This window comes from Anomaloglossus baeobatrachus, chromosome 1, assembly GCF_048569485.1.
Source record: "Anomaloglossus baeobatrachus isolate aAnoBae1 chromosome 1, aAnoBae1.hap1, whole genome shotgun sequence".
NCBI classification, from domain to species: domain Eukaryota; kingdom Metazoa; phylum Chordata; class Amphibia; order Anura; family Aromobatidae; genus Anomaloglossus; species Anomaloglossus baeobatrachus.
Window position 1 is genome coordinate 634,065,785 of NC_134353.1, and position 72,089 is coordinate 634,137,873.

Consider the following 72,089-nt stretch of genomic DNA (forward strand, 5'->3'; position numbering starts at 1 on the left):
GGGGAGAAGCGTCAGGCAACTCTGCAATTAACCTGCGGAGAGCGGAACCTTTATGGACTGTTCCCACTTGCTCCAGAATCGTAGCACTAGCACAACGAGGGGGATAGAACCTTCCATACAAGCAGCCCACTAAAATCCCAAGCGTGACCCCTGAGAGCAGGCTCCCACACTTAGCCACAGTGGGGGGCGGGGCCCAGCAAGTTCCAGACTACTGGGCCACTACGGTGAATTTAAACTTTGTGCCAGGAGGCAGGTCACGGATAACCAGTCAGCACTGTAGGGGACCGGACCCGGACGAGCTCCCCTTTGAAAGGCAGAGGCACCCAGAGACTTGGTTTACCCAGTTGTCAGTGTCTGCTTATTGGCTGAGTGAGTACCTGAGTGATTTCCCCTTCACGGCACCCAATAGCACCATCCAGAGTGACGGGGCCTACCCCTACCCGTGGAGGACGACGACACCTTGCTGCCCCACGCCATCACCCCGGGTACTCCCAACGGCAGCGGCGGTATTCCCAGTTACCGCACACCACGGGTGGCGTCACGAACTATAACTCTCCTGTAAATAGCCCCCTTTTACGTTAGAGTGTGGCCCGTAAGCCCCCGGGTCCGGAGACCCTGGAGCCACGAACGGACACTACCCCCGGATCCGAGCAGTTCGATCCGCTGCTAGGGCAGCACAATTGGCACTGCCCCATAGCATGCGCTATAAAACATGGGATAGCATGTCTGTGTTTTGCCATTTATCCCTTTTGTGACACTAAACCATGAAAGCCATCGGAGGACTCTGACACCCCAGCCTGTGGGTACGGACCTAGAGAGCAGCTGAGGAGGACACTGACCCATGAGAGCCATCAGAGGACTGACACCCCAGCCTGTGGGTGCGGACCTAGAGAGCAGCTGAGGAGGACACTGAACCATGAGAGCCATCAGGGGACTGACACCCCAGCCTGTGGGTACGGACCTAGAGAGCCGCTGAGGAGGACACTGAACCATGAGAGCCATCAGAGGACTGACACCCCAGCCTGTGGGTGCGGACCTGGAGAGAAGCTGAGGAGGACACTGAACCATGAGAGCCATCAGGGGACTGACACCCCAGCCTGTGGGTGCGGGCCTGGAGAGAAGCTGAGGAGGACACTGAACCATGAGAGCCATCAGGGGACACTGACACCCCAGCCTGTGGGTGCGGGTCAGGGGAGCAGCTGAGGAGGACACTGATCCCCCAGCCTGTGGGTGCGGGTCAGGGGAGCAGCTGAGGAGGACACTGACCCCCAGCCTGTGGGTGCGAGTCAGGGGAGCAGCTGAGGAGGACACTGACCCCCAGCCTGTGGGTACGGACCTAGAGAGAAGCTGAGGAGGACACTGAACCATGAGAGCCATCAGGGGACACTGACACCCCAGCCTGTGGGTGCGGGTCAGGGGAGCAGCTGAGGAGGACACTGGAATGTGGACTAGTCAGCGGTAACGTGTAAGGAGCAGGAGCGCCGCCAGGGGGAGCCCGGGAGACGGAAGAGACGCGTGTTTTGGAAGGAGGAAGTGGAGAGAAAAATAAGAAACAGGAAGAGACCGAGGGAGTGTAGAGCAGAGGCAGCGCAGCAATACTGGGAAAGTTGGGAGACAAGTCTGTTAAATGGTTAGACAGAGTCCAGACTGTACGGAAGTGACCCTCGGCCGACAAGCATGTCTCTCCTCCTCACACTGCTCCTGTATGGTAAGAGCTCGCCTCCCCTCTGTACTGCTCGGTGTCGTGCGGTCACCTGTCCTGCTGCGGACGGCAGGCTGATCGTGGACTACAAGTCCCAGCTTCCTGCCCTGGTAGTGCTTATATACAGGAGCACACATTGCTTGCTGGTCTGTCACTCCTCCCCTTTTTCCTTGTTTTGATAAATCTCTAGTTTCACCAATCAGGTCTTTGCTTTCACCTTCGAAGAGTGAAAAAATGGGAGCTGAGAGCTGATTGGTTGCTGTGGGTAGCTGAGGCCTAGAACTTGCTAAATGTGTCTGAGGTTCGCCATCCGCCTGCCTGCTACCAGCTGCCCACTGGGCTGTAAGGCAGGTGTCACAGCACAGGTGAATGGAGGGAGGGGTGGCACCGTACCAGGAACAGCAAGGGGGATCAGGTTTGGGTTTTTTTTGAGGAATTGCATGTTGTGGTACCTTGCAAGACACAATTTTCCCCATGTATCTGCCATATGCTGCAAGTAGCAGCGCCATAAAGCGATCTTTGGCCGCCTGTGTCACATTAAAAAGTCACCATGTAGCCCCTATCTAAATAGCACAGCCCTAGCTTTTCTGTAAGACTGGAGTCACACGATCGGATGCGATATGCTAATGACCCTCGGCTCCTGCTCTGCTGCGAGTGTGAGGGCCGTTTCACACTTTCGTTGTTTTGACGGAAACGGGTTCTATCACACACTACAGTTAATTTATTTACAGTTGAAGCGCGACATGTGGACACATGCGGGTACTGCATGAAACACACAACCCGCATGGTGTCGCGCTTCAACTGTAAATAAATGAACTGTACTGCATTAGTGACGGATTCCGTTTGCGTCAAAACAACGCAAGTGTGAAACCGGCCTGAGCCAAGTGTCATTATACTGTGATCGGATCACAGCTGCGGAGGAGAGGGAGTGACTAATTTCCCCATCCCCTCCATTATCAGCTGATGCAATTACCATACTGCACTCCGGTGTCATCCGAGTGCAATGCGATGTTTCTCTTGCACCTATAGACTAATATGGGTGCAAGTGAATACGGATCGGATTCCACCTGCAGCATGCTGTGATTGTTTTCTCGGTCCGATTAGGGCGGAGAAAAAAATCACACGTGGGAGACACCCCCATAGAGTAACGTGTCCGAGTGGAATGTGATTTATTTATTTTTTTCTTTTTAATGTATTCCACTCAGCCTGTTTTACTCGCCGTGTGTCCTTACCCTTTTTATCACTTCTGTAGAAATTGGCAGTTCCTTTTGTAAGTGGGGCATCGGGTGACGGATCCACCATAGCAGAATAGTATGTATATATAATATAAAACACAGGCGTGAACAGACAGCAAGTAGATGTATGTAAAATAGTGTGTGGCAGCTGTATATCACCACTGGTCTGTTCTCCATCTGCTGCACGCTGTGTGCTCCTTTACATGTATATATTCTTCCTGTATTTATCATGGATAAAACATGCAGCCATGGTCTAGGGGACTGTTCAGAGGGTTTTTTTATTTTGATCCGCAAAAAAAAATAGTGACGGATTTTGATGTGAGTCGCTGATCACACTCCCCCATGGAAGTCTATAGGGCCATGTAAACTGCGCGTTGATTGCTTCCTAGATGATCCTGGTGTCCTCTGTTTTCCATTCTGAGTGCACAGAGAAGCTGGAGTAAATCTGCATCAGATTATTTTGATACGAGAAAAACATGAAATTCTGATGGTAAAAGCTGACACGCTGATCAGTCTGCTGCAAATTGTCAGTTTAGATGAATTTAGTCTGAATGAGGTCCTCATGGCTGAAGCCGGCCATTACTGCAGAAGCGTTACTTGATGCTAATGTGTAGATGACATCTTTTAGCACAGTTTTATAGTGCTATAGTTTATGTATTAGGCTAGGTTCACATTTCCATCAATACGTATCAGTCACAATCCGCGGCACTGGTAAACAACTGAATCCGTTTGGCGGATTCCGTTGTTCACATATACTTGTATGAGCGGCGCATTGTGACTGATGCTCTTGCGTTGCATCCTCTGCCTGACTGATCAGTCGTGGAACGACTGACCGTCGGGTGACAGGAATGCAGCATGTAGCGTTTTTTGAGCAGCGGAATCCTTTTGATTCCGTTGCGCATGCTCTCTCGGCTGCTGAGAGCGATCGGCTGACCGCCCGGCTGCTGAGAGCGATCGGCTGACCGCCCGGCTGCTGAGAGCGATCGGCTGACCGCCCGGCTGCTGAGAGCGATCGGCTGACCGCCCGGCTGCTGAGAGCGATCGGCTGACCGCCCGGCTGCTGGGAGCGATCGGCTGACCGCCCGGCTGCTGGGAGCGATCGGCTGACCGCCCGGCTGCTGGGAGCGATCGGCTGACCGCCCGGCTGCTGGGAGCGATCGGCTGACCGCCCGGCTGCTGGGAGCGATCGGCTGACCCGCCCGGCTGCTGGGAGCGATCGGCTGATCGCTCTCATTAGCTGGCCGCTGGGAGATCTTCTGTTCGCTCTCAAAAGTCGACGGCCGGCTAATGAGAGCGATCAACTAATCTCTCTCACGTTTTACAACGGAGTCAGACAATGAATTCTTATTCTTGTCATCTGTTGTACAACGCATCAGTCACAAGCGTCAAGCAACACATGTGACTGATGAAAAACAACGGAAATGTGAACCTAGCCTTAGCAGAATTTTTGGTCCTAAGAATGGGATCGGATCCTGTCCTAAGAGATGAGGAAAGCCTTCTCCCAAGCCTGCTTATTGAAGGGAATGCGTACATGATGTCTAAGGCTATGTGCACACCCTGAATGTTTGAGTTTTTTACCTCAGTATTTGTAGCCAAAACCAGTAGTGGGTGATAAATACAGAAATGGTGCCCGTGTTTCTATTATACTTTTCCTCGAATTGTCCCACTCCTGGTTTTGGCTACAAACACTGAGGTAATAAACACCAAATACTCTGCACGTGGCCTACAGTCACCGGCAGAAGACGCGTCAGGTGGTGTCTTGTCTCAAGCACCTTCCTTGTCCTATTTTGTTTTTTGTCTTTGTATTTTTAACCATATAAAATAGTGAGGGGTTCTAAGAACAACTCAGGTCACACTGCCACTTTATGGCTTTCGAGGCCTGAAGCGGTTAAAATCTCAGAACGTGCACCTTTCCGTGAAGGTTTGTTATTTTTAAGGTTTGCGAGCTTTTTCGGGCAGAAACCACCTGAAAAAGACGCTGTGTGCACATCTTTTTCAGGCAGATTGGGCCCCGAAAACCACTTGAAAAAGCGCTAACAAAAAGCTCAAAACAACATATGCATTTCTATGTAATCACTACTTGCTGTTAATATTCTCAGCCTGTTCAGTCTTTTAAAGGGGTATTCACATCTCAAAAATCCTATCCGATATGTAGTAGGTGTAATAATAATTGTAGCAAATGTCTCCAATTAGACATGTAGTATAGTTCTCCTGATATAGCCATGTCTCGTACCTCATGTGCAGGGCATTGCAGTAAAGGTGTCTGTGGTTATGACCACTCATAGTTGTTCGTGGTCTTAACCATGGATGCCTAAGCTGCAATGCCCTTCACATGAGGGAAGTGACATTGCTGATCAGGAGAACTATACTACATTTCTAATTGGAGGGATTTGCTAATTTATTATTATTATTTAGTTGCTTGGAGATGGGACTATCCCTCTAATCGCTTCAGGTTCCCATAGATGCCAAGCAGTTAAAGGGGTTGTCCACTACTTTTACATTGATGACCTACCTTTAGGATAGGTCATCAATGTCTGATCGGGGTCCGACACCTTGCACCCCCACTGATCAGCTGGTCTCGGTGGCAGCAGCAGGTGGCCAGAACTGCTCAGTTCTACATCTGCCCTGTCTTCTGATCATGGGCGGGAACTGCACATCCGCCTCCTATTGATTGGAAAGGGGGCGGATGTGCAATACCCGGCAACTATCAGAGGACGGCACAGCGCCAGACCTGAGCATTTCCAGCTACTGCTGCCGGGACCGAGAGCGGCTGATCGGCTGGGGTGCGTGGTGTCGGACCCTAGTCGATGAGACATTGATGACCTAACCTAAGGATAGGTCATCAATGTAAAAGTACTTGACAACCTCTTTAAGAGAAGTGAGGAAACCATTCCCCCGACGTTGGTAAGGCTGAAAAAAATGCCCAACAGACACCCGGGCATCTTTTTGAACTTTTTACCAGCAATTATTCTTCATAAATAGTTTTAAGGTTTTTTTTTTATTGTAGAATAGTTTAAAAAAAAAGCTGGAAGGACATTCAAAAAAATGTCCCCAATCAAAAATGTAGAAAAATACTCAGCAAATGACGAACTTTAATGCTAAAAAGACGCTTCCGGCAGCTAAGTGCCGCATCTCCTGAAGCGTCTTCCTCTTGAAAAGCTCAGCAGGTTCACCTGCCTGAAAAAGATATTGTGCACGTACCCATAGGGGGGATGCATATACCCTTAGGGGGGATTCACATTCAGTACAGTTTGTGACAATCACATTTCAATCTGAAAGGGACTTGAAGAAAACAGTTCTTTTTTTGTGTTGCAGACACTGGCATGTATTATTGGCCTTAGATTAGATTGCAGATTAGATGTTGCTTTTATCTGCGGCAAGATCCCCGTGTTATATGGATTTGATGTACATGGCAGAGTTTAACATGAGATTAGCTGGTAGTGCATTACTCTGCAGAATCTCCACATGTCTGCAATGCAGGAGGTGCAGTATGTGTGTGTGAGGTAACAATGGAGATCAGCGTGCCAGGGCGTTTCACGTGACCGTTATGTAACCACAGTGTGGCAGGACGCTTGTGCAGCACAATGCTTTTATAGCTCTGAGCTCATTTTATTTTCATTATGCCACCTCCACACATGCAGTTTATAAGCCAGACAATAGAAATACATGTGAAAAATAAGTCTTCTGTTTGCTTCCTGGATTTTATGATCTTTTATAGGATACACTCAGTGCCTTGAAAAAGTATCCATACCCCGTGAACATCTTTCTACATCTTTATTTTTTTTCATATCGCACACTCAAACTTACATTTATTTTGTTGGGATTTTATGTGATATACTAACACTTAGTAATAGGTACTTGTGAAGTGTAAAGGAAATTATACATGATTTTTTAAATATATAAAAAAAATGTATCTGAAAATTGTGATGTGCATTTGTATTCAGCCCCCCTGGGTCAATACTTTGTAGGACCACCTTTCACTGCAATTACAGCTTCAGATCTTTTCGGTTACGTCTCCACCAGCTTTGCACATCAAGAGACTGAAATTTTTTCCCATTCCTCATTGTAAAATAGCTCCAGCTTAGTGAGATTGGATGGAGGCATCTGTTATCAGCAGTTTAAAGCCTGCTTTACACGTTGCAATTTCACATACGATATCGTATGCGATTTGCAACGCCCCCATCGTATGTGCAGCAGGTTCAATTTGTTGAATGTGCCACACAAACAATTAACCCCCGTCACACGTACTTACCTTCCATACGACCTCGATGTGGGCGGCGAACGTCCACTTCCTGGAGTGGGAGGGACGTTCGGCGTCACATCGATGTCACGCGGCAGCCGGCCAATAGAAGCGGAGGGGCGGAGATGAGCGGGACGTAAACATCCCGCCCACCTCCTTCCTTCCACATTGCCGACTGGAGCCGTGGGACACAAGTAAGATCTGTTCATCGTTCCCGGGGTGTCACACGCTGCGATGTGCGCTACCCCGGGTACGATGAACAATCTGACGTACAATTCATGAGGAATGTACAACGTGCGTGCGATGAACGTTTTACCATTCAATCGCACGTACCCGTCACACACTGCAATGTACCTTACTATGCCGGATGTGCGTCACTTACGACGTGACCCCGCCGACACATTGTAAGATACATTGCAGAGTGTAAAGCAGGCTTTAGTCATCACAGTTTCTCAATGGGATTTAGGTCTGGACTGAGACAGGGCCACTCACACACATGAATATGCATTGCTCTAAACCAGGGGTGGGGAACCTCCGGCCCGCGGGCCGTATACGGCCCGTGACGACTTTTTATGCGGCCCCCAGGCACATTCCCAGGGACCGCTGTGCTCTGGCAGCAGCCGCGCTTTACCCGGCTGCCGGCCCTTTAAATTTCACTGCCTGATGCCTTGAGGGTAGATGCTAGAATGTACGGGCTCTATCCAGATCCTGACTTCCAGGACCTGACTGCAGCCCATACATTCTAGGCTTAACCCCGGCCTGTGCTAGTGTGCTCTGGTGGGCGGGGTAAGCAGCACGCTGCGATATGTCACAGAAGAGCTGCAGCAGATTTACCGGCCTCCCGGACCTGCTGTGTGTGTGACTCCTCCTCCCCCTCACTGTGAGTACGCAACCCCCCCGCTAAGTGCTGTGTACTCCCTCGTGCTGTGTGTACCCCTCAATGCTGTGTACCCCCCAGTACTGTGTACCCCCTCGTGCTGTGTGTACCTCCCAGTGTTGTGTATCCCCTAATGCTGTGTGTACCCCTCCAGTGCTGTGTGTACCCCTCCAGTGCTGTGTGTACCCCTCCAGTGCTGTGTGTACCCCCCCAGTGCTGTGTACCCCCCCAGTGCTGTGTACCCCCCCCAGTGCTGTGTGTACCCCCCCCAGTGCTGTGTGTACCCCCCCAGTGCTGTGTGTACCCCCCCAGTGCTGTGTGTACCCCCCCAGTGCTGTGTGTACCCCCCCCAGTGCTGTGTGTACCCCCCCAGTGCTGTGTGTACCCCCCCAGTGCTGTGTGTACCCCCCCAGTGCTGTGTGTACCCCCCCAGTGCTGTGTGTACCCCCCCCAGTGCTGTGTGTACCCCCCCCAGTGCTGTGTGTACCCCCCCAGTGCTGTGTGTACCCCCCCAGTGCTGTGTGTACCCCCCCAGTGCTGTGTGTACCCCCCCAGTGCTGTGTGTACCCCCCCAGTGCTGTGTGTACCCCCCCAGTGCTGTGTGTACCCCCCCAGTGCTGTGTGTACCCCCCCAGTGCTGTGTGTACCCCCCCCAGTGCTGTGTGTACCCCCCCCAGTGCTGTGTGTACCCCCCCCAGTGCTGTGTGTACCCCCCCCAGTGCTGTGTGTACCCCCCCCAGTGCTGTGTGTACCCCCCCCAGTGCTGTGTGTACCCCCCCCAGTGCTGTGTGTACCCCCCCAGTGCTGTGTGTACCCCCCAGTGCTGTGTGTACCCCCCCAGTGCTGTGTGTACCCCCCCAGTGCTGTGTGTACCCCCCCAGTGCTGTGTGTACCCCCCCAGTGCTGTGTGTACCCCCCCAGTGCTGTGTGTACCCCCCCAGTGCTGTGTGTACCCCCCCAGTGCTGTGTGTACCCCCCCAGTGCTGTGTGTACCCCCCCAGTGCTGTGTGTACCCCCCCAGTGCTGTGTGTACCCCCCCAGTGCTGTGTGTACCCCCCCAGTGCTGTGTGTACCCCCCCAGTGCTGTGTGTACCCCCCCAGTGCTGTGTGTACCCCCTAATGTTGAGTACACCCCTAGTACAGTGTGTACCCCCTAGTGTTGAGTACACCCCTAGTACAGTGTGTACCCCCTAGTACTGTGTGTGCTCCACTAGTGCTGTCTGTACCCCTTGGGTGATGTCTATGCCCCCCCAGTGCTGTCCACACCACCTAATGCTGTGCATGCTGCCACCAGTGCTGTCCATGCCACGGTCAGTGATGTCTGTGCCCCCTTATGCTGTCCGTGCTCCCCAGTGCTGTGTGCCACCCCTCAGTACTATGTACCCCCCAGTGCTCTGAACTTGCTACTGCTGTCTGTGCCCTCCTGTTGATGTCTATGCTCCCCCAGACTTCTCTGTGTCTCCCTAGTGATGCCTCCTAGTGCAGTCCGTGCTGCCTCCTAGTGCAGTCCGTGCTGCCTCCTAGTGCAGTCCGTGCTGCCTCCTAGTGCAGTCCGTGCTGCCTCCTAGTGCAGTCCGTGCTGCCTCCTAGTGCAGTCCGTGCTGCCTCCTAGTGCAGTCCGTGCTGCCTCCTAGTGCAGTCCGTGCTGCCTCCTAGTGCAGTCCGTGCTGCCACCTAGTGCAGTCCGTGCTGCCACCTAGTGCAGTCCGTGCTGCCACCTAGTGCAGTCCGTGCTGCCACCTAGTGCTGTCTGTACCACAGCCAAGGCTGTCCATGCCCCCCTACTGATATATATGCCCCAGCCCCTCCTGTGATGTGTACTCCCAGTGTCTCCTGTAATTTATGCACCCCAGCCCCTTCTGTGATCTATATGCCCCCAGCATCTCCAGACCGAGACAAACCTAGAAAAGCAGCTGTGAGAAACAAGATGATCAATATCACCGAACATCACAGTCACACCAAACAGAAGCAGCTCCTGCCTCCACAGTAGGGGTGAGTTAATTAATCGTTTGACCAAATATAGCTGGGTTATTTTTCAAGTTGATAATGTTGTGCGGCCCCCAAAGGTTAGTAGGAAATTCCAAATGGCCCCCGGCAGTAAAAAGGTTCCCCACCCCTGCTCTAAACCATTTCATTGTAGCTCTGGCTTTATATTTAGGGTTATTGTTCTGCTGGAAGGTGAACACCCCAGTCTCAAGTCTTTTGTAGCCTCTAACAGGTCTTATGCTGTATATAAGAGCCCAGGCCGCTGTGTAGAACATAAAAATCACTTTATTACTCACCTAACGGTCGTTGCAGTGCAGACTGGTCGGTTGGGCGTGTCCCTTCTCCGGGTCCGGCGCCTCATCTTTTGGCCATCTTCGTCCTCCTTTTGAAGCCTGGGTGCATGATGCGTCCTACATCATACACCCTCGCCAGCATTGAGGTCCTGCACAGGCGCACTTTGATCTGCCTTGAGCAGATCAAAGTATTGTAGTGCACCAGCACGGGACCTCAATTCTCACCTGTGTGCATATTACGTAGGACGCGTCGTGCACCCAGGATTCAGAAGGAGGACAAAGATGGCCGAAAAAGGAGGCGCCGGACCCGGAGAACGGAGACGCCCATCCGACCAGTCTGCACTGCATCGACCGTTTAAGTAAGTATTATGAAGTGATTTTTTACGTTCTACACAGAGGCCTGGGATCTTATGTACAGCATGTTAGAATGCTGTATATAAGAGCCTATTGGTGCTGGCCGCAGCTTATAGGCCCCAAATCTGGTGATAGGTTCCTTTTAAATGAATGCAGGTCTTCACTGTAATTTTGTCTTATTTTTATCCAAATGTGATTTTTGATTAAAAACTAATCACTCCCACTGCTGCATTTCTGTAAAGGCTATTTGTGCTTTTTAGTGAGCTTTTTTTTTTTTTACATGCATTTTTATTGTCATTTTGGTATGTCATGCTTTAATGATAACTGTATTGCCGTGGGATTACATACATGCGTTTTTACCACGTTTCCACTGCAAAAAAAAGCACTAAAAACTGTTTTCTTTTTGTTTTGGATTTTCCACATTTCATTCATAGCTATGGGGAATATCTGCAACTAACACATTTACCGCAAGAGAAATTAACATACTGTAGAGTTAAAAAAATTCATAACAGATTGATTTTTGCAACGTTAAAAAAGAAAAAACCCACAGTGAGCATGCTATTTTCCTAAATCTCATCCACTCTGCTGTAACTATAATAGAATGTAGTTTTTGAGCTTGAAAATACCCATACAAAATACTTATTGTAGGAACTTAGCTTTGCAGCTCGCTCACTGATCACAGCCCTGGCACGCCCGGATGACTGAAAGTGAGCAGCTGCAGGGGGAATATAATTAATTTTTTTCCCTGCAGCCACACTTCCAATTAGACTAGATTTGCATGACCTCATTTTTGGTCTGAGTAGGATTTGACAAAACATCGGGTTGCACTGAACCAATGTTAGGGCTTGTTCACACATAACTGCTGACTATTCTGCAGCGATTTGGCAGTACATGTGTGCTTCAAATCGCTGCAGAAACACTGCATAATGGATGCAGTGTTTCAGAAAAAAAAAAAGCCGATTTCATGCGCTCTGGCTGCTGCCCCCACCATAGACAGAGCGGGAGCTGCATCCATAGCTCACGGAATAATTGACATGCTCATTTTATGAACGCATGGTTTTGGGGCAAAATTTTAGCACCAAAATCGCTGCGTTCAAAAAAGCATCGTGTGCACGTATCATGCACAATCTTCATAGATTGTGCAGGGGACGCAGGACGCATGCATTTACGCTGCAGTGCAATACGTGCAACGTGCGCATGAGCCCTTAGTCTTTGGGGCAATGCACGTCTTTTTTTTTTTTTTTTCTTTTTTTTCCCCTCAGTCTGTCCAAGGAAAATCAAAGTGATGCAATTATCGGATCACACTCGGCCAAGCAAGTCAATGAGTGCATGGAAAACATCGGACCCCACTCGAATGATATGAGTTCAGTATGATTTCCGCGGAGTGACAGAATAGAGAAGGTGGAGACATTTTTTTTTCTCCATCTTCCCATCTGCAAGTTTCAGGTCACTCTAATAAAATGTTTGATTGGAGTGTCATTTGCATATTCGACCCGGTTTTCTCACATGAAAGAATTTATGGTGGTCTGCACAAGCCCTTAGACTGCCAAACATATTTAAAGTGGTGGCTCCCTGCAGGTTTACTACTATTGCTCCAGGTATCTTTTTTTCTTTTTTAATATATTTTAATTGGTTTTGTTTTGGGTTTTTTTAAAATGGCAATACAAGTGTTAAGCCAATAAAACAGAAATTTTCAAACATATCAATTCAAACAGTCATTTGCAGAAGTATGTACATATAAACTGACATATACGGTACATCTCACCAAGTCATTCCAGAATAAACAAAATTTCCACCTAAGAGGCATCAACCTCCAGCTTCCCCCAATGAGCCACGCAACGTCCGGTTCCAGGTGTTTTTACCGACGGGTTCCCTTTAAAGAATTGCAATGGTCATAAATTACTCAGAATAAAGTAGTTTTCATTTTTACATAAACTCTTTTTCTATTGATCGGCAGGGAACAGTCTTATTACATTTACTGTGATCTGGTATTCCACAATATTACAAAGTCTGAGGAGGAGGAATTCTTTTTATAGCCACAACTAATGCTATTATATCATTAAGTTTAGTAGCACCACATTAATCTGTTGTAATAGAGACCTGATGAGCCGTGTCTGGCTAGATTTTTATGAGGTTTTTTTTCCCTTCACCCATGACCGCACCACGTGATAGATGGGTGCTGTCATGGGTTCTGGAAAAACCGGCTACCGGTAAGTAACCTTAGTGTTTTGCATGCAGAATGACCTAAAACATTGTGAGTAGAATTGAGCAATATGATTTGCAGGACCCTGTTCCAGGTGCCGTGTCGGTTGTCCATGGCTGACGGACTAGAGCACTGTGAACGTTTTACTACACGAGGCATCCACGTCTACTTAATAGGCCTTTGTGATGTCATGCATTCATTGCTTCGTGATGTAATGACATTGGGGCTTGCTAATCAGAAGAGGCGCCAGGGATGTTGCAGGTAGTGGGAGGTTTACAATGCTCTGGCCCAGGGAACAAGGACCACCGATGTAACTCCTTGACCAGGGTCCTGCTAATCTGCTCTACTCTAAAGGGGGCTTTACACGCAACGATATCGTTAATGTTTTGTCGTCGGGGTCTAGTTGTTAGTGACGCACATCCGGCGTCATTAACGGTATCGCAGCGTGTGACACCAGCGATCTTAAGCGACCTCAAAAATGGTAAAAATCGTTCACCATGGAGAGGTCGTCCCAAACTCAAAAATCGGTAAGGGTTGTTTATCCAGGTGGTTTATCGCTCATGCAGCAGCACACATCGCTATGTGTGACACCGCAGGAGCGAGGAACGTCTCCTTACCTGCCGCCGGCCACAATGCGGAAGGAAGGAGGTGGGCGGGATGTTACGTCCTGCTCATCTCCGCCCCTCCGCTTTGATTGGCCAGCCGCTTAGTGACGTTGCGGTGACATCGCTGTGATGCCGAACGTCCCTCCCCCTTGAAGGAGGGATTGTTCGGCAGTCACAGCGACATCGCTGACTAGGTAAGTATGTGAGACGCTGCCGTAGCGATAATGTTCGCTGCGGCAGCGATCACAAACAATCGCATGCGCGACGGGGGCGGGTACTTACACGCTCGCTATCGCTACAAATTGCTAGCGATATCGCTACCGTGTAAAGCCCCCTTAAGGCCAGATTCACACAATCATATGATGAAACAAGCAGCCCTCTGACCAATGCTCTTCACTGGGGCAGCACAAATGATCACAGCATGCACTATTTCTTCCTTGTGTTGGAAGAGACTTGCCCATTCAAGTATATAGGTTATAGGTGCACACACAAAGTAAATCGGATTCCATACGAAGCCAACCTATACCTTCCAGTTTCAGATACATTGCAATTCTTTAATACAGGAAACTATTTAACCTTCTAAATTTTGAGAGAAAAAAATCATAAGTTTTCTGGATAAAACTGGTGAACTTAGCCTAAAGGCCGCTTTACACGCAACGACATCGCTAACGAGATATCGTCGAGGTCACGGAATTCGTGACCCACATCCGGCCTCGTTAGCGACATCGTTGCTTGTGACACGTACGAGCGACCGCTAACGTTCAAAAATACTCACCTGATCGTTGACATGTCGTTCTAATCCCAAATATCGTTGCTGCTTTTGGACGCAGGTTGTTCGTCGTTCCTTAGGCAGCACACATTGCTACGTGTGACACCCCAGGAACGACGAACAGCACCGTACCTGCGTCCTCCAGCAATGAGCTGGGCGTGTCTGTCATGCGGCTGATCTCTGCCCCTCCGCTTCTATTGGACGCATGCCGTGTGACGTCGCCTCCCCCCTTAGAAAAGTGGCTGTTCGCAGACCACAGCGACGTCACAGGGAAGGTAAGTCCGTGTGACGGGGCCTAGGGATATTGTGCCCCATGGGCAGCGATTTGCCTGTGACGCTGCAATCGGCAGCGACATCGCTTGCGATGTCGCTCCATGTAAAGTGGCCTTAATTGTCAGCAATAAATCTCCAGAGGAGCAAGGACCATGAAGATGGTCATGTAACCAGCAGATTCTTCACATTTTCTGCTTGTAACTAACTATTGAATTGCTCTTACCTCTTCCCATCAGGGCCAATTTTTGTTTCTTTTTTTCTTTCTTTCCATTGTTCCAAGAGCCATGAGGTTTTTTTACTTTTCCATCAACAGAGATGTCTGAGGGCTTGATATTTTACAGGACAAGTTTTAGGTTTGAAGGGCAGCATTCAGTTTGCCAGGCAATGCACTGAACAGTGGTAAAAAAAATCTAAGCGGAGTGAAATGGTGAAAAAACACAATTCCAACATTTTTGTTTACGGTGTTTTTGTTAATGGGTTTCATTCACTGTCCAGGTGAAAATGACCTGTCAGCATGATTCTGCAGAGTGGTACTATTATGGTGTGCGTATATTAAGCAGGCAGGCTTCATCAGAGGACCAAGGTTTCATCAATGTGAGGTTTTGAGCAGGTCCTTGGCTTCCATGTTAACCCATCAGTACCTCATCAATATGATGGGTAACAGGTGCAATGGGCACCTGAATGGATAGCGCCAAGGTTTGTAAAAATAGGCGGACATAGAACACAAACCCATTATACTCCATCTGTGAAAAACGAACGTCTGTCAGTTTTCCATGAAGGTTCTCGTGCTTGTGACAGAATTAGGCTGCTTTCACACTACGTTTTTTTAACATCCGTCATGAACGTTTTTTTAATGCAAAAACGGATCCAGTGCAAATGCGTTTTCATTTCAATGCATTTGCAATGGACTCGAGTCAACATGCGTTCACCTGCGTTTGTGTGCGTTATTGTGAGGATCCAGCGAGTTGCAGTTTAACTTTTTTCAAAAATGCTACTTGTAGCGTTATTGAGCTGCGTCCAAATACTGCAAATTGCTGGATCCTGACTAAACAGCATGCACAGCTCTACTGAGCATGCACAGAAACCTGCCTGGCGTGATCAGTCTCTCTCTCCACCTCCCTCCCTCCACCTCCCTCTCTCTCCACCTCCCTCTCTCTCCACTCTCCCCCACCTGACAGCGGAGGACGCTCGTAACCAAGGTAAACATTGGGTAACCGCGGGCTTAGTTACCCGATGTTTATCTTGGTTACGTGTGCAGGGAACCGGCTCCTAGCAGCTGCAGATGCTCATAACCAATGTAAATATCGGGTATCCAAGCAAGTTACCCGATGTTTACCTTGGTTACCAGCATCCGCAGATGTCGGCTCCCAGTCTATCACGTTCAGTTCCCCTCACTCCCGATCACATGACTCCAATGCCCGCCCATAAACTTAAAGTGACAGGATCCTGCAAAAATAACACATGCGTTTTTCTTTGCAAAAACAGGATCCGCTTTTGCAACAAAAAACGTTCATGACGCATGCTAAAAAAACGTAGTGTGAAAGCAGCCTAATAGCGCTATAGACTTCACTGTTCCTGCTGTCAAAAATACCACAACTCAAGATGATGAGAAAGAGAAAATGACAATATTAACAGGAGCCTTTATGTATTTAGAGACTGGTGGCAGTATAGATTTCTGGTACTACCACATACATCTCAATGGGTGTAACCAAAAAAAAGGAGAAAAGAGGCGATCAGCGGTTCAATACTTATTTTATTAATATTCATAGAACATGTGGACAAGTGAAGGGAGGAAAGAACGGTGTACATCACCGCAACCAGTATAGGTATAGATAATAATGTGCCAATTATATCCCAAATTCATGATATAGGGTCGTATCCAGAAAGGGTGAGAGTCCCATAATTTGGAGAGAAGACCACATCAAGCCGTTACATCAAAACAATTCCTGCTAAATAGATACAATATATAATAAAGAATTATATATATATATATATATATATATATATATATATATATATATATATATATATATATATATATAATTGAAGCAGGAAAGGATGAGACCTAACCTTTCAATGTGGAAAAGACTCCTTAGTCATTATATAGTCTATGTCATGTGAAATACACCATACTAGTACACATCTATATGCTTACACATCACATGGAGAAACACATAGGTATTCATCCACAGGAACATATGTTCCATGCTAGCTCTGCTGTAGAAACCACAGCATGCAGACCCCATATATGACCAGTGTGAGACCAAGCAATGATTTATATATATATAGAATTAATTTCACATCAAAGTCAATATATATGGAAATAACAGCGACAAGAGCAGCAGTATGGGGATACCTCACAGAATAATTGTAAGCATGCATCTGCACATACACACATTTAGTCCCACATGGAGGTCAATGGATTAATCCCACATGGAGGTCAATGTGTGTATCACATAGCATGAAAATTAGAGGAAATAATAGTGTATACATGTGCACATAGACGTGTTATAGACGAAGCTGCAGCAAGAGAACACACACAGGCTACACCATCATAACATCGTGAGAGCAATAATACAAAGCACATACATATAAACTCACAACGGTGGCCAATCGTGTGTTCCCCCTGCGGCAGCAGCGGCAATCACCAAAACCACAGCACGTGCAGGTGTCAGTGCAAATAGGACATATAACACCACGGGGTAGTAAAGCCAATAATACCGCCGGGTAACAGAGACTATAGCACCGACACTCCACACATGCTACCGGCCGGCGACCGCCACCATACTAGCACAGCAAGATAAAAGCATATGGGGAAAGAATCCCACAATGGGGGGCATCAAAACACTTTCTGGACCAACCAAAATATGGATAAAGCATTACCTAGAATATGCGGTTTGCGGAGGGAATGCGCCCGATGCGCATTTCGGAGTGTACCTTCGTCAGGGGGCGTGACCGGAAGACACGGGGGTGCCATTAAAATAGGCCTTCATCCCCCAGCTGATTGGGCAGACGATCGGACGCATCCGCCGCCGGCCAACCGGAAGTCCCGCCTCACAAGCACGTCATGGCCCCACAGAACGCCGGGTAGAAACACCCGGCGTCCCCGTCGCCATAGAGACGCACCTGCGAGAACAAGAAATCCAGGCAAGCGGCGCATGCGTCAACCACCCAGCCAGAAGGGGGATGAAAAGTAGAAATAGAAATTATAATATATTATAGAAACTACTGTGCAAGGGAATAAACATGGAGGGACCCCACATAGTAACCGCAGCAAAACATGGATATAACACCAGTCTCATAAGGACACAAATTATATACCAATGATACAAGTAGAACAATTGCTACACATAGTAAAACATACATATAATACAGCGCATATACAGTAGCAAATACACGAATTACATATATGCACATAATGTATAGATGTAAATAAGTATATATATATATATATATATATATATATATATATATATATATATATATATATATATATATATATATATATATATATATATATATATATATATATATGTCATAGCAAATTAAATTCAGGAAATACAAATATACTTTTAGATATAGAAGAGAATAAAAAAATAAAAAGAGAATTGAAAAGAAAAAGGGATGTAAAAAATGAATAAAAATAAAAATAATAAATTAAAAAAACACAGAAAAAATACAGAGAAAAACACTAATTAAGAGACAAAAGGAATATTCAAAAGATGCTGCAGTCCGAAGAGATCCATCCACGCCGACATCCCGTATGCACAGCGATGATGACCAGGTAACCAATCGCCGATATAGATAACACATACCAATGCATATAGTACTAGTAGGCCTAAAAGAATAAATTAAAAACAATTAAAACCAAAAAAGACACCACGACATTTACAAAAATGGAATAAAACTCATGTTTTCATTTAGGCCTTGGGGCTGCACCGTACGGAGACGCCAAATCCATTGCGTCTCTAATTGTGCCAGTCGCTGACTAACTCGACCCCCACGAACATCCATATCCAAGGTATCAATTCCACGGACTAGAAATCCCCTAGAATCACATTCATGGAAGAGCTTAAAGTGCCGCGGAATTGTCTTAAGAGTGGATGTATCAGAATGTTCTCGTGCGGCTTCTATTCCCAAAACGTGTTCACGAACCCGAGTTTTCAACTGTCGGGTCGTGAGCCCAATGTAGATCTTGGGACAAGGACAAACTCCATAATAAACTACAGATTTGGACTCACACGTGATCCTCTTCCTGATTGTATAATTCTTCAAGGAAGAGGAATCACAGAAAGTATTTGTCTGCAGTACATTAGGACAAGCCACGCATTTGCCGCACTGAGAACAACCGGTCCTAATAGCTGGTATATTGGAAAACATTGGGGGTGGAGTACTCTCATGAAGGCTATGGACAAGATAGTCCTTTAGGTTTTTGGCTCTACGTAGGGTGATCTGTGGTCTTGAGGGTAAGATTTTGGCCAGTATGGAATCAGCCTGTAATATCGGCCACGACTTTAGTAAAGCTTCACGGATGCCAGAATGTGCGGAACAGTAGTTGGTAATAAACCTAATAGTTGAATCACTGTTCCGCATCTTCTTGGAATACAGCAAATCATTCGCATGTTTAATCATACGTTTGCTGTATCCCCTTTCAGAAAATCGTTTAGTTAGTTCAGCCGCCTGAAATTCAAAATCACGATCACTAGAACACAGACGGCGGACACGGAGAAACTGTCCAACAGGTATAGAACGGATCATATGTGGGGGATGAAAAGATGACGCATGAAGTAGCGTATTAGTCGCTGTAGATTTACGATGTAAATTAGACTGTAAACAGTCCTCGGAATCCCTATACACCAGCACATCCAAAAATGCAACGGAATCAGCAGAGCTTTGATATGTAAGGCGGATGTTGCGGGTGTTGGAGTTCAAATCGTTAATAAATATCAAAAATAAATCTAAGGACCCCTGCCAGATAAGAAAAATATCGTCGATGTACCGAGTCCATAAAAGGACTCGGCCCATCGACGACTCCAAATCTGACAGGGGGAGGTCCCTCTCCCACAGCCCCAGGAACAGATTTGCATAAGCTGGCGCAAAAGAAGCGCCCATCGCTGTACCCTGGAGCTGGAGATAAAAGGACCCCTTAAAAATAAAAAAATTATGCGTCAACGAGAACTCCAACAACCGCAACACCAGATCCACAAAGTTAGATGACAAATTGCTCATACTTAAATAAAATCTCGCTGCTCTGATTCCATCAGCATGTCGGATACTGGTGTATAGGGATTCAACGTCACAAGATACTAAAAGAGAATCTTTGCCCACATATAACCCGTCTATACGTCTCAGAAAATCACCCGTGTCTTGAATGAATGAAGGAAGATTCCTAACAAGTGGCTGAAGTTGATCATCAAGCCACCTATTGAAGTTCTCAAGGAAGTTCCCATTTCCTGAAATAATCGGGTGACCCGGAGGAGAGGAGGTGTTTTTGTGTACTTTTGGTAGTAAGTATAATGTGGCAATCCTAGGCTCAGATATAATCAAGGCCGATGCCAGTTCAGGGGAGATAATACAGTCATCCTTAGCCGTTTGCACAATCCGCTTGAGTTCCTCAACATATTTATTAAGGGGGTTGAATGTTAGTTCAATGGGTGTGTAGAAATCCATCTATAGGCCACACAAATATCCCTTCAGATGTATGGAACGGCATTCCGTGCAGAAATTCTGCAATGAGCCTGTATGTAAGCATAGTGGTAGGGTATATTCACTGGAGCATCCATGCAGATTTTCAATCCAGATTTTACAACATCTCATTCAGACGACCGATAGAAAATCTGTCTCTAGATTAACTTGTGCTGGGAATTGGACATCCAAAGTGTGTATATGCTGCACAATTTCACAGTGGCTTTAACCCTCTGCAATGTGAACAGTGAAGTTTAAAAAAAGTCTGCACACCCTTGTTAAAATTCCAGGTTTTTGTCATGCAAAAAAAATCCTACTAAGAAGAATCATTTCAGAACCTTTTCCACCTTTTAGGCCGGGGCCACACGGGGACTAAATGCGATCCTCGCATGACACTTGGCTCACGCTGGCAGCACAGCGGGAGCAGTGTGTCAAGCGAGTGTCCCTGCGACTGAGGTCCAATCATGCGATCGGACCTCAGCTGCGGGGGATGGGCCACCTCTGAGGAGTGGTGGGCCAGCGCTGAGGAGGGGAGGGAGGGATTTATCTCCCTCTCTCCTCCGTAGCCGGCTATTGCCGTTCTTGCCCAGCACTCGCGGTACACCAGTGTACTTCAAGTGCAGTGCGATCTTTCTCTCACCCCATAGATGTGAATGGGTGCGAGAGAAAGAGTCTCGCATTACACTCGCAGCATGCTGCGATTGTTTTCTCGGTCCGATTGGGGCCGAGAAAATAATTGCTCATGGGTGCTGACACATAGGTTAATATTGGTCCGAGTGGAACATGATGTTTTATCGCATTCCACTCGGTCCGATTTTCATGCCTTGTGTTTTAGGCCTTATTGTCCTCCATAATCTGCATGAATCCATTAATGACAGAATTCAGACATTCTGGGTAGTATTCTATCATTGTGACACATCTGGAATTGGCAATCCTTTGCGATCTCTTCCATGCAGTAGCGCTCCAGATAGTGAGGGCATCTCCTGTGTACAACCCTCTTCAGGTCAACCCACAGATTTATTTATTTGTATTCAGGTCTGGCTGGGGAATGTCAAAACTTTGATCACCTAATGAGGAAGGAAAGACCTCGCATCACCTCCCATAGGTGCTCAGGAGAAACCTTGATCACCTTCTGGCAAAGCCATTCTTTTGTTGATTTGCTTAGGGTTGTTATCGTACTGAAAGGTAAAATTCCCCTTCAGCTGTTTAAGAGAGGCCTGAAGGTTTTATTATAAAATTACCTGATATTTGAAAGTGCTCATAATTCCCTAGACCTTGACTAAAGCCCCAGTTCCAGGTGCCCAAAAGCATAACCCTGCGTCCACAATGCTTCATTGTGGGTGTGATGTTTTTTTGATGATGATGTTGCCTTTCTGCGAAACATACTTTTTGGAATTATAGTTAAAAAGTTCAACCTTGGTGAAATCCATAATGTTTTCACACATGCTTTTGGCAAAATAAAGCCAGACTTCAATGTGAGGGGTTTTTTGTTTTCGTAAGAAAAGACTTCTGTCTTGCCAACCTAGCCCACAGGCCAAACATATGAAGAGCATGGGAGATTTTCACATGCAGTGTATAACCAGTACTTGCCAGAAGGTCCTGCAGCTCCTTTTAATGTTGCTGTTATCTCTTATTTAGGCCTAAGACACATGGCATGAAAATCGGAGCGAGTGTGATGCGTAAAACATCGCATTCCGCTCGGATCAATATTAGCCCATGTGTCAGCACCCATGAGCGATTATTTTTTCAGCCCTAATCGGACCGAGAAAACAATCGCAGCACGCTGCGACTGTAATGCGTTCCTGGTTTCTCTCACACCCATTCAAATCTATGGGGCGAGAGAAAAATTGCACTGCACTCGCATACACCGGTGTACTGCGAGTGCAGGGCGAGAATGGCAATAGCCGGCTACGGAGGAGAGAGGGAAATAAATCTCTCCCGCCCCTCCTCAGAGCCTGCCCGCCCCCCGCAGCTGAGGTCTGATCGCATGAGCGGACCTCAGTCGCAGGGACACTCGCATGACACTTGGCTCCTGCTGTGCTGCCAGCGTGAGCAGAGTGTCATGCGAGGATCGCATTAGGCCCCCGTGTGGCCCCGGCCTTAGCAGTCTCTGGGACCAATTTTCTTCTTGATTTTTCTTTAAAATTTTGAGGGCCATCCAATTCTAGCTTTAGCCCCTTCTTGATTACCATCTTCAGTGTTCCATAGTATAGCTAATGCTTCGGAATTGTGAAATTTTTTGCACCCTTCTCCTGACTGGCAACTTTAAAAAAATCGATTCCTTTGCTGTGTTGTAAACTGTTTACAGAACATAGCTTTTCCTGTAAAATGCAACTAAGAAAATATCAGGAAAATCCTACTAGAGCAGCTACATTTTATATGGGGCTAATCAGATTCCCTTTAAATGATGGCATCTGTGTAGTCTGCTATTTAAATGTGATTGGGTAATTCTGACCACAACCACTTGCTAATTATAAGAGGGTGTTCACACTTATGCAACCACATTATTTTAGTTTTGTTTTTCTTCCCCCTCAAAATGATTTGTTTGTTTCTTAATTGAATTGTTTCAGATTATGGATGACAATAAAGGTGGGGGAAAAAACAGAAGAGATTCCTCTTGGTATTGTTTTTTAATTTTTTTACATGTCAAACATCTGGCATTTTAACGATAGTGTGTAGACTTTGTTTTTATATACTGTATGACCCATGTTGACTTACTTCAAAAATGATTTTGCACAGTAAGTGAGCCTTGCATTCAACTTCTCCATTTTTTTTCTTTCTAGGACACCTAGTATTCATTCAAGGGGAATCCATTTATGGTAAGGATCACACCTGATAAATGACATCTTAACCATTTTAATGATTTAGTTTGACATCATGTTGTGTTTAATCTCTTTGATTGAAATTTTTAAAGAGAACCTGTCAGCCGATTTATGCTGTCAAAACCTGAGGCAGTTTGAGTCGGAGCCTGACGGCACCATTACAGCCAGGTATCTTTTTCTATGGTGTTTCGGAGAGAGTATTGTTTAGAGTCGGCAATACTCCAGTTGATTGATGGGTCCCTTATGATGTACATACATGAGAGAGACCTGTCACTCAACTAGAGCGGTGTTGAAAAAAGCCGAGCGGGGCTGGACTAGTTGGGTCTCTCCCTAGAGTCCAGGACCGTTTTTCACACTATATCTTCGTTGAAACGTCAGTGCGTTTCAGAGACAAACAGACCTGGCTGCAATCGCACAGGCTCTCATTAATGCTGACCATGGCTTGGGCAGCAACGAATGGCTCACAGATTCACTTAAGCGTACAACTTTTAAAGGGATTATGTCAGAACAAAATGACTGAGCAAGCCAAGTACAGGCGCTTGGTGCACTCTTGGAATGGCCATACTTTTAATGTACACCTTCCCTCCTTCGTGTATCCCACCTATCTATGCTTATTCTGGCTCTATAAAGCCAGAGCTGTCAATCCAAAGAGATGTGTTGGAGATGAAGGGAAACAAGTGGGTGGGAATGTGCACTTACAAGTTGTCCCTCCAAGGGTGCACCGATCGCCTATACTTTGTTTAAACAGTCATTCTCCCTTTTAAAGGGCATCTGTTAGCAGGGTTTTGCTATGTAATCTGACAGCAGCATGAGGGAGAGACAGATACTCTGAATCCAATGACGTATCACTTAGTTTACTGGGTGCAGCAGTCATGATAAAGACCGTTTTCTCTGCCGCAGTCTTAGGCTACTTTCACACATCCGGTTTGAGCACTGCGGCTCAATCCGGCTGTGAAAACTATGCAACGGATGCGGCGAAAACACCGCATCCGTTGCATAAGTTTTTACATGCGGCCCGTCCGTTTTTTTCCGGTTGCGGCATGCTACTGAGCATGCGCAGTGGAAAAAAACCGCATGCGGCGACCGGATGCGGTTTTTTCCGCATCGCACCGCATCCGGCCTCCATAGGTATGCATTGAAAAATGCGCCGCAGCGGCCGGATGCGGCGCGATGCGGTGTTTTTTGCCGGAGCAAAAAACGTTGCAGGGAACGTTCGATCCGGCCGCGGCATCGGCTAAATCTGCCGCATGCGGCAAAAACCGGACCGAACGCAAGCCCCTGCGGCACAATACGGCACTAATGTAAGTCTATGCAAAAAAAAAACGCAACCGCCGTTACAAAAGCCGGTTGCGGTTTTTCTGCAGAACGCCGTATTGTGCCGCAGAGCAAAAATCCGGATGTGTGAAAGTAGCCTAAAGGCCCCTTTCACACATCTGTTTTTTTTCACATTGACGGATTGCGACTGATGCAAAAAAATTGATCAAGCGCTGGATCAGTTTTTTTTCTCCTTGACTTGTATTAGCGACGGATGACCTCACGTTTCATCCGTCAAACAACGGATCCGTCAAAAATTGTCTGCGGTTGACAGAAGCAGCGTCCAAAGCAACGTTTTTTGTGAACATTGAAAAAAACAGAAAGCGACGGATCTGTCGCCATCTGTCTTTTTCATAGGATGGAAGCCTATGTGCACAGGATCCGTCGCAATCCGTCAAATGACGGAATCAGACGACGGACTCCGTTTTTTGAAACTGAGCATGCCCAGAACGAGTAAAAAACACTGTTAAGGGTGCTTTACACGCTGCGACATCGCTAGCGATCTCGTTAGCAATGTGACACGCCAGATCGTAGATGCAATCTGCCGAGATCGCACATATTCTGTTTTTGTAGCGCCGGTCACATGTGCGATCTCGGCAGATTGCATCTGCGATCTGGCGTGTCATATCGCTAACGAGATCACTAGCGATGTCGCAGCGTGTAAAGCACCCTTTAGGCTGGTACGACTGATCCGTGTTTTTCACAGGATCCGTCGCATCAGTCGCAAAACGGATTGTGACTGATGGAAAAAAAATGATGTGTGAAAGAGGTCTTAGCAGGGCTCAGTATAACCCCACCCACACCACAGCTTTCTTTGTACATTGTATAGTAATAGAAAGCTGTTAATCAGTGCTGGGGGCGAGTTGGACTAGGACACGTGGTCAGTTGTCCTTTAGTGATAATATCCTGCTAATAAAACACTGATTATATTGAAACAGCAGAACTCGGCCCAGTAAGTGACACATCGCTGTAATTGGGGTTTCTGCTCTTACGTTATGATGCTCTAAGATTACATATAGCAAAAACTACTTTAACCCCTTCACGACCGGCCGATTTTTCACTTTCCGTTTTTTTTTCTTGCCATTCTTTTTCTGAGAGACGTAACATTTTTATTTTTCAGTCAATATGGTCATGTGAGGGCTTATTTTTTGCGGAACGAGCTGTACTTTTAAATGAAACCATAAGTTTTACCATATAGTGTACTGGAAAACGGCAAAAAAATTCCAAATGCAGAAAAATTGAAAAAAAAAGTGCGATGGCACTAATGTTTTTGAGATATTTTATTCACTGTGTTCACTATATGGTAAAACTGATGTGTGGGTGTGATGCCTCAGGTCACTGCAAGTTCGTAGACATCAAACATGTGTAGGTTTACTTTTATATAAGGGGTTAAAAAAAATCGGAAGTTTGACCGAAAAAAGTGGCGCACGTTTTACACCATATTCCGTGACCCGTAGCGTTCTCATTTTTCGGGATCTATGGCTCAGTGACGGCTTATTTTTTGCGTCTCGAGCTGACGTTTTTAACGGTACAATTTTTGCGCAGATGCTACGTTTTGATCGCCTCTTATAGCATTTTGCGCAAAAGTTGTGGCAACAAAAAAACGTCGTTATGGCGTTTGGAATTTTTTTGCCGCTACGCCGTATACTGATCAGATTAATTGATTTTATATTTTGATCGGGCGTTTCTGAACGCGGCGATACCAAATGTGTGTATATTTTTTATTTTTTTAACCCTTTAATTTTCAATGGGGCGAATGGGGGGTGATTTGAACTGAAGGTTTTTTGTTTTTTTTCTTAATTTTTTAAAACTTTTTTTTTTTTTTTATTTTACTAGTCTCCCTAGGGGGCTATTGCGATCAGCATTCCGATCGCTCTGCACTATCTGCTGATCACAGCTATACAGCTGTAAACAGCAGATACGCTCTCTTTCTCTTTTGCTGTGCCGCTGGCACAGCGATAGTGAAAGCAATTCATGTGTAGTACAGGAGTCATCACATGACCCTGTGCTACCATGACAACTATCGGAAGTCACGTGATCGCGTCACGTGACTTCCGGTATCGGGCGGTAAGTAAAAGTTTACCGCGATCGCGCTTATAATGGCGCTGTCACATATTGACAGCGCCATTTAAGGGGTTAAACGGCACGAGCAGATAACGATTCTGCTCGTGCCTAGCAGGCACACATCTCAGCTGTGAAAATCAGCTGAGATGTGCGCCGATTGCGGCATGCTGCCGCCGACAGACCGCGGGCAGTAACATTATGACCGCTAGGACGTAATTTACGGCCCGCGGTCGTTAAGGGGTTAAGACCGAAGTTGCTTAAGTAACATGCAAATAAAAGATAGCAAATCCGTCCTTCCTAAAATATAAAGTTGGCTTGAATTCAAGTGTATTGTAGACAATATAATCTTATAATCTGTTATGCTATTGTGACCACAAAAAGGACAAACCTTTGGAAATTAGGTCAAATGGAGTCCAAAGTTTCATATTTTAGACTGTTTACCACATGAGGGAATGTCCAAGTACAGTTATCCAGCTATTTAGACAGAGAACCCCGACAGTACAGAGCAGAGAACATGCTGTGATCCGAGGCTAGGAACGTATTTGCTATGTATGATGTGACAGAGGAGTGTATATATAACCGGCAACATAAAGTACCAGCTTATTCTATCTTATCTAAACATGGTTTCCTACATAGAAGTTGAAAACATAAGAGAGTTGTGTAAGATTAACTTTAGTGCTAATTGTACCCTGTTTTTCTTCTCTCTAATCTTACAGACTCGTCACCCTGCCTATCCGGTTTCTTCCGTTGCAGCTCTGGGTGTATTCCCCTGTTTTCAGTCTGTGATGGTTCTTTTGACTGTGAGGATAAATCGGATGAAATTTCATGTTCATCATATTGCAACTATACACTAAAAGATTTCTATGGCGTCTTCTCCCCTCCTGGATACCCAGGTTCTCCACCTTCTCCTCTCCCGTCACATTGCCGTTGGCTGATTGACTCTGAAGATAGCCGTGGACTTGCTTTGCAGTTTTCTGCACTCCAGCTTTCAGAGCTAGATGCTCTTGTAGTTTATGAAAATGGCATTGGGGATTTTCCACGCCTACTCCGTGCCTTGTACCATGAAAGCAATGGCAAATCTGTCACAGTGGAGTCTGTTGGGGGCAGAGTAACTATTGTGTATCAGTACAACACAAATATCCCCCATTATACGAATATTGATTCTTCCGTAACATATGGCTCTGACTTTAGATTTCCCGGCAATGAGAACCGCGACCCTGGCCCTCGCCTTACTGACCAAATGGGATCACCACTATCTCGATTTCGCTTTCCCAGCTTTAATATGCACAATGACTGGTTTCAAACATTTCACCCACGGGGGTTTAATGCCACTTACCGTGTGCGAGGCTACTGCCTTCCTTGGGACCAACCATGTGGCTCCAGTCCAGGTCTTTTATGGGAAGATGGAGTAGAAGTAGGTGGTGGCTGTTTTTCAGACTCGCAGCGTTGTGATGGAATCTGGGACTGTGCCAATGGCAGAGATGAAGTTAACTGTACAAACTGTCCCGACGGGCACTTTCCATGTGCTTCAAGTCATGGCTGTTACCCGATCAATGAGAGGTGTAATTACCAAACTTCTTGTCAAGATGGCACAGATGAAAGAAACTGTCGTGGATGTCAGCCTGGTGGCTTCCATTGCGATTTAGAGCGCTGTGTGTACGAAGCATGGGTATGTGATGGCCAAGCAGATTGTCGAGATGGAAGTGACGAGAAGAACTGTGGCTACACACTTCCCCGTAAAGTCATTGCTGCCGCTGTTATCGGAAGCTTAATCTGCGCTACTTTACTTGTTGTAGCTTTGGGATGTACGTGCCGCCTTTATACTTCACGAGCACGCGAGTATAGGTGAGTATCATTACTAATGGAAGATTATTACGCCTACTGGTAACATAAATGCTACACATCACTCTAACCTTTATGTTGCAGCATCTTTGCACCCTTATCCCGGATTGATGCAGAATTGATCCAGCAGCAAGCACCACCATCCTATGGACAGTTGATAGCTCAAGGAGCTATACCACCAGTTGATGACTTTCCCACTGAGAGTCCTAATGATGTGAGTGTACATTTCATATACCTTGTCCTAATATACCTTTTTGCAATATAAGGCTTTTCGCTAAATGCAAAATGTCACAGGATAGGTAATATATGATTGCCAAAAGCCACAATAGCCTTCCAGCCATGCATTTAATGGGGTGATGAGCTCCCCGTTCCTCCGCACTGATGCAATGGTTCCTCATGCACCCTGCCCCTTCATGTAATGTCTATAAGGACACGCTCACTCGTTCAGTACTTGGTCAGTATTTTACCTCAGTATTTGTAGCCAAAACCAGGAGTGGGTGAATAATGCAACAGTGGTGCCCGTGTTTCTGTTATACTTATCCTTTGTTCCACTCCTGGTTTTGGCTACAAATACTGAGGTAAAATGCTGACCAAACACGGAATGTGGCCTAAGACTGATGGGGGGAAAAAAAGCTGAGGGCTGTGCTTACCTATTTCTGTCAGCCCCACACACATTGAAACGTGTGGCAGGACATATGTGGGGTCACCACCCCACTCAGTCTCCTCCCCCCAGGTATGCAATAAGAAAGATCGGGATGCTTGAGCCCATTGGTAAAAAGAATGGCGTTGGCTTCTAGCAATTATACATTACCTATCCTCTCAATAAGTTATTTGTGGAATAAACCCTATAATGGGAGTCTCATTGTCTAAAAACATAACTGTACAATTCATCTAAGACACTATAATAGTTAATAAAATAATCACTTCTATACTACCCTTTAAATTCTGAGACTACCCTGAATCGCCAACATTTTTACCACAGGGCATCCCTTACAAATCCCTTATTGTTCTAATAGTGTCAAATTGTGTTGCTATTGCTGCCGTATTCTTGTAAGCTGTAACCAGACACTAATGGGGTCAGCATTTCTGCTTTAAGGCCCTGTGCGCACTTGCCGGTTTTTGCCGCGGATTTCCTGCGGTTTTGCTGCATGTTTCGCTGCATGTTATGTTCATAACATCTCTGCAGTGATTCACCAGCAAAACCTATGGGAAAAAAAAATGCTGTACGCACTATGCGGATTTTGACAGCTGCATGTTTTGCTGTGGGATTCCCGCAGCAAAAACAATTGCATGTCCCTTCTTTTCCGCACGTCGCTGCGGCATTTCAGTCAATTGACTGCAGTGTAATCGTGAAATCCCGCAGGGAATAACGCAGGCAGCAAATTGTGTGCGGTTCATTGCGTTTTCCTGCGTTATTCCCTCCGGTATTTCGCAGTTTACCTGCGGTAATGTTCATCGCTGCCCTGTGGTTTGCAGGGAAGTGATGTCATTATGACAGGAAGAGGAAGCGGAGCAGAGAATAAACACACAAAGATCAGACACACAGACATAGATTACACACATCACACTCACACACAGACATATAGAAAACAAACGGACATATAGAAAAAAAAACACGTGGGCTCCGCCGTATTTTTACCGTCCAGCCGAGGTAAGCACACAGCGGCGGCCCGGTATTCTCAGGCTGGGGAGGGGCAGGGTTAATGCCCCCCTCCCTCCCGGAGTGTCCCCCGTCTCTTCCAGATGCCGTGCTGCGGTGGCAATCCAGGTAATAATGAGTTAAATGGCAGCGGATCGTTGCCATTTAAGTCCAGGCTTGATCATGGCAGCGTCTATGAGACAGCTGACATGATCAACCCGTAAGTAAAGTGAATAAGCACACACCATGAAAAATCCTTTATTTTAAATAAAACACAAAAAAGCCCCTGGTTCACCCGTTTATTAACCCCCCCGAAACACACAGCTCCGGCGTATTCCACGTCCTGCGATGCTTGCACGGAGACGCGACTGACACAGCGCTAAATGAATGCAGCCTCGCAACGAGACAGCAGAGGTAACCACAGGGCATTTCCCACGGTCGGTAATGTGAACATACTACCACTCGGGAGAAATGCAGCGTGTGCTCACAGGGACTCTATCCTTCTATCTATCCCTCCATCTATCTATCCCTCTATCTATCCTTCTATCTATTCTTCTATCTGTCTATTTATCTCTGCTATCTATCTCAGAAGGAAATTACTTTTTTTTTTTCCTCAATGTGCTTTATTGCATTAACTCACATGTACCAACCCGCATGCGGCAAAACCGCGGCAATACCGCAGTAAAACCGCAGCAAACCACATGCGGTTTTCGGGTGCGGTTTGCTGCGCTTTTTTACCACGGGTGCGGTAATCTTTCAGACCCTGCGGAATTTTCTTAAGAAAATTTTGTTTTCCAGTGCGCACAGGGCCTTACACTACATTTTCTTTTCCCATCTATGCATCTTTGGGGGTGTCTGTCTTTTGGCGTAAGATAGGCCACCTCCAGAATCCGTAGTCTCAGGCCCTGGAAGGTAGAATTTCTCATCCTGAAGCTTCAACAAGTTCTTTTATTTCCACTTCCACACAATTATTTTTTCAGTGTTTTTTAACTATTAAAAAAAAACAACAATTTTTTTTTTTTTTTTTAAAAAAAAAGCTATTGAGAGAAAAAAGTGCCAGACACCAAAACACATTGTGTGTAGTTTTTTGTTTTTTTTTTTACAGATTTTAGAGTATCATGTGGCTGCAGAGTCTAAGCCACAAAAAATACACTTTATTTTCTCTCAAAAACCATGCTTTTGAGACTAGTAATTGGGGGATCTTGGCCTGTGACTTTTATAGGTCCACTCAGATGCCCTCTACACACGCTTTCCTCTAGCCTCTTTCACTAGTGGCTAGACATGAGCAGGCAACCTCCGTTGAGCGGAGTAGAAGATGTAGAAATAGTGCTGACTGGATATTCTCAGCTGTCTTTATCTCCCATAGACTTAAATGGAAAGGGACAGCTCTGTGCTAGCAACTTATTAGGCTGTACAGCCTGTCACATATTTTATTATCATTGTCCCAACGCATCTAAAATGAAGACCTTTTGCATTAGGTTGTGATTAAAAGTTTACTGTTTTGATCCCACAGCTGTTACGCAGATTTAGGCTAGGTGCACAGTTGTTTGAGTTTCCTTTAGGAGGCTCCATTACAAGTTCTGTCATTTTTACTGAAAGAAAAACCACTGCATGCTGCATTTTCTTTTTTTTTTTTTTTTTTATAAAGGGGCATATAAAGTAAATTTTTGCCATGTAATCTGAAGCCAGCATGCTGTAAGAGTTAACATTCAGTTTACAGCCAGCCTTCTCTTATCTCAAAGTCTGCTTTTGTTTAGCTGCTATGTTAGTTTAAGCCTCTTTTCTTTATCATTAGTGGGTCTCAGCAGTAGTGTGTGAGTTGCAGTCTGACTCCGCCCCTCTGTGATTAGCAGCTTTTGTCTATGGAAATATGCACTGAAAGGCTGGGGGCAGCTCACCCAGCACTGCTACATACAAAAATTAATATTTTTTCTTTACTGTATCAGAATGGATGCACCCAGTAATCTACATGATACATCGTTAAGCCTGCTTTACATGCTGCAATTTCTCGTGCGATCGCATTTGCGATCGCATATGCGATCGCACCCATCCCCATTGTTTTTGCGGCACGGGCAATTTCTTGCCCTTGTCGCACAAAGTCGTAACCCCCGTCACACGTACTTACCTTCCAAACGACCTCGCTGTGGGCGGCGATCATCCACACTTCCTGAAGGGGGAGGGACGTTCGGCGTCACAGCGACGTCACACAGCAGCCGGCCAATAGAAGCGGAGGGGTGAAGATGAGCGGGACGTAAACATCCCAGCCACCACCTTCCTTCCGCATTGCCGGCGGGATGCTGGTAAGCTGCAGTTCATCGTTCCCGTGGTGTCACACGGAGTGATGTGTGCTGCCTCGGGAACATTGAACAACCGACGCGCAGAAGGACGATCAATATTTTGAAAATGAGCGACGTGTTAATGATAAGGTGAGTATTTTTGCTCGTTCACACTCGCTCGTAGCTGTCACACGCTACGATATGTCAAACGAGCGCGGATGTGCGACACTTACGACGTGACCCCGACGACATATCGTTTGATATATGGTAGCGTGTAGAGCCCGCTTTAGATTCAGAATTTGCTTATATACTGCTAGATGAGGTAGCAAAAAACTGCTGGCAGATTCCCTTTAAAAAAAAAAGAAAAAAAAAAAGTGGCTATCTCAGGGAAATTCCTGGCTGGCTGCAGAATTTGATTGAAAGTGATCAGCTAAATGCCACATCAGATTAGCTCTAATGATGGGCGAGCGTGCTCTGGACAGCTCAGTACTCCATCGAGCATCGGGGTGCTCGGGTACTTGCTCAGCTTGGCCGTGTATCACTGGTGCCCGAATGTGGTATTCGTGAAACAACCACAAAGCACAGGCTCGCTTCAGTGACTGATGCTAGCAGACACCCCAGGGAGAGCCTCTTGCAGTCTCTGGTTCTCACTTGTGGGTAAAAACAATGTTTTCGGATGTAATGTGTCCAAATAAAACGCCCTCTCTCCTCCAGAAATGCTCTGTTTGTGGCTGGGTGTATGTGGGCAGAGAGCCGAACTGCCGAATCATTGACTTCCATTATACTCGTTACTCGAGTTGAACCTGTCCAAGCATCTGACCAGCTCAATTCGAGTAACGAGCACTCAAGCATGGTAGTATTCACTCATCATTTCGAGTATCGAGAACTGAGCATTTTACTACACGCCCTCCATTAATCCTCTCCAATGTAAAGAAGGTTGTTTAATCAGATGGTCCGGCGGCACACAAGTCGGCAGGTGTTTGTGAGTGCCTATTTACGCAGGCAAACCAAAGTAGACGATTTGCACTGAGCAACCTATACAAGATCGTGTGGTGCGCATATGCTGGCGTTGCTGTCGGTGCTGTGCGGTAATGCACCACTGAGAACGATCATCTTTTACGCTGAACAGAAGATCATTTTACCAAATGAGTGAGCGTATGGCGAGATAATTGTGGAGTTGTGAAACAAGTGTTTTTTACAAGGCTCTTTCACAATTATCTTGCAGTGCAAATGCCACTTTAAAATAGCTAGATATTGGCTACCAAGTCCCTTTTTTTTTTTTTGCTTACATCAGTAACTATGGGGCTTTATTCCAGTACATACAAGTACTTACTGCACAGCATCACAAACCATAATGACAGCTGGGTTCCTGATCTAATAGCGAGGATAGGAGAGCCCAGGCCTGTTAGTGGTCGCTGTCAATGCTCTTATATCCCCTGCATTGTGATTCTGGGGTGCCAATAATTGCTTTGGCAGCTAACATAGAGATGCTAAAATGACCCATTAAGTCTATTATGTTGCATGTGTAATGGTCTGAGCTATAGAATTATCACATTATTAAACCTAAAGGTGAATGCTGCTAAAAACATGCTTGTTATTGGGGTCCCAAACAATTGGTCACTTGGGGGGGGGGGTTAAAAATCTGCTAGGTTTTTTTTTTAGTTTGTTTTTCATCCCCATAAGTAAAATTTATAACACTGGGCAGCAATAAATTAGCAGGAAACCTGTGAAAGGCCACATAGACTCCACAAGTCCCGTATTCTGAAAAAGGTAATTGGGACCCTTCAGTGCTGTATATCCACCTATTATTAGTGATCAATATTTGCAATCATTAAAGGAGTTGTCCGACAAACTCAAAAATTTTTGGTAAGCTAATCTGTGCTGTATTGTCATATAAAACACCCCAACATTGTTATTTTTTGTTTTCTAACTTTTGTTCCTCTTGAATTATCCCTTTATTCTCTGCAGCTCCTTGTTTACATTCAGCTCCAGCAAACATAACTTCCTGTGCTAAACCTCCCAGTCACAGCTGGCACCGCCCGGCCTCAGTGTCCAGCCCCACCCCTTGCCCGCCCCCTGCACACACATTCACTGTCAGTATATTCTGCCCCAGCACCTGACCTGTTATTACTACAGCATTGCAAATAACAGCCCCACATCGGGCTCTGCATCACACCCACATCGGGCTCTCCATCACACCCACATCGGGCTCTCCATCACACCCACATCGGGCTCTCCATCACACCCACATCGGGCTCTCCATCACACCCACATCGGGCTCTCCATCACACCCACATCGGGCTCTTCATCACACCCACATCGGGCTCTGCATCACACCCACATCGGGCTCTGCATCACACCCACATCGGGCTCTGCATCACACCCACATCGGGCTCTTCATCACACCCACATCGGGCTCTGTATCACACCCACATCGGGCTCTGCACCGCGCGCCCACATCGGGCTCTGCACCGCGCGCCCACATCGGGCTCTGCACCGCGCGCCCACATCGGGCTCTGCACCGCGCGCCAACATCGGGCTCTGCACCGCGCGCCCACATCGGGCTCTGCACCGCGCGCCCACATCGGGCTCTGCACCGCGCGCGCACATCGGGCTCTGCACCGCGCGCGCACATCGGGCTCTGCACCGCGCGCGCACATCGGGCTCTGCACCGCGCGCGCACATCGGGCTCTGCACCGCGCGCGCACATCGGGCTCTGCACCGCGCGCCCACATCGGGCTCTGCACCGCGCGCCCACATCGGGCTCTGCACCGCGCGCCCACATCGGGCTCTGCACCGCGCGCCACATCGGGCTCTGCACCGCGCGCCCACATCGGGCTCTGCACCGCGCGCCCACATCGGGCTCTGCACCGCGCGCCCACATCGGGCTCTGCACCGCGCACCCACATCGGGCTCTGCACCGCGCACCCACATCGGGCTCTGCACCGCGCACACACACACATGGCTCTGCACCGCGCACACACACACATGGCTCTGCACCGCGCACACACACACATGGCTCTGCACCGCGCACACACACACATGGCTCTGCACCGCGCACACACACATATGGCTCTGCACCGCGCACACACATTTGGCTCTGCACCGCACACACACATTTGGCTCTGCACCGCACACACACACATAGGGCTCTGCACACCACACACACACATAGGGCCCTGCAAAGCACACACACATAGGGCCCTGCAAAGCACACACACATAGGGCCCTGCACCGCACACACAGGGCCCTGCCCCCCACACACACACACACACACACACACACACACAGGGCCCTGCACCGCACACACACACACAGGGCCCTGCACCGCACACACACACACAGGGCCCTGCACCGCACACACACACACACAGGGCCCTGCACCGCACACACACACACACATACACACACACAGGGCCCTGCACCGCGCACACACACACACACACACACACACACACACACAGGGCCCTGCACCGCGCACACACACACACACACACACACACACACACACAGGTCCCTGCACCGCACACACACACAGGGCTCTGCGCCACACACACAGCGCTCTGTACCGACCCCCTCCTACCCCCATAGGGAACACATGTAGGGCATACATACTCACCCGTCCTCGGTCCCCGCCGCTCCTGCACATTTGTCCGCTGCCTGGTCTGGACATATCAGCACAGTAGTGATGTCACCGCTGTCCTGAACTGTCAGACACAGACTGCACGGGCAGTGATGAGAAGCAGCGCTGTGCTCCCTCTCATCAATGCTTTCAAATATATCGGCATCTGTGATGCCGGTACATTTGAATGTGCGATCCTGAGCAGGGGGCCTGGTGCTGGCGCTGAAACCACGGCAGCCGCCGCCAGGCTCCTCCCCCAGGTCACGGACCCCACAGCAGGGAAGGGGGCGGGGACTCCACACATTGTACCCGCCCAGCAGGGTGGCAACATGCTGTTTCCAGATTTGCATGTCAACATGGTCCTGCTCATGTTGACATGAAATGACTGGAAGCAGCAAAATCCCAGCAGGAGCGGTCACATGACCACTCTGAGCCGGGGGAGAGGGGCTGACAGCAGGGCAGGTAAGTGGTCTCTATCTACTTACCTGCCACAATGTAGCCCAATAGGGTAATAATAAAGAAAAGCAAATTAAGCCGGATAACCCCTTTAAAAATGATGTATGTAGCCCTACTTCCAAATTAGCCATGCAGTGTTCCTGTATTTTACCATCATATTTCTTGAGACCAGATTGTGAAAACCTAATATAGTTATATAGTCAAAGCATATATAGAAAAAGAATATAATCCAGTCTTCAACTGTATGTGTATCTTTTTTATGGAAATTCCACTATGGACCATTTGTAACATTTGTACACCTGAGACCTGTAAAAATTATTAGTAAAATGTTGAGATATGGGGTAAAACGGACAGAAAATAACAGGAGGATGCGGCACAGAGCGATTGCTTGCTTGATGGATGTAGAAAGATGCATAAATATGAACACCTACGAGAGTGGTTCAGAATAGAAACACACACACAGAGGAGGATAAAAAGAAAGAAGAGCACGCACACCGTCATTCTCTCTGAGTGTCCCACACTGACACTACCAATCATTTTAATAACTGGCAATTATACCTGTAATGGAAGAGAGAAGCTGTGTTTCCTGGAACATTTTCTGTCTCGCTGTGAATCATCTCTCTGCTCCATCTAGTGGTCGCTGGAAATCTTCTTGATGTTAATTTACCACATCTTTTGTTTTTTTTCTTTCATAGCCATAGATAGCATTTTGAATATACATGAATTTAAGTGCTTTTAAGATTTTTATACTCTTTCTGGTGATAAGTCCCTGTGGTCTGTGCTTAAAGGGGTTCTACAGGAGTGAGATAAAATGGAGTCCCTGATGTGGTTCAAACTGCAGCTCGTCCTAGTCACGTCAGTAGAGGCGCCAGACTGAAGACATACAGTCCATGAAACCTGTGTCTCAATGACAACAGTTGTTTTCACAAGTACCTCAATTGGCAGCTGGAAGCATAGCTGTAATGTATGAAGAAATAACCCCCATTGTGTTCAGTAAGGAATAGTTATCGCTTCACACATCATAGCCCTGATCCTGGCCGACTGCGGTATATGTGATACAACTGTTGTCAGTTGAGACATAGGTGGTCTCGGGAACTGTATGTCTTCAGTATGCAGCCCGTCCTGACACATGACCGGGACAGACTTCAGTTTGCATTATATCAATGACTCCATTTTATCTCCTTCTCGGAGAACCCCTTTAAATCTTGTGCATGTGAATGGGAGGCAGATTACTGGGCATAGACCATATGACAAACTCTTTTTAAGTTTAGCATTTTTAAATATTCATGTTTTGTCATTCTCGTGTAAAAGGCTTTAAGCCTTATCAATGGAATTGTTATTGTTTTATTTTGTTCTCTTCATAGGGCTCGTTTATGGGAAACCTTCGCAGTCTACTACAGTTCCTTCATCAGACACCACCTCTCCCAACTGGAGGCCTAAATGAACCACCTCCAAGGCGCCGCCCCCCACGACCTGTTAGGCGTCTTCTCCGAAGACTTCGTAGATGGGGTCTTCTTCCTCCCCGAACACAGGGGACACAAACTGAACCACCGCAGAATCCAAGCACCGGTCCACTGCAGCCCACGTCAGAAGGCAGTGATAATACCTCTGCTCCTTTACTCCCAGTGAAGACTCCTTTGGAGTCCCCTAATTATTCTTTTGCCTTGACTGAGCCTTCAGATGTCCAGCACTCCTCCCCAGTGGAGGAAAGGAGTGGACTTATGATGGGCATGATGCAGGTAGTGCGGGACAGGGTTTTGCATCCCCTTGGGGGAGAAGATCTTTTAAACGGAAGGCGAGGCGAGAGATTTGGGGAAGATGTTGCTGGACTGCAAGGAGCTGAAGAAGAGGATGAAATGCTGTTGTTGCCTCTTGCAGAAGGCTATGATGGGGCAGCAGGAGATGTGGGGTTAATTTTATGTTAGCATAGCTTAGTCCCTCTCTTCTTATTAAATATTTGCACATAGTGCTGATCAGTGCTTGAAACTTGGTGAAGATCAAAATGATGACAAAGGGGCTTGTTGAATTCTACCGTTACTACATGAGCATTGTGCAGACACTGTAATGACGTGCGTCTTCCTGCTATGCGCAGCTGAGCTGTGCAGTGCCAGTGCTGTGATTATGGAATTCAGTATAACCCATAGCCTGGGCTAGCTCAGCTTTGTTCAGTGTCACTTAGTTTTGTGGAAGCATACCACAGCTTTAATGCATTTGTCCGCATATGAACACCAACTTACAGTTTATATATTGATAGAATCTGTCTATGCAGTTTAGTAAGTTAGTACATTTCCGGTCCGGTGCCTTTAGTAGCAGTCTGTTCTAGCCTTGGGCAGTATTTACAGTTTGTTTCCACCAGCCTGTGCTCCCCTAAAGCTTCATCACAGCACTACACTGGGCCTGGTGTAAAGACCACGACCACTATTTATCAACAGAATTCTGGCATCCACTATTTGGAATGTCGAATAATGTTTGCGCAGCTCGTGGAAATGTTGTCGGTTTCCAATTTTACGACAGTCCCAGCTCCATCAACTGCTTTTTGTTTGTCTTTTTTTGTTTGTGGGTGAAGCTTTGTTAAAAAAAGGAGTATGGTCAAGTGTAGCCTGGAAAATGAATCGTAATTTACACCACAAAACTCCCTGACTGGAGTATATTTGTTACGCTGGTGCCTGGCAGCTGAAGGATGGGCCAGATTTGGTAAGAGAACAGTTGTTCATCAGTTTCGCACATCTTACTCCAGCAAAGTGCAAGAAATCCTAAATATTACTTTACATAAGAAAGCATTTTCTTTTTAGGCCGGTTTCACACATCCGGCACACTCCAGTACAGTGCAATACTGTACAATGGCATCGCGGCAACCTCTGGTCATATGGCAGCATGTGACCGGAGCTTGCTGCAATGCCATTGTACAATATTGCACTGTACTGGAGTGTGATGGATTTGGCAATCCGGCGAAATACCGGATGTGTGAAACGGCCCTTAAACAAACTCCCATGCCTGCTGGTCCCTTCCCCCCCCAGGTCCTGCAGCAATAAAGACGTGTCCATTATTGACGTGACATCTGTAGCCAATCACTGGTCTTAGTGGTCACGTACAGCAGTCATGTGAATGATGGATGTGACCATCACTTTAGGACAGTTGTCATCTCTGAAATAGCCGGTGTGTGATGTAGGTGAGTAATGCATATTCTGTGTTATATCATTTCCTGCCTTTAGCGCTATTTTGAAAAATCCCAGACAGACAACCCCTTTAAGTAAAACCTGTCACTGAAGCGTGATTAACACTGTTGCCATGGAGCTTCTGCATTCTGATATATGGAGATAGGAGCAGTAATAAAGAGAACTGTAGAGAGACTGACATCCAGAAAGTCTTAATGCAGCAGATGGGAACTGGCTTTACAGAAAAGTACTGACCGAATCTGAAGTATTAGCAAATGAGATATATGAACTGTAAATTGTTGTTCATTACGTTATCAAGGTTCCATCATATACGTAAATATAAGGTGAATTTCCCAAAACAAAATGTCCCTTTAGGGACCTGTTTTTGGTGAAAGTCTGGAAGTTAATGTTATTTAAAGCGTAACTGTCCTTTTTTAATTTTTTTTTCAAGAATTCAGTAGTGTACATGAAAATAAGCTACTTTGTAATATATCTTATTAGACAAATCTGCTTTTTTCTCTGCCAGGATTTATCGGTCATTATCAAAATTCTCAATTCTGAGGAAGACTTTCCCATTACTGAGATAGGAGATAACAATTGGTACTGATGAGCTTCTAAGATGACAGGAGGAGCTAAAGGCAGAGCTCCTCCCCACCTTCCTCTTCTATCTACATAGGAGAGGGCAGCTGTTACTGATGAGATTCTATATAGATAAGAGGGAGGTAGAGGCACAGCTCTGCCTCTAGCCCCTCCCTCGGCCTCTAGCCCCTCCCTCGGCATCTAGCCCCTCCCTCGGCCTCTAGCCCCTCCTTCTGCCTCTAGCTCCTTCCTCTAGCTCCTCCCTCTGCCTCTAGCTCCTCCCTCTAGCTCCTTCCTCTAGCTCCTCCCTCTGCCTCTAGCTCCTCCCTCTGCCTCTAGCTCCTCCCTCTAGCTCCTCCCTCTGCCTCTAGCTCCTCCCTCTGCCTCTAGCTCCTCCTGTCATAGAATCTCATCAATACCAACTTCCTTCTCCTATCTCAGTAATTGGAAAGGCTTCACTGAATACAGAGTGCTGAGTGATGATGTCTGGCAGAGAAAGAAGCAGATTTGTCTGATAAGATATATTACAAAGTTAGTTATGTTCATGTGTACAATTGATTTATGAAATAAAAATTAAAACAACGGTTACACTTTAAGGACACTTGTGGGATTAAGGCCGTAGGGTATGCTTATGTATACAAATCCGTATATTTCCCATGCTAACATACACTCCACTCTGCTATTCTGTCTAGGGTTCACAAACCCGGTCTTCCTCCTATAAATAGAAGTAGTTTGTGACTACTGTAAGTAGTGAAACAGTCAGGTTATAGTAGACCATGGTGACAGGACTTTTCTGAGGTATCAAAGGCTATATTAGTGCTCTGGACATAGTATTAGACTTTAGGGAATGCACACAAGTATTATCAATCGTTTTTAGGGATTTAGCAGGCTAAGATACATCCCATGAGCTACAGGAAAGAACTTGTAGTTTGTTTTTACCATATGTATCATCACACCATAATTATAAATTATGTATTTAGAAAAGGATGGATTACACAACATCCCGAAGTATTCCTTGGCTCATTCATTTTTACCTCATTTGCAAAAAGTTATTCTACATCCATATTAGTAGGTCCTGAATACAGCTGCTTTCAGACCAGTGTATTTCAGGCATTTCTTTCTGTATTATTACTACAGGCACAATACCCTGACCTGACCGTTCATTAGTTCTGAAGTTAAAGCAGTGTAGGCAGGTATAGGCTTTACCTTCAGGGCTGATGAACTACAGGTGTTCAGGGTGTTGAGTCTGTAATACCAAAAAGTGCCCGTGACAGCAATCTGAAAGGGGCGTCAATGTTAGACAATGTGACTATTCAGACTGCAATGTTAAGCTTGCCGTGTGTTAGAATTTAAGTATAAAGCATGTTCTTCCCACTCTTATTGATTCAGTTTGCCCCATAAAAGTCAATGGAGTACAAGGAAAAGCCATCTGATATCTAGCCCTGTATTGGATTTGTATATCTGCTGCCATTAGCAATATAAATCAGAGACTGGAAATCAATATGAATTTTAACTGCATAGCCATATTTATGCTTGTGTATGGGGTACTGAATCTCATTGAGGAGACCAACTGTGCATGAAGTCTTGCATTGCGTGCCCAACAGAAAGTAAAGTATGCAAATTAAAAGGGGTTATCATGGACTATGTGGCTCAGAACTACCTGGCAGGTGTTGGAGAACTACCTGCCTGTTCTGCTTGGAGACAATCTCGGCTGGTTCAACCGACGATTTCCCTGCTTTAATTCATCTTTCCTCAACAGAAAATCCGCTTCTGGTCAACTGTATCAATGGCACATGACTGCAGACATCATACTGATTAACCGCCAGCTCCACATACTTGGGCCTCAATCAGATGTCCATGGACTTTGATTGCAGTCTTGGCCGCTGGTCACCCAACCGGAGAAGTATATGAAACTGTCACACTCAGGTCGGGAGAGCTGCTGCCTGTCTGTACTTTAGTGGGTGGCACAGACATCTGGATGAGCCTTTACACAGTGGGAAGCCGACTGTCAGTCAGTATGACATTGGCAGAGGTTCCCCGTCAACAGAGCAGAAGAGAAGAAACTGCTCTGCCAACATGATATCAGCGGAAACGGGAATCGTTGGCAGGAGTAGTCCATGGCAGAAATAGTCTCTGGGCAGAACAGGATGAACTACCTGCTTCTTAGGTCTTAGCCCCATACACCAAAATAATAAATAATCCCTTTTAACGCCTCTTCACAAAGAAATAAACTTTTTAGTGTCATCTATAGGTAGATATCCTGTAACCAGTCTCACGTAGCCAACCAGTGTCATGTTTTCTACAGATGAGGGCAAAGGCTCCAGAAAATGCTGTCTATTGATGGCCAAGACGTCTTGTTTGGTTAGTTACGGTATGTTCCAAGGCTCTGAAGTCTTACGGTCTGACGTTGATGTAAACAGTTGTTACATAGGTGGCACTACAGAGACAGTTTTCTTATGTAAAGGAGACAATTTAAAAACCTAAGCCTTCCTTAAAAAAAAGAAAAAAAAAACATAAGTGAACCATTATGTTTATATTGCGATAACTGAAAGTAAAGGTGGCTGTACATTAGATGAATGTCCACTGAGTGTGTATGGTGGGGGGTCAGGAGGTCTTGGATGACAGTTATTGAACGTATATAGCCACCTGACATTAAGACATATATTAAAATGCCTAGTAAGAATAAAAGTAATTTGAGGTTTATGTATAATCTCCGATTATTGGCTCATAAGACCTGCCCCTAGCTTTCCAGCTCTGTTCATGGATCAGCTGTAGCAACATGTTATATTTCTGACAGCTTGATGGCGTTTACCATAACTTTTGGTGACAGAAGTCTTTTTTTTTTAATGTAAATCTGCTTTACAATAATCTTTTGTCGTCACCATAGCGCTGCTTTAGAGAGGCAATGAGCAGTAAGTGCTAGACCACTTTTTTATGCTGATTTATAAAGTCCTATAAAACTGGGTAAAGAACGTTTAGGAAATCTTTCCTAATATTATTATTTTTTATATATACTAGTGAAGTCACTGAGGCACCAAATGCCAGAACACATTATGATTAAAATGGAAATGGTCCAAATAATGCACATTTTCTCACGTAAGGAGTAATATAATAAAACTGCACACCTGTCTGATGTGGCACAGTACCAGAAGAAAATACCGCATGGGAGCCCTATGTAAATATAGAGGGAATCACTGGAACAAAAAGCCATTGTGCTCTGGTGCTTTGCTTTTAAGGACATTTTAAGTAAATTGGATAGTATTTTGCATGCGTGTATATAAGAGATTGGAATAACCAGCTTGTAGTAAAGCACATTGCTCAATTTCGGGGGGCATTAATGAAGCACATAAAGCACAATGTTATTTTATCTTCCTTGGGCTCTTTAGTGCCATATGTGATTGGTGCTGTTGTCACGGGCTGGCTCCCTTTCAGGATTAGCCACTAAATAGAAGATATACAGTGTGCGCAGAATACTTTTTATGCACTATCTCCTCTTCATCACCATGCATTTCTAGGTCTTTGCAGTTTTGACAATCGGTGAGATAAAAATCTTTCTACGCTGTCGACTTTTCTACAAGCCCTTTGTGTGAAAATAATTTGAATCTTTTGTTTTTATTGTGAAAAGTATAATTGAATATTTTTTTTATTCGGTGCACTGGACATTTAGGGGGTTCTCAAAGGATTAATGCTACACTTTTACCGGAGCGAGACGTTTGACACATTATGGCCAGGCTCACACAGGACTGTTTATGCCGATTTTAACCCCAACTTCCTTATACAGATCAAAGATACAAAGACTTCTTCTTCTACTCTTCAATTTGGAGATCCAATCACAAAAAATGACAGTGTTAACCTGGCCTGCTTGTGTCCTGCTGCAGCTATGCAACGCCACGCTTGGGGAAGACTTAACAGACACTTTGTTGTGGATGAGGTTAATTTTGTCAGAATGGGTTAATGATCGGTGTGGGTTTGTACGCTGTGCTAAAATTATTTATTTTCTGTGATTGTATAATAATAAATCTTGAAAGTTCTAAAGGATTTGTTGGGAATTTACTCTGACTAAAGCTTATTTTCAGGTCGCAGGTACAATTGCTGTTTTGTGTGGGAGCTCCTATCATGTGGTGTCTAACTAATGTATTAAAATGGATCGTTAGAAATGTCTACAATACAAAGGAATTATCTCAGGCTGGAGATAAATGGTGTGAATTTATAATTCATCCCTGATGTCATGTGATCCAGTAGAGTAACACTGCATGCATTATTGTAATTCACAGTGGTCTGCAATCATGACACGTGTGATCGCTATAGAACCAGTCATTTCCATCTCAATATCCAGCTCTTTTTAAAACAAGTTGTATAAGCTTTTATACCAGTTTTATAGCCGAGTATTGACATACATTAATCCTGTGTTTCCTATTAGTTTCTATACAGCTTGGAGCTAAAGATGGAGCTGACTTCTGAGTTTTACAATGCAAACTGCATACTTCTGGAGGCTTGTGTCCTACTGTGAAAAGCCATGTGAACAGGTCTAAAGCCGGGGCCACACGGGGCACTACTGCGATGCTCGCATGACACTCGGCTCGCGCTGGCAGCACAGCAGGAGCCGAGTGTCATGCTAGTATCCTTGCGACTGAGGTTCAATTGTGCGTGCGGACGTCAGCTGCGGGGGGCGGCCCGGCTGTGCAGAGGGGCGGGTTGGCACTGAGGAGGGGAGGGAGGGATTTATCTCCCTCTCTCCTCCGTAGCCGGCTATTGCCATTCTCGCCCTGCACTCGTGGTACACCGTTGTACCGCGAGTGCAGTGCGAGTTTTCTCTCACCCCGTTCACTTGAATGGGTGTGAGAGAAAGAGTCTCGCATTACAGTCGCAGCGTGCTGCGATTGTTTTTTCGGTCCGATTAGGGCTGAGAAAACAATCGCTCATGTGTGCTGACACACAGGCTAGAATCGGTCCGAGTGGAATGCGATGTTTTATCGCACTCCACTCGCACCGATTTTCTCGCCGTGTGGCTTAGGCCTAAGATCTACACTCCTCCAATGTTCAAATTGCAACAAGAAGGAAAAGATGTGAAATTATGGATATCACAGGATTGATGGACGTTTTAATATGTAGGAATTGAAACCAAATTTTCAAAACACTTTGATTTACTCAGTATTAAATATGAGCATCACCACAGAAAGACACAACCTTGCATAGCATGCCAATAATATTGTATGCTATTGATAGTTATCTGACAAATGTTCTGCCATGCGGATTGTTGACGTAAATCATCAAGAACTGCTGCTGGCAGCTTCCTTTGCAGTTGCTGACCAATAGGAGGGAAGTCTGGAAAGGTGCAGGCCATAGCACATTTAGGTCAAGCAGTTTCCTCAATGTAACATGAGCAACATGTGGCCTGCTGTAACATCAAGCATATCTGGGACATCACTGGTGGCTTCAGCGTGTCAGAGCATCCCTCAGAAATCCATTAGTAATCTAATTGACAACATGCAAAGGCATGTGTGTGTAGTTTTGTATAGTACTCATACTTCAATTTTTTTCATCATATGCATATCATTAACATTTCTATCAATTCTGTGATTTTTAATAATTCCACAACCTTTCCATCATGTTATTGTATGTGTGTGTGTGTGTGTGTAGTTGTATTATTCCAGGGTCTAATTCTACTGTAGGTCTATACAGTTATGGCCGAAACTGTTGGCACCCTTGAAATTGTTCCAGGCACTGGAGTATTGCTCCCAGACAATTATTGCAATTACACATATTTTGGCATAAACGTGTTTTTCTTTTGTGTGGATTGGAAGAACACACAGAAAAAAATCTCTGAAAAAAGGCAAATTGGACATAATTTCACACACAATCTCAAAAGTGGGCCTGACAAAACTGTTGTCACCTTCAACTTTAATATTTGGTTGCGCACCCTGTAGAGTAAATAACTGCAATCAATCGCTTCCTATAACCATCAACAAGCTTCTTACACCTCTGAACAGGAATTTTGGACCATTCTTTTGTGAATTGCTCCAGGTTTCTCGTATTTGAAGGGTGCCTTCATTCAATAGCAATTTTAAGATCTCTCCATAGGTGTTTAATGGCATTTAGATCCGGACTCATAGCTGACCACTTCAGAATTCTGCAAAGCTTTGTTTTCATCCATTTACGAATACTACTTGAAGTATGTTTGGGATTAATGTCCTGCTGAAAGACCCATCACCTAGGATGCAAATCCAGCTTTCTAACACATGGCACTACATTGCGACCCAAAATCCTTCGGTAATCTTCAGATTTTATGATGCCTTGTACAGAGTCGAGGCACCCAGTGCCAGAGGCCGCAAAGCAAGCCCAAAACCTCTTTGAACCTTCACCATATTTGACTGTAGGTACTGGTTTTTTGTTTAATTATTATCTTAAAAGATCTCATTCTGTTTTTGGAAACAGTATAGAATGATGTGCTTTACTAAAAAGCTCTATCTTGGTCTCATATGTCCAAAAGACACTTCCCCAGAAGGCCTTTGACTTCCATACATTTTAGCAAATTGCAGTCTATTTTTTTTAAGTCTGTGTCAGCAGTGGAGTTCTCCTGGGTCTCATGCCATAGCGTTTCCTTTCATTGAAATGCTGACTGATAGTTCGCTCTGACACTGATGCACCCTGAGCCTGCAGGAGAGCTTGAATATATTTGGAACAGCTATTTTTGCGCACAGCTATTTTTTTCCCCATAGGTTTTGCTGGGAAATGTCTGCAGAAAGATTACAAACACTTCTCAAGAAATTTCTGCAGCAAAACCGCGGGTAAAAACGCAGTGTGCGCACAAGGCCTTAAACACAAAGCTCTCCACAGTGCTGCACCGCCCTTTATTTCCTTCTTTATCTGTCTTCCACCCTAATCGAGCTCTCTGGTTAAATAATCTAAAGCGGGCTTTACACGCTGCGACATCGCTAGCGATGTCGAGAGCGATAGGACCCGCTGGACGGTGGCGCGTCATGGGGTGATCGCTGCCATAGCGAACAATATCGCTACGGCAGCGTCACACGTAATTACCTCTTCACCGATGTCGCTGTGGCCTCCGAACAATCTCTCTTTTAAGGGGGCGGTTCATGCGGCGTCACTAAGCGGCCGCCCAATAGAAGCGGAGATGAGCGGCCGGAACATCCCGCCACCTCCTTCCTTCCTCATTGCGGGCGGCCGCAAGTACGGTGATGTTCCTTGTTCCTGCGGTGTCACACATAGCAATGTGTGCTGCCGCAGTAACGACGAACAACCTGCGTCCTGCAACCGCAACGATAATTGGGATTAGAACGACGTGTCAATGATTAATGATTAGGTGAGTAATTTTGATAGTTAACGGTCGTTCATGCGTTTCACACGCAACGACGTCGCTAACGATGCCATATGTGTCACGAATTCCTTGACCCCGACGACATCTCGTTAGCTATGTCGTTGCGTTTAAAGCCCGCTTAAGACTAACATCCTGCAGTCTTTACCTTCCACTCCTGTCGCTTTTAGAAATTTGTTTAATGTATCCATCACCCATAGGCTATAATGGCATTATTTTCATAGACTTTATTAGAGCTTGTTTATGGATGCCACTGTTAAATACAGTATATCATGAAAATGCATACCCCCCTCACATTTTGGTAAATATTTTATTATATCTTTTCAGGGGACCATACTAAAGATATGACACTCTGATACAATAAAGTTGGCAGTGTCCAGGTTGTATAACAGTGTAAATTTGTTGTGTCCCCTAAGTAACCCAACACACAGCCATTAATGTCTAAACCACTGGTAAAATAAGTGAGTACACCCATAAGTGAAAATGGACAAATTGCACCCAATAGTCATTTTCCCTCCCCGGTGTCATGTGACACATTAGTGTTACAAGGTTTCAGATGTTCATGGTGAGCAGGTTTGTACAATTTGGTGTTATTACTCACACACTGTCTCATACTGATCACTGGAAGTTCAACATGGCACCTCATGGCAAAGAATTCTTAGAGAATCTGGAAAAGAGAATGTTGCTGTATAGAAAGATGGCCTAGGCTATAAGAAGATTGCCAACACATTGAAACTGAGATGCAGCACGGTGGTCAAGACCATATAGTGGTTTGACAACACAAGTTCCACTCAGAACAGGCCTCGCCATGGACGATCAGAGTAGTTGAGTGCGTGTGCTCAGCATCAATTTTAGAGGTTTGTCTTTTCAAAGTAGACTTATGAGTGGTGCCAGCATTGCTGCAGAGGTTAACCCTTTAACAACCGTGGGCCGTACTGGTACGTCCTAAGCCATCACAGTGTAAACACTTGCGGCTGCTGCTGGCAGCTGGCGGTGATCTGCGTATATGCCTCCTGAGTTGAACAGCAGACGTGTGCCTCACAGGCACAGGTGGATCCACGATCCACTCGCGCCTGTTAACTTCTTATATCATGCTGTCAAAATGTGACAAAAAATGCACGTCACAATAAATGTTCAGTTAACCGGCTCCATCGGATGTCATGACTCCTGTAGCTCACATGACTCACTTCCTGTTTCAGTCAGCCGAGTGCTGCCTGTTACAAGACATGAACATTTCTAGTGATGTCAGCTGTGTAGCTATGATAAACAGAAATGAACAAGCGATCAGACTGCTGATCCTTATAGTCCCCTAGGGGGACTAGTAAAATAAAAATAAAAGTAAAAAAAAACAAACCTAAATTTCAAATCACACCCATTCGCCCCATTAAAAATTAAAGGGTTAAAAAAAAATATATATATACACACACACATTTGGTATCACTGCGTTCAGAAATGCTGATCTATCAAAATATAAAATCAATTAATCTGATCGGTAAACAGCATAAAGGCAAAAAAATTCCAAACGTCAAAATTATGGGTTTTTTTTCACTGCAAATTTTGTGCAAAATGCAATAATTGGCGATCAAAGCGTAGCATCTGCGCAAAAATGGTACCATTAAAAATGTCAGCTCGAGATGCAAAAAATAAGCTGACAAAATGAGAACGCTACGGTCATGAAAAATGGTGCAAAAAGTGCACCACATTTTTTGGACAAACTTCTGATTTTTTTTAACCTTTCAGATAAAAGTAAACCTACACATATTTGGAGTCTATGAACGTGTACCAACCTGAGGCATCACACCGACACATCAGTTTTACCATATAGGGAACACGGTGAATAAAATATCCCAAAAACAACCACGCAATTGCACTTTTTTTTGCAATTTTTCCACATTTGGATTTTTTTTGCTGTTTTCCAGTTCACTATATGGTAAAACATATGGTTTTATTTAAATGTATAATTCGTCCTGCAAAAAACAAGCCCTCATATGTCCAAGATTGACGGAAAAATAAAAAAGTTACGGCTCTTGGAAGAAGAGGAGCCAAGAAAAACAAACAAAAACGGAAAATCGGCCAGGGGTGAAGGCCATATGCTGCACACACATTCAGATTAGTCTGCAAGGCTGTTGTACCAGAAGGAAGCCTCTTCTAAAGATGATGCACAAAAAAGTCCACAAACAATTTGCTGAACACAAGCAGAACAAGGACATGGGCTACTGGAATACTGTGGACTGATTAGACCAAAAAAATCATGTCAATCGTGTGTGGCAGCTACCAGGTGAGGTGTAAAATGAAAAGTTCGCCTTGCCTACAGTCTAGCTTGGTGGTGGGAGTGTCATTGTTTTGGGATGCATGAGTGCTCCAGGCTATGGAGAGTTTATTGAGGGAACCACAAATATCCAGGTGTTAGAATGGCCAAGTCAAACTCCAGACCTGAATCCAATCAAGAATCTGTGGAAAGAGCTGAAAACTGTTCACAAACGCTCTCCATCCAACCTCATTCAGCTCGAGCTGTTTGCAAAGGAAGAATGCGCAAGAATTTCAATCTTTCGATGTACTAAACTGATAGAGACATACCCCAAGCGAGTTGCAGCTGTAATTGCAGCAAACGGTGGCGCTACAAAGTGTTAACGTAAAGGGGCCGAATAATATTGCACGCCCCAATTTTCAGTTTATTCTTTTTTACAAAAGTTTAAAATAAGCAATACATTTCGTTCAACTTCACAATTGTGTTCCACTTGTTTTTGATTCTTCACAATAACATTAAAATTTTTATGTTTATGTTTGAAGCCTGAAATGTGGGAAAAGGTTGAAAAATTCAAAAGGGCCGAATACTTTCGCAAGGCACTGGAGCTAGAGATATAGCTTGTACAGCTATTAAGCAGACTTAATAAATAATTAAAGGGATAAAATGACATGGGGTCCCCCCTAATTTTTATAACCAGCACAGGTAAAACAGCAGCTGGGAACTGGTATTAGGGTGGGAAGGCACATCGTTATTTGGCTCTTCCCAGCCTAAAAATAGCAGTGCACAGCCAACCCAGGTCTAGCGCAGTACCCGGCTCTTCCCGATTGCCCGGGTGCAGTAGCAGTTGGGGTAACGGTTCATGGGGTTGATGCCAGCTGTAAATTGACAGCCAGCATTAAGTCCTGGTGTTAGTAATGGGTAGGGGTCTATCACACACCCCCATTACTAACCTAGTAGATGTAATCCATATGGGACCTCCATATGGATTACGGCAGAACTTCAAGGGTTTTTTTTAATAATAGAAAAAAATACAAAAAAAATTAATATGTACTGGGTTAGTAATTAGGGTGTCTGATAGATGCCCACACATTAACACCAGGGCCTGATGCCAGCTGTTAGTTCACAGGTGGCATCAACCCCATCAACCATTTCCGCGATTGCTACCGCACCAGGGCAAGCGGGAAGAGTTGGATAAAGCACCAGAATTGGCTCATTTAATGGATGTGCACTTCTAGGGCGGCTTTGGTCTGCTATTATTAAGCTAGGAAGGGCCAAATAACCATGGGCCTACCCACACTAATAATACCATACCCGAGCTGTCTTGTGTACCTTGGCTAATTATGAAAAATGCTGGGACACTATGGATGTTTTAAAAATTATTTATTTAAATAATATCTATTTTTCATATTCAGCCAAGGTACAGCTGAGGGTTGCATCCTGCAGCTGCTGCTTTACCTGTGCTGCCTAAGAAAAATAGGAAGGACACCATGTCCTTTTTTTTCTTTAATTATTTTTTTATTCAGCTAAATAGCTGTACAAGCTATGTATGTATGAATCTACCTAGCATGTATCTATCTAGCATTTTTCTAGCTTAGCATATCTTTTACACATAAAAAAATGAATTTCAGTATCATGCGTTTCTTTCCCGGTACCCATCACACAGATGCCACACTTACGACACACGGACGTCACACAAATGACACACGTACATTCAGATGAACGAAACATACCGTGCAACACGTGGCTTTTACACGGACGTGTGAAAGAGCCCTTATGGATTATACATACTGATTTTCTGCTCATAAAATCTGCAGCAAAGAGGGGGAGTTTTAAGCTAACCTCAATCAAATGAAGTGTTTTTTTGGAGGGGATGTTGGTGCTTGATCTGTGCACAAATTCTTTGGGGAAGCGGTTTTGAAAACCATAGCATGTCCATTTCATGTTGATGGAGCACACATTTTACTAGTCATGAGCAAGCACTACCATGCTCGGGTGCTCGGTACTTGTAACAAGCAGTCAGACCCTTGGATGGGCTTCATAGGTAAGGATGGTTGACCTCGGGGAAATCAACATCCAACACCGTGGAGACACCATCACGTGTTTCTCAACGCAGTGACACTAGAACAAGGCCCCCATGATTACCCAGCTCTGAAACTATGGTACTTCTAACCTCAGAACTACCATATTACCATACTTTCAGAGCTGTGTAATCATTTAATAGACTACTGATGGGATATTGACATAGGGCTATATTGAGTTCCCTATAGAGGTTAACGGCACACACTGCATGTATTGTTTTCCTATATTATATCTCACAGTGTTATTCTCATGTGAACTATGGAGTTGATAGTGTATCTTGTTTATGTCTGAGTTTTAAATGATTTTAATTACTGTATGTATGTGTCTATTGCCACCTTGTTTAAAGAAATACCATATATTTGCACAATTCGAGGTCCGCCCTAGATATCATTTATTACCTTAAAGCCTGGTGCCTTACATGTACTTTGTTCGTTCAAGTCCTATTGTTGGTACATGGCACATGGCTGTATTTAATTATTCAGGTGGTGCCTAGCCTTCCTTTTTGGTGTTTCTGGTTTAATAACCACAGTATCACTGTGCTTGATTGGCCAGCAAACTCAACTAACCTAAACCCGATAGAGAATCTATGGGGTATTGTTAAGAGGAAGATGAGAGACACCAGACCCAACAATGCAGACAAGCTGAAGGCTGATATCAAGGCAACATGGGCTTCCATAACACCGCAGCAGTGCCATAGGCTTATCGCCTCTATGCCACACCACATTGATGCAGTAATTCATGCAAAAGGAGCCCTGACCAAGTATTAAGTACATATACTGGACAGACTTCAGTAGGCCAACATTTTTCAGTTGGTCTTATATAATATTCTAATTTTCTGAGATAAAGACTTCTGGATTTTCATTGGCTGTAAGCCATAATCATTATTATTATTAATTATTATAGCGCCATTTATTCCATAGCGCTTTACAAGTGAAAAGGGTATACATAAAAACAAGTACAACAATCATTATCAATACAAAAACAGACTAGTATAGGAGGAGAGAGGACCCTGCCCATGAGGGCTCACAGTCTACAGAGAATGGGTGAGATCATGGATCATAAACATTAGCAGTCACAGGGCCGCCATCAGGGCATTACTACTGTGCCTGGTGTACCGGGCCCTGTGAAGAGAGGGGGCCAGGTCAGGCCCGGGGTAATTACTCGGGTTTGTTAAGCCCCAGGCAGGATGGGCCCCTTTTCTTCACCGGGCCCCAGTCACAGGCGCAGCAGAGGGGCCCGGCCGTGTCGTTTCTGCCACTGCACAAATGGATAAATTGCAGGCGAAGCCTGTGGAGACACGGGGGTCAGTGGGTGCTCTCGTCCGCTGGCCTGGCTGCCTTTAGAAAGACAGCTTGGCCCAGGGCTCATCCCAACTGAACGCCAACCTCCTTAACCGTGGGCCGAACACTACTCAGACAACACAGGGTGAGGTAATCACAATATTAAAACTTTATTGGATCCCCAAACAACGGCACATAACACATAACCAGCAAAACACACAAATGTAACAGGCAACAGAGTCTCACCCTTCCGCTGGCTCACCAGGGATTAGAATGTCCGTGCCTCAGAGCTTCCAGGGCTACTTACTCCAATCCTGCAGCACCCCGCTTTCGGCGGGCACCCACCGAGACTGGAATAACGCCAGATTTAGGAAGCTGGCTGAGGTCTGCAAAGTCTGTAGCCAGGTGACCAAATTGACCCAACTTGGGTTTCTTCCTTAAGTAGTCTCTGGTGTGATGATGTGATATAATCCTGGCAGCCGGAGTCGAAATCCCTAGACTGTGGATGTGGTGTCCAATCGGAATCGAAGTCCCTAGATTGAGGCCATGTAGCCAAGTGATCCTGTAGTTGGAGCCAAAGTCCCTAGACCGAGTCCACAAGGCATCCTGGTTCTGATCCCCTAGCCAGCTCCTAAGAGCTTAGACTGGATCATGCAACATCCATCAACCACCTGGTGACTCCAAGAAGTCACCTTTTATAGCCATAGCCTTCCCTTAGTATATACTGTGCCCTTATCGGATTGGTTGTACAAGGTTGCTTCTCTTATTGGATGAATTTCAAGCTATATTCAAATATCCAGAGACAAGGGTGAGACAGGTAAATTACATCACATCTAGCAATTCACTTAGTAATACAATGGGAAGTTCGCATAATTGAGTTATCTGGGTGTCTGGCCTTCAGTGGTCAAAACAATTACATGAGTCAACAAGAGTCTTGTAAAAACAATGAGGGCTTATCCCCCCGTCTATAAACAAAACTGTCTTCATGTCTGGCTGAATGTTAAGAAGGTTAACCCATGCTAAGCATTGACAGAGTCCAGGTCCTCACAAAGCCCTTCTAGGACATCGCATGCAAATTAACCAGGTGGCCGGAAGCGAGTAGAGCAGGGAGGCGGCGCGTCATCACACAGCACTGTGATGAGGTCATCACTCTGCGCCTCATCACAGTGCTGCGGACAACGCGGAGGTGGCGAGGACATGGCATCCAGCGGGTACAGGTAAGCGCTGTAAGCTGAAGACGATCGTCGGGGGGTGAGGTTGTGGGGAGGTCCGTCCGCTGATCCCAGCCCGAGGGGGCCCGCTAAGCTCTGTCTGGGGCCGCCCATAGACCCGCCGACCGCAGACCCGCCGACTGCTGGATCGCAGACCTGCCGGCCGCAAGTCCGCAGACCCGCCAACCCACCGACCACAGGCCCCGCCGACCACAGACCTGCCGACCACAAGGCTGCAGACCCACCGACCACAGGCTCCCCCGACCGCAGACCCGACGACCGCAAGCCTGATGACCGCAAGCCTGCCGACCACAGACCCGCTGGCCGCAAGCCCGCCGACCCCTGCCACTGTCTTGCTTCAGCTAGATCAGGGGTGGGAAACCTCCGGCCGTGGTCTCATGCCTCCCTGCTGTGAGCCTCCTGCATTCCTGTTATGAGCCTCCTGCCTCCCTGCTGTGAGCCTCCTGCCACTCTGCTGTGAGCCTCCTGCCCCTCTGCTTTGAGCCTCCCTCTGTTGTGAGCCTCCCTCTGCTGTGAGCCTCTTGCCTCTCCCCTGTGAGCCTCTTGCCACTCTGCTGTGAGCCTTCTGCCTCTCTCCTGTGAGCCTCCTGCCCCTCTGCTGTGAGCCTCCCTCTGCTGTGAGCCTCCTGCCTCACTTTTGTGAGCCTCCTGCCTCTCTCCTGAGCCTCCTGCCTCTCTCCTGTGAGCCACCTGCCTCTCTCCTGTGAGCCTCTTGCCTTTCTCCTGTGAGCTTCCTGCCTCTCACCTGTGAGCCTCTAGCTCTCTGCTGTGAGCCTCCCTCTGCTGTGAGCCTCTAACTCTCTGCTGTGAGCTTCTCTCTGCTGTAAGCCTCCTGCATCTCTGCTGTGAGCCTCCTGCCTCTCTGTTGTGAGCCTCCTGCCTCTCTGCTGTGAGCCTCCTGCCTCCCGGTGCTGTGAGCCTCCTGCCTCCCGCTGCTGTGAGCCACCCTCCCTCCAGTGCTGTGTGCCACGCCCTCCAGTGCTGTCTGTGCTCCCTCAGTCCTGTTCATGTCCTTCAGTCCTGTTTGTGCCCCTCTAGTGTTGTCCGTGCCACCGCCAGTTCTGTCCGTGCCCAGCAGTACTGTCCGAGCCCCAGCACCTCCTATGATGTGTATATGCCCCCAGTCCCTCATGCTGTGATGTGTGTATATGTCCCCAGCCCCTCCTGTTATGTATATACATGTCTTCAGCCCCCCTGCTGTTATGTGTGTGTATGTCCACAGCCCCTCCTGTGATATGTGTATATGTCCCCAGCCCCTCTTGTGATGCATATATATGTCCCCAGCCCTTCCTGTGATGTATATATATGCCCTCAGCCCCTGCTGTGATGTATATATATATATATATATATATATATATATATATATAATATATATGCCCCCAGTCCCTCCTGTGATGTATGTGCCTTCAGCGTCCCCTACCTACCGGGAGGAGGACATATTCACCAGGAAGGGTCAGAAATCAGGCTGGGAACATATATACCCGCATGTGCCCAGGGCGGTATATATATATATATATATATATATATACACATGTTTTTCCAAGAGTGGCAGTGAGAATGTGGAAGGTTTGAGGGGTGGAGGCAGAGCTGGGGGGGGAGCCTGGGCGGAGTCCCAAGGGGGCCCGGCAGTTTTGCCAGTATGGGGCCCTGAAGTTCCTAGTGGCGGCCCTGTTAGCAGAAATAAACACTTGAAATAGAGCACTCTGTGTGTAATGACTCTATATAATATTTGCGTTTCCTTTTTGTACTTAATTACTGAAATAAATTAACTTTTTGATGATATTCTAATTTGAGATGCACTTGTAATGGAAGTCAATGGGGAGTTAAAGCATTTTTCCATCTCGATTTTCCCATAGACTTCCCTTATACTTAGTACACGAGTCGGGCCCGTCTGTTACGAGTACTGAGCACCCAAGCATGGTAGTGCTCGCTCATCACTAGATTTTACCAATTCATTTTAGGGGAGATCCTGCAGGATGAACTGCTGGTTGTCAGCATTTTTTTGAGGTAGTTTTCCTCCATTTCCACGACAAAAATCACACATAAAATGCATGACTAAGTTAGAAGCATATGTACAGATTTTTGATGCAGAATCCATACGGAAATCCGAGTGTAAAATCCGCACCACATACGCAACGTGCGAATCCAGCCTTTAAGGCCCCCTTCACACGTGCGTGTAAATCACGTACGTGTTATGCGCACCGTATTTCACGTCCGTGTTGCGTTTTTAACGTCCGTTTTCTGGCTCCGTGTGTGATGCGTGTGTCATCCGTATGTCCGTATGAGATGTGCGTGTGTCCGTGTTTGTAGTCAGTATGTATTCTGCATGCCATCAGTTTTGCTAGTACGTGTAGCTGGAAAAATTCATGTAATGAATGGGGTAATATGTTGCTGGTGTGTTCAATTCACTCACCCTCACTGTGTCCTGCAAGATAAATGCGATTTCCTAGGGACCTTTTCTAATCACATGCACCTGTTCCAAAATGATACAATCATTGGCATATTTGCAAAAGAACGGACACGGATCATACGGAGATGCATCTGTGTCACGTACGTGTGCTCACGGACCCATTGAGTTTAATGGGTGCGTGTGTGCGTGTTCCGTGAGAAAAACGGACATGCTTCCGTGTTTAACGCACAAACGTATCACGCACACGGACACACGCTCCGTATGAAAAAACGAACGTGTAACTCAGTACATTGCTTAACATTGGAGTACGTGTGCCCGTGTCTCCGGTACGTGCAGGAACGGACCTAACACGTACCGTAGGCACGTGCGTGTGAAGGGGGCCTAAAGCGGGCTTTACACACTGTGATATCGGTCCCGATATCGCTAGTGTGGGTACCCGCCCCCATCTGTTGCGCGACACGGGCAAATCGCTGCCCATGGCGCACAAGATTGCCTAGACCCATCACACATACTTACCTTCCTAGCGACGTTGCTGTGACCGGCGAACCGCCTCCTTTCTAATAGCAGCGGAGAGGCGGAGCTGAGCGGGACGTAACATCCCGCCCACCTCCTTCCTTCTGCATAGCAACCGGGAGGCAGGTAAGGAGAGGTACCTCGTTCCTGCGGTGTCACACGGAGCCATGTATGCTGCCGCAGGAACAAGGAACAACCTCGTTACTGCTGCAGTAATGATTTTTGAGAATGGACCCCCATGTCACCGATGAGCGATTTTGCACAATTTTGCAACGATGCAAAATCGCTCATCGGTGTCACACGCAACGGCATCGCTAATGCGGCCGGATGTGCGTCACAAATTCCGTGACCCCAACGACTCCGCATTAGCGATGTCGTAGCGTGTAAAGCCCCCTTTAGAGAGTATTTACAATCACGATGCAAATATGACCCCCTTGGAAAAAAACTGGTAAAATTCTATTAAGATTGGAGGTTAGGTGAGTGTAAGTGAATGATGGCATTATTCTGCAGCTCAGAGTGAGAATGGGCATTCACCGTGCCCACCTCCCCTCAGCCCCCTCACCAGCTGCCCCCTCAGCCACCTCATTGACTGAAGAGCGCGGGAAGCAGCGTCACGTGATCTGGAGAGGGAATCCCGTGATGTCACTGCCTAATCTGCATATCCACCGTCAGGAGAGGGAGGGTCTCCCCAGCCCATGGTGTGTGTCTACTGGGAGATATTTAAAGGGATTGGGCAGGGACCGAGCAGATGGAGCTGAGCATCTGCTACACAGAGGACCCAGGCAGAAGACAGGGGCTGCACACAGGTGTCAGAGCCAGGGGAAACACAGGTAGGTGACTTCTTATGAGGGCATTGCGCTGATGTGTCACCCTGATCTTCTGCAATGATGGGCTGTATACTGATAAACAAGATGTTCCAGCAGATCCGATCTCTGAAAATACTTCAGAAGTTTCTGCAAAATAGTAGATCGCGGAGACTGCAGCCCTGGGTGAGAAGGGGTTAACAGCAGCTCCTTGTGATTGTCTCTGAAGAGGATCAATTACCTGTCTGGCCAGGGAGCCACACTATTGACTTTCCATTATCTTTAGCATCTCTTCTGTAATCTCATTGGCATAGTATGACTGGGTAGGGTGGCTGAGATCAGGAGCTGTCTTAAGAAATGTCAGGAGCCATGGTGGCTGCAGAAAGGAATGTCACTGTATAGGGAGATGCTAAGATGAAAATGTCATCCATCAGGAAAAGAGAGGGTTAAACATGTCTGCAGATTATGGAAATACAATGGAGAACTGTAAGAAAAGCCATCCTCGTGTTTTAGTGACCAGCCATGACCATCGGTGGTCTTCAGGGCTTTCTGAATAATGACCATCGGTGGTCTGCAGGGCTTTCTGAATAATGACCATCGGTGGTCTGCAGGGCTTTCTGAATAATGACCATCGGTGGTCTGCAGGGCTTTCTGAATAATGACCATCGGTGGTCTGCAGGGCTTTCTGAATAATGACCATCGGTGGTCTGCAGGGCTTTCTGAATAATGACCATCGGTGGTCTGCAGGGCTTTCTGAATAATGACCATCGGTGGTCTGCAGGGCTTTCTGAATAATGACCATCGGTGGTCTGCAGGGCTTTCTGAATAATGACCATCGGTGGTCTGCAGGGCTTTCTGAATAATGACCATCGGTAGTCTGCAGGGCTTTCTGAATAATACTGTTCTGTAGTCTGTTCCCATTAGACAGTATTATGAAGGATGAGGCAAGGCAAGGCTAATCGTGGAGTCTGTCAGATCACTGACCACAATGCAGGAATGATGGACAGAAGAAGAGCCACCAGTATGGGCCACCAGTATGGGCCACCACCAGTATGGGCCACCAGTATGGGCCACCACCAGTATGGGCCACCACCAGTATGGGCCACCAGTATGGGCCACCACCAGTATGGGCCACCACCAGTATGGGCATTCCCAGGTTCTTCTAGCCAAATTGTAGTGTGAGATGCTTCCGTTATGGCAACACTGGCAATGCTGCAGAGAACCGTCACATGCACTGAACACGTTGCCTTGGCATGTGCCCAACCTTATGCTGATAATGTGCAAGAAAAGAAGACACCCTCATGAATTGTAATGATGGACATCCTTGGAATGGAATACAATAAAAGACCTTAAGTTAGAATTTCACTATAAAGTTTTGGTGAAGTGATAAATTCTTAGTTATTTTCTAGTAATATTTCCTGTAGGTCTTCCGATAAAGGAAAGTCAGCCCTCCAGAACCGAGCCATATGCTAATGCTCAGCAAAGCAAATTGTATAAATGGAAGAAATGAGATATGATGACATTTTCACCAGACGCTACCCACAAACAAATAGACTTCTTTGAGACTTGTGTGGGGGTAATCTCTGCTTGTCCTGGATACTGATCGGAGATGATCCTGGATTAGAAAGAAGGCAGAAGTGTGATTATATAATTCTGAGGCGCTAACATGGCAATAGTGGGAGAAGTGTGGGCTACTCAATTAAAAATTCAAAGGCTTCCGATATTTTCCAACCAGAAAATATTCCATTGGATACATTCTGTAAATTCTTTACGTGACACAATCTATATTGTCTAATCTCTGATACTGTGATTTGCAGTCTCCAGGGAATGCCTGCATCATCCTCCACTTATTTTACATACTCTTATAGCGCCATTAATTTTGACAGCTTTCTGCAGACATCGTTATCATCACATCACAGTCCCCATTGGGGCTCAAAATCTAAATTTCTTTTCAGTATGTGTTGTGTTGTAGGAAACCCAGACAAACGAAGGAAGAACATACAAACATCTTTCATATGTTGTCATAAAATATTAGCCTATGCTTATATAGCTCCACCATATTCTGCAGCACTTTACAAACGGGATAATCACTGTCCCCATTGGGGCTCACAATGTATATTCCCTATCAGTATGTTTTTGGAGTGTGGTAGGAAACTGGAGAACTAGGAGGAAACCTAGGTAAACACTGGGAAACCACACTAATTCCTTGCAGATGTTGTCCTTGCAGGGATTTTAACCCAGGACTCCCATTCGAACCAGTAAGTCACCATGCTGCACTAACACATACCCGTAATTTCACCTAAAACCAAGGGAAAAGCTTCCCCATCCATTATAATAACGTAAAACTGCTTTTGGTGTTCAAAATCTGTCCCCATACTTCTGCTCTGTAACTTGCCACCCATTGTTTTAACGTCTGTTCACCAGTATTCTGCCAGCCCTACAGGTGTTAGAGCCTCCTGCCATTGTCCTGCCCTAAAGAGAATCTGTGATATCTGTATGCAGCCAAAGACCATAATATAGATAACAGGCAGTGGAAGGAGACACCTAGTGGTCGGCACTTAGAGTGATTTTTCAGGTTATAAACATCATTTTGGCTAAATAAAGGTCCATAATATTGGTCATTGCATTGTCCTAAGCTTATTGAAACAACAGAGACCCTTAAAGGAATTTTCCAAGAATTGTGCTTTTTACCCCATTGGCCAGTATTTGGTTAAAAAAGAACTGTTGCTCAAATTACCCCCCACTCCATCTGCAGCATCTTCGCTGTTGCTCTAGCAATTGTTTCCATGTTGCACCAGTGACTTCCGTGCACATTACCGCTGCAGCCAATTTCTGAGCTCAGATTCGCTGACCTGAGTGATTGGCTGCAGCAATGATGTGCAATGTAGTTGTGTCATGACTGCTGCAGCCTGCAAACAATCATCAATAGAACAGCAGTGTTCAATTCGGGGAGGGTAACAGCTCCCTTTATTACCAAACTCTGGTTGATGGGGAGTGTGACCAGAAAACCCCTTTAAATGGTGCCTTAAAGTGCTTCAAAATTGGAAAATTATTACTTGCTTAATTATTGAATTCTACTCTTAAAAAATCAAAGAACTTGTGTTGTGTGGAAACTGTCCTCTAAAGCGGGCTTTACACACTGCGATATCGGTCCCAATATCGCCAGTGTGGGTACCCGCCCCCATCTGTTGCGCGACATGGGAAAATCGCTGCCTGTGCTGCACAACATCGCCCAGACCCGTCACACATACTTACCTGCCCGGCGACGTCGCTGTGACCGGCGAACCGCCTCCTTTCTAAGGGGGCGGTCCGTGCGGCGTCATAGCGACGTCACTGAGCGGCCGCCCAATAGCAGCGGAGGGGCGGAGCTGAGCGGGACGTAACATCCTGCCCACCTCCTTCCTTCTGCATAGCGACCGGGAGGCAGGTAAGGAGAGCTTCCTCGTTCCTGCGGCGTCACACATAGCGATGTGTGCTGCCGCAGGAACAAGGAACAACCTCGTTACTGCTGCAGTAACTATATTTGAGAATGGACCCCCATGTCACCGATGAACGATTTTGCAAGTTTTTGCAACGATGCAAAAATCGCTCATCGGTGTCACACGCAACGGCATCGCTAATGCGGCCGGATGTGCGTCACCAATTCCGTGACCCCAACGAGTTTGCATTAGCGATGTCGTAGCGTGTAAAGCCCCCTTACGTCACATGGTAAATAAGATTAGCACCAAAGCCTAAATATCAATTTGTGGATCTTTTTATAGAAATATCTAGAATACTTGAATATCTGCAATCACAATTTCAGCCTTGGAAGGTAGTGGTGATGAGCGAGCGTGCTCACTACTGCTCGTTCAATTGCACATCGAGGTTCTCGGGTGTGACTCAAGTACCGGGTAATGGAAGTCAATGGGAAACTCGAGCATTTTTAAACTCCGATGTTCAATCAAGTACTGAGCAGTGGCGAGCAGGCTCGCTTATCACTACTAATACTAGTGCACCTCAATAAATTAGAATATCATCAAAAAGATCATTTATTTCAGTAATTCAATACAAAAAATGAAAACACATTATATAGTCATTACAAGCAGAGGGATCAATTTCACACGTTTATTTCTGTTAATGTTGATGATTATGGCTTACAGCCAATGAAAACCAAAAAGTCATTATCTCAAAAAATTAGAATATTATATAAGCCAACTGAAAAACTGATTTTAACCTCAGAAATGTTGGCGCCTACTGAAAAGTCTGTACAGTAAATGCCCTCAATACTTGGTCGGGGCTCCTTTTGCGTGAATTACTGCATCAATGCGGCGTGGCATGGAGGCGATCAGCCTGTGGCACTGCTGAGGTGTTATGGAAGACCTGGTTGCTTTGATAGCAGCCTTCAGCTCAACTGCATTGTTGGGTCTGGTATCTCTCACCTTCCTCTTGACAATACCCCATAGATTCTCTATGGGGTTTAGGTCAGACGAGTTTTTTGGCCAATCAAGCACAGTGATACTGTGGTTATTAAACCAGGTATTGGTACTTTTGGCAGTGTGGACAATTGCAAAGTCCTGCTGGAAAATGAAATTTCCATCTCCAGAAAGCTTGTCGGCAGAGGGAAGCATGAAGTGCTGTAAAATTTCCTCGTAGACAGCTGCGCTGACTTTGGTCTTGATAAAACACAGTAGACCTACACTAGCAGATGACATGGCTCCCCAAACCATCTCTGATTGTGGAAACTTCACACTAGACCTCCAGCAGCTTGGACCACAGATCAACAGTCCAGTTCTTTTTCTCCTTTCCCCAGGTAAGATGCTTATGGCGTAGTCTATTGGTCATGAGTGGCTTGACACAAGAAATGAGACAGTTGTAGCCCATGTCCTGGATACGTCTGTGTGTGGTGGCTCTTGAAGCATTGACTCCAGCAGCAGTCCACTCCTTGTGAATCTCCTCCAAATGTTTGAATGGCCTTTTCTTAACAATCCTATGAAGGCTGCGGTTATCCTTTTTGCTTGTCCACTTTTTTCTACCACACTTTTTTTTTCCACTCAACTTTCCATTAATATGCTTGGATACAGCACTCTGTGAACAGCCAGCTTATTTAGCAATGATCTTTTGTGGCTTACCCTCCTTGTGGATTGTGTCAATGACTGCCTTCTGGACATCTGTCAAGTCAGCAGTCTTCCCCATGATTGTGTAGCTACTGAACCAGACTAAGGGACCATTTTAAATGCTTAGGAAGCCTTTTCAGGTGTTTTGTGGTAATTATTCTAATTTTCTGAGATAATGACTTTTGGGTTTTCATTGGCTGTAAGCCATAATCATCAACATTAACAGTAATAAACACTTGAAATAGATCACTCTGTGTGTTATGACTCTATATAATATATGCATTTCCCTTTTAGTATTGAATTACTGAAGTAAATGAACTTTTTGATGATATTCTAATTTATTGAGGAGATGCACTTATAAGTTGTGAATGATTTTAGTTGAAAACTTCATTACTGAAGCAGTCTCCTCCCTTAAAAATATTCAGTCTTGGCTATATCTGAAAATTAAAGGGAATCTGTCACCAGGTTTTTGTTCCCCCATCTCAGAGCAGCATAATGTAGAGACAGAGATCCTGATTCCAGCGATGTGTCACTTACTGAGCTGTTTGCTGTCATTTTGATAAAACCAGCATTTTCTCTGCTGCAGGTCTAGCAGCAATACAGAGCTCATGAAAATGATGGACTACTTGGCAGTAGGCCAAGTAGTCCTCTAATGATAGATAATCTACTGCTGATTAAACAGTGATTTTATCAAAACTACACTAATCATCCCAGTAAGTGACACATCGCTGGAATCAGGATCTCTGCCCCTACGTTATGCTGCTCTCAGATTAGGTGGCAAAAACCTGGTGACAGATTCCCTTTAATATTTCTAAATGTCATTCCATCTCTTACACTTGCAGCATGCCTTTACTTTTAATGTCCTCTTTATTATCATGTTTGATCTTTAGCTGATCATTGATAATTTCTCTCTTTCTAGATATTGACATGACCCTCAACAAAATAGAGAAACTGGGGGGTCTGCGGCAACATAGAGGAAGTCTTCCTCTCCCAGCTGACTCCCGTCGGAGGGGTAGTATGCCATTGCCTTACAAGCATCAGCTGAGGCGTGCACAAGCTGTAGACGAGCTTGACTGGCCAAGTGTCCATTCTGGGTCTTCTGACTCTGTGAGGTCTTCTGACAGTAACCCAGAGTCTAGTGTCTTCAAAGTGATGTTGCTCGGTGACAGTGGAGTAGGCAAGACTACGCTTGCTGGCATCTTTGGAGGCACACAGGATACTTTCCCCCATGAATCTGAACATCCAGGTAACTTTTCTTTAGGGGTGTTGTCGTTTTGGTGGAGAGAGGGCTGCCATTTATGCTAGAACCAAGGGTAATCAAGTTATAATTCTGTTGCCAACAGAGGACACCTATGAGCGAAATCTAATAGTGGATGGAGAAAAAGCCACCCTAATGGTATATGATATCTGGGAACAGGTGAGTAGCAAGATGAACGCCACTGTGTAATGTTACATTGTAACTCGAAAATGTAGAAAAGCACAAAATGTTTATAGATCTGTTATTGGATAATTGTGTAAGATGGTGAATAATTGAAAAAAAATCTATTCTGTATACCCACTTATAAATACAAAGGCACTCATAGTACTATGAAAAATAACCAAATAGTTTTCTGTAGGGAATTATGTAGGAAAGATTTCTGTTTGTACCATCCTCTTTATTAGCCCTGGATATTACACTTTCACCACTATGCATACCCATGGAAGACATGAGAACATCTAGAGAACAGCTTTTAATCTTCTCTTATCCCAACCTATATAAAAAAAATACTCATAGACCACATATTGTGCATAACATTAGATGTACCTACCAATACACAGATTTGTATCTTGTTAAATGTGACCCTAATCTCTCAGTCAGGACCACATACCTGGATGCAAGACAATTGTCTACAGATGGGAGATGCCTTTCTTCTAGTATTCTCAGTGACAGATCGTGGCAGTTTCCAACGTCTACCAGGTCTTCTTCTAAGGTTACGCACTGCCCGTCCACATCGACACATTCCAGTAATTCTTGTTGGCAATAAAGGGGATCTAGCGCGCTCCAGAGAGGTCAGCATGGAAGGTAATGCTTGCCGAAAATGATCAAATATTTGCATAAATAGTAAAGAGGGTATTCTGCATTATTCTGTAAGAACCCAATAATGTGATGAAATATCAAAAGATAGGCCTTTTATGTCTTTATAAATATAACCTTAAAACCACAAAGATGAATAGTGCATGTTCATAAAATGATAGGAAATATCACTGTAAATCGTGAACTTGGGGGTCCTACTGAACCAATGTCCCATCTCATTGCAGAGGTTGGGTGCAAAAAGCAGAGCATGGCTTAATTTCCAGGCCCAAGTATTGATTCGGGGCGCCCCACCACACTACATGAAATACATGGTCCTGGCTGTGCGTGTGGATTTTGGGCGTGCAGGCTGGAAACCCCTGTATACCGCATACTGCTGCTGGTGTCAGCTGGCCAGGACTGGATGACAACTTACGCGCACAAGGAGACCAACAGTTCACTTTAAACCACAATTCTTTAGTGAACGGTTCATTGTCGTTCACAACTTTACACTCTAGAGAGCGGGCACATATTGTTTCTTCCAGTACGTTACATATTCACTTTGCATTAACAGACTCAGTTCAACTTCCCTCTGGGTTGTGTCTGATTTAAATGGACCCGTACAACCCAGTCCAGCATAACAGTACACACCGTGATGGTCACCTTTCCTTCTTGCAGTCCCACATTAAATCTTTTCAGTGGGCCCCTAATGACTGGTTTAAAGCTTTGCACACCCAGACATCTAGACGTCTAACTGACACCACTCGGTTGGTGGATTATGTCACATCCCAGTGGAGGTTAACCTGGTACTTTGGAGGTTAAGCCTGGATGTTAGGCTTCCATCCTCTGGCACCTATCGTCTTTGGTCACTCCGTTCAAGGATCGGTCTCTAGTAACAACGTTGTTTATACCATGTCTCCTGCCACTCTCGAGATTCACACTATCACTGACTATGTGTATGTCACATTCGCTCACTGACTATCTAGAATGAACCATCCTTTCCCTGTCAGATGACCCCTCCCAGAGTGGGTTAATCCCAACACTTAACTGTTTCTGTCCCTGTGGTCTGTTTCTGGGCAGAACTTCCTTACAAACATTCTACACCTTATATCACCACACATTATTTATTACTTTTCATAATTTTTGGTGTATATATTACGGTAGGCATTTTTGACAGGAATGCTGATCTCACCTGCTGCAGAAATCTCTGGTTTAGAGAAACAATTGCCTCATATTGAGCACATTGTAATGATAAACTGGGCTCAGGAGAGAAATAGAAGATAAAGGTCCTGAGTCATACACACACCGGTGATTTTCTCACCGAACTTGTTGAGGGGGCGGGGTGGAGTCAGACACTCCTGATTCAAGAAGAGGCGCACACTAAATTTTTGCACAACTGAATAGCACAGACGTTTTGAAAGGGCTCAGCTCAAGCAAAGAGTATAATGTAAATCAATGACTGGACAGTTTGTCTCTCCGCTCACATACAGCCAGCCATGAACAGAGCATTTCCAGTAAGGCTGCGTATATGTGACGCCCTGGACCCCCAGGGGTCACAGGTCACTACACACACCCCCACCCCAGTAAGGTACCATCAGTCAACAAAGACCTGATTGCCTCCCTCAGAGTCAGACAGGCACACCAGGTGGGCGGAGTCAGGCGGATAGACATGCCCCCAGAGGAGTCTGCTGGCCTGAGGCAGGAAATACAAGCAGATGAGGATTAAGTTTTGGAGAGAGTAGTAAGAGGAGTACCATTCTGTGAGGGGCCTGGGTTGGAGCCTAGGACCCCCGATCAGTCAGGCAGGCAGACGGTGGTGGCTGCCTGCAGGAGTCCGGGAGGACAGAACTGCGAAACCGTAGGGACCGTGACCGGGTGGTGGCCCGTCGGACCCGAACCGGGGAGCTAACTTGTTTACCGGAGCACCAGGCTGGGTACTCAGACCCCGAACTAGCCTATAAGCTACTAGGTGTAGTCAAATTCACTGATTGCGGTCTGGACCTCAGGGGTTCATTCCCACCCAAAGTCCCGATTGACGGCAAAAGCCCACCGATTCCGGATAAGAGCCACCGCCAAGGGCCAGAGATCCAGCGGGCCGGCGCCTGCGGGCAAAAGGGGCTCCTCCGGCATCTGAAAGTCGGGGAGTGGACTACCGTTGCTGAAGCATAGGAGTCAAAACACACAATTAGAGGTGCAGGAGAAAGGCGACATCACCACCCTTACCGGGGACTCACGCAGCCGGCTGCGGGCACCGATCTTCACCGAACGTGGTTTACCAGTGACTCTGTGTGGTTTAATTGTGAGTACAACAGTGCCATCAGGCACCGCACCGCACCGCGACACTGCGCCCTGCAACCTCCCTCGGGCCCCGGGACCAACACCCCCTACCCATGGAGGGGTCAACACCTAGCTGCGCCCACTACACCGCTCCCGGGAGCCCCGTACCTTCACGGCAGCGGTGGTGTCCACCATACAATCAACACAACCCGTGGGTGGCGTCACGAACTTTACCTATTCCACCAAACCCCTGCGTGCACCGCCACTACCCCCTTTCAGAGCGACGTGACCCCCGGGTCCGTGAGAGGCTCGAGCCACCACCCGCAGTACACGAGCACGGATCCGAGCGGCTCGGCGGCCGCAGCCGAGGCCGCGGGGCAGTACATATACTCATCAGTTTTTGGCCATCAGGCGCAATCCGGCAGAAACATGAAAAAACGCATCCGGCGTCTGTTGACGCCGGATGCGTTTTTTCCCCCATAGACTTCTATTAGTGCCGGATTGCGCTGGATGGCCTTGTGTTCCATCCGGCTTTCACCAGATCCGGCACAATTTGCTTGTCCGGTGAAGAGGGAACGTTGAGGTGAACATTTTTGTGTCCGGCAAAAAAAAACGCACTGGATCCGGCGCTGTACGGCGTGTTTTATAATGGAAGCCTATGGATGCCGGATTCGGCGTAATATGGCAAAAAAACAGATTGCGGCCGCCGGATCCGTCCTTTTGAACTGAGCATGCTCAGTTTGAAAACAGATTTGTCAAAAAACGGAAGAAACAGATCGAAAAAACTGATGCGACTGATCAGTTTTTTCGCCGGATCCTTCGCATCACTTTTTTCGCCAGATTGTGCCTGATGGCAAAAAACGGATGTGTGCACTTAGCCTAATGGGGAGGTTTTTTTTTTTTTCCTTTTGGTAAACTATATCTGAAAGCATTGTTTCAACCCCAGTGACAGCCATTCAGAGACTGCGAATGGCTCACACCGAGGAGCCTGAAAACATTAGTAAGTAAACATTGCAGTAAAGCAAGCCTGCGCGTTGTGATTGTTGTTTCACGGATGACATAGTCGAGCACCTGCGATACTTGGCCGAGTACCCGAGCACCACAATGCTCGATCAAGTACTGTACAGTGGCGAGGACATTCGCCCATCACTACTCATAAGGAATCTCAAGCACATTTTGACTAATAGCATGCTTTAGGAGTATTGTCAAGTTTGGAAATTTTCATGTATCAGTCAGATAGGAAATAATTACCAGATCGCCGGGGGTCCGACCACTGGGACCCCCAGCGATTCTGAAAAATGGGTGAATGGAGCAGTGGTCTGTCATGTGCATTGCCACTCCATGCTGATGACCAGCCGAGTGCAGCACATAGCTATCTCTGACATGCCCTTTTAAAAGGAACCTGTCACATTGTACATACAGACTAATCTGTGGACCACATAGTAAAGAGAAGGAGAAGCTGAACAGAATAATATATAAGTTTGTTGGAAAAGATTCCATATAACGAGTATTTTTTTGATTGCAGTCCCTGATGTTTGTCCAGTGGGCAGTCCTACTAGTGATTGTGCATACAGAGATGGCTGTCAGTCATACAGTGTAGACTGTCAATTACTGAATAGGTCTGCCCACTGGACTCATGCATACAACAGCAGGGATTTGGGTGGATAAAATACAAGTTTACTGAAACGTTTCTACCATTTTGATATCATCCTGCCTGCAGATCAGATACCACTTTCAAGATGACAGGTTCCCTTTACTCCCTTTAAGAATTAATGAAGCAACAGTGCACATGATCGACCACTCTATTCTCATGGAGCTCTTGAGAACCCCGATTCTTGGGATGAGTGGGTATCTCAGTGGTCAGATTTTGAGCTATTAAGATGTTATCTCCTTTCTGGTGGATAGGGGATTAACTTCCACACTTGAGAGTACCCCTTTAACTATACCACTAGGACACTGATGTTGATGTTTTGTTCTAAGCTCACATTTGTTCATGTCCTATATCATTTTCCTGAATGTGTATGAATAAAATATAGGATAACTTTCAAAATTATATATCTATTTTTTTTTCTTTCTTTACTGTAGTTCAAAGTATCATTATTGCTATGATACTGCTGTTTACTTTGTATTTTTATTGTTCTCTTCCAGAGGGACGCTCCCTGGCCGGCATGTTAAGCTGTAAGTACACAGAGACATCTGCTGCCCTCCACCATAATACTCAAGAGCTGCTTGAAGGGGTTGTCAGGCAGATTCGTTTACGAAAGGATGAAGTAGAACGCCCTCCTCAGACAGCCACCCTTTTGCCACCAGGGCGTAGAGAGAGTTTGACCAAAAGAGCGAGGCGACTCTTGCAAGGGATTATGGGAAAACATAAAGGATTCTTCAAGCAAAGATCAAAATCATGCCATGACCTTTCTGTCCTGTGACTAATAAACTGTCAACTGCGTGTCATGTGGGAGTCATGAGACTCATTTGGATATCTGGCCAGCCTAACAGAAAAGGCCCTGATCACATCCTACATGGGGCCATATCAATAGCACATGTGCTCCACAGAGTATTTACATCATCAAGGAAACCTGGACTAGTGATCAAGCTGGAATAGCATTATATATCAGTATACATAAGCTCACTGCTTAATGTGACATTCATAAAATATTCATTTCATTTCTAAAGGTTGTAATTGATTGCTTAATGAATAATTGCTTTTTACTTTTTTTTAAATGCCACTTCCATATATTTATTGAGGATAATCTGTGAAACTGACAAAAAAATGCTAGTTTTACCTCTGTAAGCAAATCTAACATAGACTACAACTGATGTAAATTATTGAAAACTGCCATACCAACAGCATTAGTAGAACACACACACACACACACACACACACACACACACACACACACACACACACACATACCCCATTCATTCAAAAGTCTAAATGTCCCTGTTAAAATGCCTAAAAAAAAATCATATCAAGAAGAATAATTTCAGATCTTTTTCCACCTATAATGTCACCCATAATCTGAAACAATTACATTAAGAAACTGAAATAATTTTGAGGGGGGGGAATAAAAAATAAAAAAATGTGGTTGTGTTCAAAAGTAGGCACTCAAATGTAAACTCTTGTTAGATAATAGTACATAGTTGCCATCATTTACAGTGATTCTGATTGACCTTTTATAAAGTAACTGTTCCAGTTGGATTTTTCCTAGTTGCATTTTACATCAGAAGCCAAGCTGTGTGAGCAGCTTACAACACAGCAAAGGGATCTCACTGTTGAAAGTTATCAATCAGGAGATGGTTTCATATTTTTTTTTCCAATGCATTAAATATGCCATGAAACACAGCTAAAACGATTATCAAGTGGCTTAAATTTGGCACAGCAGTGACTTTATATAGATTTGACATCCCTCAAAAATTGATGAAAAGACAAAAAGTAAGCTATGTTTTGCCAACACCTGCATCAAGTTTGTCAATAATTGCGAGAAAACGTGTCATGGTCTAATGAGAACAAGTTTTAACTTTTTGAGCATAATTCCAAAGGGTATGTTTAATGCAGAGCAAACAATGTGCATCAGAGAAAGAACACCATACCCACAGTGAAGCATGGTGGAGCAAGCATTATGTTTTTGGGCTTCTTCAAAAGAAGTTCAAAGCTTTGAAATGGACCAGTAAGAGACCAGATTCAAATTGAGAATCTGCAGGTTAACCTGTAGAGGGCCCCGCACACAGGAGATGCTCTCACAATCTGACAGATTTGGAGCACTACTGCAAGGAAGAGAGGGCAAAGATTGGCAATTCTAGATATGCTACACTGAGCTTATGTCCATACAATGAGGAGACACTGCTTTTTAGACGCAGTATCATTCTTCTTGCAGAGATGTTAGTGTTTGCCACTGGAAAACGCAGAGTCCATGCACAAGATCAGGATTCTGGGCACAATGTATGTTTGATGTGTTCTAACGCTGAGAACATTCATGTGTCTGTAAACATAAATTGACATGCTGCAGCTCGAAAAGCCATGCCACATATCAGTTTATGCTGCATAGCAAAGAAGCACATTGGACACGGGATTTCTATACATCCTATCTACTGTGCTTGTACTGTAAAACACAGAGTTTTGGTCACAGAGAAAACATGCTGCATCCAAAACGCTGCTAACACTGATTGTGGGCACATAGCCTTATAGATGCCTAGCCAAAAAGACTGAAAGCTGTTACAAATTCAAATGGTATTTTATAAAAGTAGTAGTTTAAGGTTGTACGTATTTTTCAAATGAATTGCGCAGATTATGGGTGACATTGAAGGTGAAAAAAGTTCTAAAATAATTCTTCTTCATATGATTTTTTACAGGACAAAAATATGGCATTTTAACAGAGATATGTGTCCTTTTATAACCAATATATATATATATATATATATATATATATATATATATATATATATATATATATATACAGTTAGGTCCAGAAATCTTTGGACAGTGGCACAATTTTCGCGAGTTGGGCTCTGCATGCCACCACATTGGATTTGAAATGAAATCTCTACAACAGAATTCAAGTGCAGATTGTAACGTTTAATTTGAAGGTTTGAACAAAAATATCTGATAGAAATTGTAGGAATTGTCACATTTCTTTACAAACACTCCACATTTTAGGAGGTCAAAAGTAATTGGACAAATAAACCAAACCCAAACAAAATATTTTTATTTTCAATATTTTGTTGTGAATCCTTTGGAGGCAATCACTGCCTTAAGTCTGGAACCCATGGACATCACCAAACG

General features: G+C 45.6%; 2 protein-coding genes across 2 annotated transcripts; both read left to right on the top strand.

Moving 5' to 3' along the window:
- Window positions 1–1,518: 1,518 nt before the first annotated feature.
- On the top strand, window positions 1,519–44,026 carry LRP10 (LDL receptor related protein 10). Its single transcript, XM_075319334.1, has 5 exons — window positions 1,519–1,708; window positions 23,006–23,041; window positions 27,139–28,267; window positions 28,349–28,478; window positions 37,622–44,026. Exons 1-5 carry the CDS (start codon window positions 1,678–1,680, stop codon window positions 38,180–38,182), a joined length of 1,887 nt encoding a protein of 628 aa, XP_075175449.1. The 5' UTR covers window positions 1,519–1,677; the 3' UTR covers window positions 38,183–44,026.
- A 13,808-nt stretch (window positions 44,027–57,834) lies between these two features.
- REM2 (RRAD and GEM like GTPase 2) lies at window positions 57,835–70,223 on the top strand. The gene is made up of 5 exons (XM_075340888.1): window positions 57,835–57,916; window positions 63,902–64,228; window positions 64,326–64,399; window positions 64,837–65,044; window positions 69,458–70,223. The coding sequence occupies exons 1-5, from the start codon at window positions 57,835–57,837 to the stop codon at window positions 69,733–69,735; spliced, it is 969 nt and encodes a 322-aa protein (XP_075197003.1). The 3' UTR covers window positions 69,736–70,223.
- Window positions 70,224–72,089: the final 1,866 nt, after the last annotated feature.

What these genes read in the sequence shown, in the direction of transcription:
- LRP10 (XM_075319334.1), top strand. Translation starts at nt 1,678, where the DNA reads ATGTCTCTCCTCCTCACACTGCTCCTGTATG. An exon ending in CCTCACACTGCTCCTGTATG is followed by an intron (nt 1,709 to 23,005) that starts GTAAGAGCTCGC and finishes TTTTCTTTCTAG; the next exon opens with GACACCTAGTATTCATTCAA. An exon ending in TCACGAGCACGCGAGTATAG is followed by an intron (nt 28,268 to 28,348) that starts GTGAGTATCATT and finishes TTTATGTTGCAG; the next exon opens with CATCTTTGCACCCTTATCCC.
- REM2 (XM_075340888.1), top strand. Translation starts at nt 57,835, where the DNA reads ATGGAGCTGAGCATCTGCTACACAGAGGACCCAGGCAGAAGACAGGGG. An exon ending in CCATGAATCTGAACATCCAG is followed by an intron (nt 64,229 to 64,325) that starts GTAACTTTTCTT and finishes TGTTGCCAACAG; the next exon opens with AGGACACCTATGAGCGAAAT. An exon ending in CAGAGAGGTCAGCATGGAAG is followed by an intron (nt 65,045 to 69,457) that starts GTAATGCTTGCC and finishes GTTCTCTTCCAG; the next exon opens with AGGGACGCTCCCTGGCCGGC.